This window comes from Artibeus jamaicensis, unplaced genomic scaffold (genome assembly GCF_021234435.1).
Source record: "Artibeus jamaicensis isolate MK-2021 breed Jamaican fruit bat unplaced genomic scaffold, CSHL_Jam_final contig_793, whole genome shotgun sequence".
In the NCBI taxonomy this organism is placed as follows: domain Eukaryota; kingdom Metazoa; phylum Chordata; class Mammalia; order Chiroptera; family Phyllostomidae; genus Artibeus; species Artibeus jamaicensis.
This window is the reverse complement of record NW_026521975.1, coordinates 4,867,004-4,928,362: the sequence shown is the minus strand read 5'-3', so window position 1 is coordinate 4,928,362 and position 61,359 is coordinate 4,867,004. Positions and strand designations below refer to the sequence as shown.

Below are 61,359 nucleotides of genomic sequence, written 5' to 3'. Positions count from 1 at the left end.
GCAAATTGAATAATATGTTTAGTTTACCAGTGGGTTGGCGTTTTACCAGAATTCAGAGACGATTCCTTTTCCAAGTCAAGGACTTGTTGTAGTATTCATAACCTTGACTATATTTGTGTATTTTATAAGCTTGGGTTTTAGTATATCAGGTTTTCTCTAAGCAGAACACATGCTATTTGTTAGTTTCTGGAGTTCAAATCTGAACTCTAACCATAACAGCAATATAAAGCAGTAGAATGGAGTTCATGGAAAATTTTCTTAAAGTCACAAAACAGCCCTGACTGGTGTGGCTCAGGTGGTTGGAACATTGTCCTGTAAACCAAAAAGTCGCAGGTTCCACTCCTGGGCAGGGCACATACCTAGGTTGTGTGGACATACATGTTCCATCCCTCATTGGAGCATGTATGAGAGGCAACAAGTCAATGTTCCTCTCTTATATCTCTCTCTCTCTCTCTCTCTCTCTCTCTATCTTTCCCCTATTTCCCTCTCTTTAAAATTGATAAGCATGTCCTGAGGTGAGGATTTTTTAAAAACCCACAAAACTATCTCAGGGGTGCAAACTAAGAGCTTTACGGAAAGATGTTAAGAATTGTATTAACTAACAACAACAACAACAACAAACAGCCAAGGCCAGCATCCTGTACTTAGAAAGGATAATAATGTCCCTGACATGTTCCCTGGGAGGTATGTTGCTTTTAAGTTGTTTTTTCCACAGATCTAGCCCCCGGGACCCATCCTTTCCATTTTCAAAACAGTATCACATTTCTTCAGGAGTTGAGAGCAGCCTGTGCTACAGTGATGAAGACAGTTTTTTAAAGAATATAATCCCCTGTCAGATTACCTGAGTTTGTTGATTCATCTGACAAATTTTACCGGTCACCAACAAAATTATCAAGTGCTCTGAAAGGCAGACTAGTCCATGCCCTTCTGTAGATTGCATTCTAGAGAGGGACTGAGTATCTATAACCAGACTGACCATTAAGACAGTTTCATACACTTGGGATCCATTGACCATTAGCGAGAGAGTGGTACAAAAAACCATTCGCAATAGTTTGGGGCTGGTGAGAAAAATGGTAGACCCTTCTGGAGACAGGCAAAGAGAGTTTGTTCTCTAGTTGGTAATTTTTGCTTCCTGATATATAATATGAGCTTTTATTATTAATAATTCTTGGAAGCATCCATCCTCTGCATTTTATAGAATAAATAAATATATTTTATTGATTATGCCATTACAGTTGTTCTATTTCCCCCCTTCATTCCCCTCCACCCTGCACACCCCCTCCTCCACCATTCCCCCCCTTTAGTTTATGACCATGTATCTCAAGTTCTTTAGATTCTATATTTCCCATACTATTCTTGCCCTCCACCCATCTATTTTCTACCTACCCTCTATGCTACTTATTTTCTGTACCTTCTCCCCCCTTCTCCTCCTCCCACTCCCCTGTTGCTAACCCTCCATGTGATCTTCATTTCTATGGTTCTGCTCCTGATCTAGCTGTCCTCTTAGTTTGCTTTTGTTTTAGGTGTGGTTGTTACTAACTGTGAGTTTGCTGTCCTTTCACTGTTCATCTTTTTTGTCTTCTTTTTCTTAGATAAGTCCCTTTAACATTTTATATAATAAGGGCTTGGTGATGATGAACTCCTTGAATTTGGTCTTATCTGAGAAGCACTTTATCTGTCCTTCCATTCTAAATGAAAGCTTTGCTGGATAGAGCAATCTTGGATGTAGGTCTTTGGATTTCATGACTTGGAATACCTCTTTCCAGCCCCTTCTTGCCGGCAAGGTTTCTTTGGAGAAATCAGCTGACAGTCTTATGGGAACTCCTTTGTAGTTGACTGTCCCCTTATCTCTTGCTGCTTCTAGGATTCTCTCCTTCATTTTAATCTTGGCTAATGTAATGATGATGTGCCTTGGTGTGTTCCTTCTTGGGTCCAACTTCTTTGGGACTCTCTGAGCTTCCTGGATTTCCTGGAAGTCTATTTCCTTTGCCAGATTGGGGAAGTTCTCCTTTATTATTTGTTCAAATAAGTTTTCCACTGGTGGCTGTTCCTCTTCCCCTTCTGGTACCCCTGTAATTCGGATGTTGGAATGTTTAAAGATGTCCCGAAGGTTCCTAAGCCTCTCCTCATTTTTATGAATTCTTGTTTTTTCATCCTTTTCTGTTTGGTCATTTTTTTCTTCCTTCTGGTCCACTCCATTGATTTGAGCCCCAGTTTCCTTTCCATTACTATTGGTTTTCTGTGCATTTCCCTTCATTTCAATTAGTTTAGCCTTCATATGTTCCTCTAATTTGTGACTAAAATCAACCAGTTCTGTGAGCATCCTGATCACCAGTGTTTTGAACTGTGCATCTGAAAGTTTGGCTATTTCTTCATCGCTTAAATTTGTTGGCTCTGGGGCTCTGAGTTGTTCTTGAGCCATATTTTGATCTGTTCGTGCCTTTTATATATGAGGAGCGGAGCCTTAGTTGTTTACCAGGGCGGGGCTACCCAGGTCGCTGGTTTGTGATGCTGTATGTGGGGGAGGGGTCAGAGAGGAACAATAGCGGTCCCCTCTGCCACTTCCCGCTGCTGAGGCCTGCACAGTCCATCTCACTGCTCGCTCCTTCACCAGTTTATCTGTGAGTGAATGTGTGACCACGGTCAGCCCTCAGTGGGTCCAATGCCTTGCACCCTCAGTGGGTTCGCCTGCTGCTACTCCACACCTGGGATCCACCCACGGCTGCAGGCGCACCTGGGTCATGCACCCTGGTCAGTCCGGTGGATCTTTCCTGCCCAATCCCACTCTGCTGCTGGCTCTGCCCCTCTTACCCGTTTGGCTGAAGGGTTCATTTTTGTCAGACTTCCGTATAGTTCAATTTTCTGTGGTTTGGCTGCGTTTTTGTTGCTAAAACTTCGTTGTTTTTAAACTTGGTTGTACGAGAAGGTACAGTGCTTTCACCTACACTTCCATCTTGGCGGAAGTCCTCACGAATTTTTTTAATTGTTGTTCAAGTACAGTTCTCTGTCTTTTACTCCCATCCCAGCCCACCCCCACAGTCCTCCCCACCTCCCTCTCATTTCAACCCCCCCCCCTAGTTTTTGTCCATGTGTCTTTTATACTTGTTCCTATAAACCCTTCCCCTTTTCCCCTGAAATTCCCTCTCCTCTCCCCTCTGGTCACTGTCAGCCTATTCTCTATTTCAGTGTCTTTGGTTATATTTTGCTTGTTTGTTTGTTTTGTTGTTTAGGTTCCTGTTAAAGGTGAGATCATATGGTATTTGTCTTTTACTGCCTGGCTTATTTCACTTAGCACAGTGCTTTCCAGTTCCATCCATGCTGTTGGAAAGGGTAGGAGCTCCTTCTTTCTTTCTGCTCCGTAGAACTCCATTGTGTAAATGTATGATCGTTTTTTTATCCATTCATTTACTGATGGGCACCTAGGTTGCTTCTAGCACTTGGCCTTTGCAAAATTTTGCTGCTACGAACATTGGGGTGCATAGGGTTTTTTTTTGGATTGGTGTTTCAGGGTTCTTAGGATATAACCCTAGCAGCAGAATTCCTGGATCAAAAGGCAGATCCATTTTTCAGTGTTCTGAGAAAATTCCATACTGTTTTCCATAGTGGTTGTACTAGTCTGCAATCCCACCAACAGTGCTGTAAGGTTCCATTTCCTCCACAACCTCTCCAACGCTTGTTTGTGTATGATGGCCATTCTGACTGGTGTGAGGTGGTATCTCATTGTGGTTATAATTTGTATCTCTCTGACAGCTAGCGATACTGAGCATCTTTTCATGTGTCTCTGAATCCTCTGTATGTCCTCCTTGGAGAAATGTCTGTTCAAGTCACTTGCCCATTTTTTTCATTGGGTTGCTTGTTTTCTTAGAGTAGAGTCATGTAACTTCTTTGTATATTTTGGAGATTAAACCCTTGTCTGAGGTATCATTGGCAAATATGTTTTCCCATAAAGCTGGTTCTCTTTTTATTTTAATACTGTTTTCTTTAGCTATGCAGAAGCTTTTTATTTTGATGAGATCCCATTTGTTTATTCTTTATGTCCCTTGCTCTAGGGGACATATCAGTAAAAATGTTGCTGAGTGAAATATCTGAGATTTTCCTGCCAATGCTCTCCTCTAGGACTTTAATGGTGTCATGGCTTATATTTAAGTCTTTTATCCACCTTGAATTTATTTTGGTGTGTGGTGTAAGTTGGTGCTCGAGTTTCATTTTTTTGCATGTAGCTGTCTGGTTCTCCTAACACCATTTGTTGTTGAAAAGTCTGTTTTTAGTCCATTTTATGTTGCTGTCCCCTTTGTCCAATATTAATTGACTGTACAGAGTTGGGATTATTTCTGGGCTCTTTGTTCTGTCCCATTGGTCTCTGTGCCTGTTTTTATGCTAGTACCAGGCTCTTTTGATTACAGTGGCCTTGTAATACAGTTTGGTATCAGGTATTGTGATCCCTCCTACTTTTCTCTTGTTTCTCAAAATTGCAGCAGCTATTCGGGGTCACTTATGGTTCCATATAAATTTTTGAAGTGTTTGTTCTATGTCTGTGAAATATGCCATTGGTACTTCAATAGGTATTGCACTGAATCTATAAATTGCTTTGGGTAGTATGGACATTTTGATGATAATTCTTGTGATCCATGAACACAGTATATGTTTCCATTTGTTTGTGTCTTTCTTGATTTCTTTCTTCAGCATTGTGTAGTTTTCTGAATACAGGTCTTTTATGTCCTTGGTTAAGTTTATTCCTAAGTATTTTATTTTTCTTTTTGGTATATCGAATAGGATATTTTTCTGATTTATGCTTTTGCTGTTTCATTGTTGGTATACTAAAATGACTTTTATTTCTGGATATTGACTTTGTATCTTGCTGTTTTGCCAAATTCATTTATTAGGTCGAGCAGTTTTTTGGCAGAGTCTATAGGATTTTCTATGTACACTATCATGTCATCTGCAAACAATGACAGTTTTGTTTCCCCCTTTCTGATTTGGATGCCTTTTATTTCCTTTTCTTGTCTGATCACTGTGGCTAAACCTTCCAATACTATATTGAATAGAAGTGGTGAAAGTGAAAAATCTTATCTTGTTCCTGAACTTAGTGGAAAAGCTTTTAGTTTTTGCCCATTGAGTATGAAGTTGGCTGTAGGTCTCTCATATATGGCCTTTATTATGTTGAGGAATGCTCCCTATATTCCCACTTTGCTGAGTGTTTTTATTATAAATGGGTGTTGTACCTTATCAAATGCTTTTTCTGCATCTATTGATATGATGGTGTGATTTTTGTCTTTGCTTTTGTTTATGTGATATATTACATTTACTGATTTGCAAATATTGTACCATCCTTGCATCCCTGGAATGAATTCCACTTGGCCATGGTGTATGATGTTTTTAATGTATTGTTGGATATGGTTTGCCAATATTTTGTTGAGGATTTTAGCATCTCTGTTCATCAGCAATATTGGCCTGAAGTTTTCTTTCTTTATTCTTTCATTATCTGGTTTTGGGATTAGGATGATGCTGTCTTCATAAAAAGAGTTGGGAGTCTTCCATCATTTTGGATTTTTTGGAATAGTCTGTGAAGGATAGAGGTTGGCTCTTCCTTAAATGCTTTGTAAAATTCTCCTGTGAAACCATCTGGTCCAAGGCTTTTATGTGTCGGAAGTTTTTTTTATTACTGCTTCAATTTCATCTACTCTAATTGGTCTGTTCAGGCTTTCTGCTTCTTCTTCATTCAGTTTTGCAAGATTATATTTTTCTAGAAATTTGTCCATTTCATGTAGGTTTTCAAATTTCTTGGCATACAGTTCTTCGTAGTAATTTCTTACAATCCTTTGTGTTTTTGTGGTATCAGTTGTAATCTCTCCTCTTTCATTTCTGATTGTGTTTATTTTGGTCCTCTCTCTTTTTTTCTTGATGAGCCTGCTTTAAGGCTTGTCGATTTTGTTTATCTTCTCAAGGAACCAGCTCCTGGATTCATTGATTCTTAGAACTGTGCTTTCATCTCTATGTCATTTAAAACAGCTCTGATCTTGATTATTCCCTTCCTTCTACTTGTTCTAGGCTGTCTTTGTTGTTGTTCCTCGAGTTCTTGTAGGCATAGGGTTAGGTTGTTTGTTTGAAATGTTTCTATCTTCTTTAGGTAGGCCTGTATCACTGTGAATTTCCCTCTCAGGACTGCCTTCAGTGTGCCCCATATGTTTTGGGTTGTTGTGAGTTCATTTTCATTTGTTTCCAGAAACTTTTTTATTTCTTTCCTAATTTCATTCTTGACCCATTCATTGTTTAATAGCATGCTATTCAATCTCCATGAGTTTGAGTATTTTGGGTTTATTTCCTTTGGATTGGTTTCTAGTTTCAGTCCCTTGTGGTCAGAGAAAATGCTTGGTATGATTTCAATTTCCTCGAATTTGTTGAGGCTTGTTTTGTGTCCTATCATGTAGTCTATCATTGAAAATGTTCCATGTGCATTTGAAAAGAGTATGTATTTAGCTTCTTTGGGATGAAGGGCTCTATATATATCAGTTCAGTTCATTTCATCTAGGGCATTGTTTAATGCCACAATATCTTTGTTGATATTTTGTTTGGAAGATCTGTCCATTTTTGACAGTGGGGTATTAAAATCCCCTACTATAATTTTGTTGCTGTCAATATCTTTCTTGAAGTCCTCCAGGATTTTCTTTATGTATTTGGGTGCTCCTATGTTGGGTGCATATATATTTATAATGTTTCTATCTTTTTGATGAATTCTTCCCTTGAGTATTATGTAGTGACCTTCTGGGTCTCTCTTTATGGCCCTTTTCTTGAAGTCTATTTTGTCTGATATGAGCATTGCTATCCTGGCTTTTTTTCCTTCCTGTCTGTTTGCTTGGAAAATTTATTGCCAATTAATTCTTCACTTTCAGTCTGTGTAGGTCTTTTGTCCTGAGGTGGGCCTCTTGTAGGCAGCATGTGTGTGAGCATTCTTTCTTATTCATTCAGCTATTCTATGTCTTTTGATTGGAGCATTTAATCCATTTATGTTTAAGATTATTTATAGGTACTTATTCATTGCCATTTTTGTACCTGTATTCCTGTCTCTCTCTCTCTCTCTTTCTTTTCCTTCCTTTCCTTAAAGCAGTCCCTTTAGCATCTCTTGCAGAGCTGGTTTGGTGGAAGTATATTCTTTTAGACTTCTTTCATCTGGAAAGCTTCTTGTTTGGCCTTCTATTTTTATTGAGAGCCTTGCTGGGTAACGTAGCCTTGGTTGCAGGCCTCTGGTTCTCATTACTTGGAATATTTCTTGCCATTCTCTCCTGGCTTGGACTGTTTCCACTGAGAAGTCACCAGCTAACCTTATTGGGGCTTCCTTGTATGTTACTTCCTGTTTCTCCCTTGCTGCCTTTAAGATTCTCTCTTTGTCTTGGAATTTTGCCATTTTAATTATGATGTGTCTTGAAGTGGGTCTCTTTGGATTCCTTTTCATTGGGACTTTCTGTGTTTCCTGGGTTTGTGTGACTTTTTCTCTCATCAAATTAGGGAAGTTTTCCATCATTACTTTTTCAAATAGGTTTTCTATCCCTTGTTCTTCTTCTTCTCTTTCTGGCATCCCTATTAAATGGATATTATTATGTTTCACATTTTCTTGTATTTCTCTTAATCCCTCCTCATTCTTTCTGAACCTCTTTTCCTTTTCTTGCTCTTTCTGAGTGTTTTTTCTACTCTGTCCTCCAAGCCACTGATCCAATCTTCTGCTTCATCAATCCTGCTTTTGATTCCTTCAACTGTGTTCTTCAGTTCAGAAATTGTATTCTTCATTTCCTCTTGGCCCTTGTTGATAGTTTCTATTTCCTTTTTCATGTTGATATAGTTTTCAGTGAGTTCATTGTAGTTTCCCTGTAGTTTCTGGTAATTCACTGTGAGCTCATTGAGCTTCATGATAACCATTGCTTTGAACTCAATATCTGGTAGTTTACTTGCCTCTCTTTCATTTAGCATTCTTTCTGAGGCTTTCTTTCCTCCTTTCCTTTCATTTGGGGATTGTTTCTTTGTCTTCCCATTGTTTGTGAGACTCTTCTTGTTAGCCTCAGCTTCTTAAATTGATCTGTTCGGTTCCTGGGTTTACAGTGTGAACTTCTGTGGTAGAACACCTGTGAGATTCAGTGGTGCAGTGTCCTTGATCTCCTGAGCTCACTGGTCTTGAGCTGTCATTTCAGTTGGCTTTGTGTTTGTGTTTGGGTTTTTTAAAATTTATTTATTTTAATTGTTGTTCAAGTACAGTTTTCTGTATTTTACTTCCATCCAACCCCACCCCCCAGTGCTCCCCACCCCCTCCTATTTCCACCCCCCTTAGTTTTTGTCCATGTGTCCTTTATACTTGTTCCTGTAAACCCTTCCCCTTTTCTCCTGAAATTCCCTCCCTTCTCCCCTCTGGTCACTGTCAGCCTGTTCTCTATTTCAGTGTATTTGGTTATATTTTGCTTATTTTTTTTTATTGTTAGGTTCCTGTTAAAGGTGAGCTCATATGGTATTTGTTTTTTACCACCTGGCTTATTTCACTCAGCATAATGCTTTCCAGCTCCATCCATGCTGTCCCAAAGGGTAGGAGCTCCTTCTTTCTTTCTGCTGCATAGAATTCCATTGTGTAAATGTCTTTGGGTTTTGATTGTTGTTTGGTCTTTCTCTGGTGGATCCTTCCCACCAGCTGGTTAACTGAGGGTCACTCTGTCCACCACCTCTTGCATTTTGTTGTGCTGGTGAGGGCAGGTTGTGTTGAAGCTTGTTCCTTCATGTGTACAAGATTTTGAGGATTCTCTCTTGCTCTTGTTCAGTTTTTTTGTTCTGGCTAATTTCTCTCCTATTTAGTTGTATTTCCAGATTGGTCCTGGATTGAGGTTAATGTGGCTTCCACTCCCTCCTTCACCTTCTTTTGTTGTTATCTGTTCGTGGTTCCTTTGTTGTTGAGTTTTCTCTTCCAGCAGATATCCTGGAGTTCACAGCTTCCACCTACTTGTCTGGTTTTTCAATGTCCACTACAATTTTTGGTCTATTTTCATATTTGCTGGGGTACTATTGGCTGTTTGCTCTGTTCCTCTGTAGATTGGCTAGGTTTTTCTCCCATGTGTAGGGGGAAGTAGAATCTGCTCCCTCCTACCTCGCCAACATCTTCCTCCAGGAAGCTATTTATTAATTTTTAGAGAGAGGGGAAGGGAGAGAAAGAGATGGAGAGAAACATTGATGTGATAGAAAAACATCTATTGGTTGCTTCTCACATGTTCCCAACGGGGGACCTGGCCTGCAACTCAGGCATGTGCCCTAACCAGGAAATGAACTGAGAAGATGCCCAACCTACTGAGCTACACCAGTCAGGACCCACTGTAATTCTTTTAGGTGATTTATTTTATATGAATATTTCTATCATGAAATACCACGATTATATTGCTACTTGATTTTTCACTTGTAGGCATTTTCAATTGACTTCCCGCTTAGACATATAAAGATTTAGCTCTATTTCTTTCTATCCTCCCAATATAGTGCTTTTAAACACTTCAGCTACAAAATTTGTTTACTTGTTATGACAGGCGGAAAGGTAGAATGAGGAGTCTGGCAAATCCTCTTATCAAACACAATGACATACTAGCAAAAATGGTCAAAAAGAACCATCTCAGGATGTCAGAAATCAATCCAAGACATGAGAATTTGAGAAATAGTCATTATTCCAGAAATAAACTTGAATAAAAACAATGGGACTCTGGTATTTTAGTCTGAGTTGATCCCATCCATCTACTACCTACTCCTCCTCCCCTTCTACCCCAGCTCCCATTTGGTAATTCTATCAGGACAGGGCAGGCCATATAAACCAGCAGCCTCATCAGTATAGGCAGCTGAAACCCTCAGGTCCTGGGCATTGTCAGAAATACCAGTGATGGGAAAAGGCAACTCGCAGCTAGCCTGAGGTTGGGGCAAAAAACAGTCTGCCAGACTAGCCAGATCCATGAAGGCTACAATTGCCTCAATAATCTCTCACATATTGGGCAGTCTGGAAAAGCTGCTGCACATATTCACAAAGAGAGGCCACAGACTGCCCTAGCTAGCCACACATCGTGGCTGGACACCAGACCTTGCTCACACACAGAGGAGACACACAGGGAACTGGTGAAAAGCAAAATTCAGAGGAGACTTGTAAATTACCTGAATTTTGAGGATATTCCTCTCCAACCTCTGTACAGTTTTATCAGCAAAGAATGGAATTCTTGCTGCTTTAAGATATTTGAGCACAATCTCTGATTAATTATTGGTAGACTACTAAGTAACACTGACACAGAAATGATCCTAGGAAGCCAGAATTAAAAATAAAAACAAAAATATAGTAAAACAGACAAGAGACATCAGCAGCTACACACTACAAGGGAAAAAGACTACTTGAAATTAGTCTAGGTGATCACTGAACCAACAAACAAAAACACAGTAATAAAGGCTCACTGGAACTTTAAGAAAACATAATCAGTCAGAAGGGTCTGTGGGAGGAGCTAGAGCTATGAAAGTTCTCGTATGTCTTATGGAGGTTGCTATGTAATTGCAAGAATCCTACACATAGAAACCTTACAGGAAGAACTCTATGTTTGTGATAAAGCTCTATGTTCTAACTTCCCTTCCCCTTAACTTCCTTTTCCCTTATATAAATACTTTTTCATCTTGGCACACAAGCCAAAGTATGCATGTAGCTTGCCATGTCTTCATGCAATGGGTTGCAACCCCTTCTTTTCCCCAAATAAATCTTTTATGGTGACAAAACACTTAGCCAATATTCTTTTTCAGTTAACAGGAGTAATGACAACAACTTCTGAAGGAAGTTTGGAATAGAATATGAATCTAGAATTGCTATAATTCTATAATCTGAAATACATAGTTTTCAATAAAATATTAAGACTTTTTTGGACAGTAAGAAATCAGTCAATAGAAACTGTCTCTGGGGAGTTTCAGATGTTAAATTCACAAGCAAAGTCTTCACAGCAGTTATTAAATATGGTCAAATAACTAGAGAAAATCATTTTTAAAAATTAAAGGAAACTATGATGGCAATGACTTATCAAAAAGATAACACCAACTTAGAGCTAGAACTTAGAGAAAAAAAAACAAGTGGAAAATCTGGATTGAAAAGAGAAATAACTGTAACTTGAAAATGAAAGCTTCAACAGAAAATCTGAAGTTACAGAGGAAAGAATCAGTGAACTTAGGATAAATCAATAGAAATTATCTAATCTGAAAAACATAAAAAATAAAGGAAAATGAACAGAGCCTCAAAGACCTGTGGGACACCATTAAACATAACAATATTTGCAGAGTTACAGAAAGAGAGAAGGGAGGCAAAGGTTTTTGAAGAAGTAATAGCTAAAAAAATTTCTAAATTTGATAGAAAACATTAATCTATCCATCCAAGAAGCTTAATGAACATTACTACCACATGGAAGCTCTACTTAGAGCTAAGCCATGTAGTACATTATAACTCCTTTTTATTTCTGTACAACTTTTAGTTTTTCTGGTGCTGGTAATTTTCTTTTTTTTTTTATTTGCCTAGAATATTTTTTGTTCTTATTATTAATTCAACCCCCAACTCTCTGCCTCTTGTTAAATCTCTTCTCAAGATGTTCAGTTGCCTAAATGGTTTACAGATTTCATCTTTCCGGGAAACCCTTTTCTAGAGCCTCTGCCCTGCTCCAACAAGGAGGTGCTGTTCTCCAGGACTTGCGTATAGCTGTCTTCCTTGGGTCTCTTTTTGTCACTTCCCTGAAGAGTCCCATCTCTTTTTTCTTCTGTTAGATCTCCTGCTCCTGTAGCTCCTTATGTTCCTCTTACTTAATTTACTCTCTTGTTTTGGTAGAACACATTCTCCTATAGTTGTCCAAGAAAGGTTGCACCAGAAGGAAAATTCTTGAGACTTGTCATATCTGAAAACCTGTTTATTCTGCCCTCGTAGTTGATTGAGCAGTTGATATAGAATCTAGATTGGAAATATTTTTCCTTCAGAATTTAAAGTTATTGTCTCATTGATCTTTTAGCTTCCAGTGTTGCTATGAAAAGTTCAAAGCCATGCTGATTCTCGATCCTTTGTCTCCCGTGTTCTAAAATTTCTTACCGATGTTCCCTAGTATGGGTCTTATTTATTTATTTATTTACTTACTTACTTACTTACTTTGCATTAACATTTAGTGTGACCTTTCATTTTATAATCTCATCTTTCAGTTCATGAGTTCATGTCATCCCATTTCTCTGTTCTCTCTTTGAGTGATATCTGTTGCTTGGATATAGAATCTCATGGGCAGGGCTACCAGTTTCCCAATCTTTTATCTTTTATTTTTATGTACTTGATTTTCTGCTCTATTTTTTAGAGGTTTTTCAAATTTAGCTCCCAATCCTTTTATCTAGTTTTTCATTATACTATCTTACCTTCTATTTCTAAGAACTTTGCTGTTATTCTCAGTTCTGTTTTTAATAGCAATCTGGTCTTTTTTTTTTAAAGAAAGATTTCATTTAGTTACTTTTAGAGAGAGGAGAAGGGAATGAAAAAGAGGAGAAAAACATGTGAGAGACACAACTATCAGTTGCCTCTCACATGCCCTCAACTGGGGACCTGGCCCACAATCCAGGCGTGTGCCCTGACTGAGAATGGAACCAGTGACCTTTCAGTTTACAGGCTGGTGCTCCATTCACTGAGCCACACCAGCCAGGGTGTAATCTGGTCTTGTTTCATGGCTATGGTGCTTTCAATAGTCTTCCTAATGATATTAATTACATTTTGGAAGTTTTTAACTCCCTACATAGTTCCTATATATCTGAGTTTTGTTGATTTTCTTTTTTCCATTTGTGGTTTTGGCCTCTGTCTTTCATGTTAGAGACCTTTTCTCAGCATTCTGGTTATTTTTTGTTTATATTTAAGAGTAGGAACTGAAAAGCTGATTAGAACCTCTCAGCATAAGGTTGAGGGTATAAAATCTCAGTCTCCTATGTTGGACTGTTTTGTTTGTGAGGTCACTAATGTCAATTTCTTTGTGTTCCAGTGCTGTCCAGAGTCCCCAGAAAAGGTTCTGCAAATATCCTGTTAGAGGGGCAAATCTTGTCCCCAAGTATTTTTGCATTTCATCTCTTTGTCTACAGTAGAGTACTCTTGACTTTGAGTGGACTTGCTGCCTCCAGTCTGGACATGTGCCAAATAATCAGCCTCCAGCTATGTTTTGAGATATTTTTCATTGCTTTAGGTAAAATCATATTAACTGGGTATCATTTTCCTTCTGCTTACAGAACTTCTTTTAACATCCTTGTAGTATGGCCTACTGGTGATGAATTCTGTCAGCTTTTGTATCTCTAAAATAAAAGCCCTTATTTCAGCTTTGTTTTTGAAAGATATTTTTTACCACATATAGCTTTATAGATTAAAAGATTTTTTCTTTCAACATTTTAAATATGCTGTCCACCATCTTCTCATTTGCATCATTTTCTGTGAGGAAATCTCTGTCATCCTTATTTTATCTGTCTGACTATGACTTCTTTCTCTGGTTTTCTCTTTATCATTGGTTTTGAGCCATTTGATTATGAAGCTCTCTGGTGTCATTTGTGTCATGTTTGTTTTTTGAACATTAAAAGTCTAAAACCTTTAATTTGATAAAACCTATGACCACAATTATTTGACATGATTAAACTTATGCTGACTCTTCAACAGGAGAAAAAGATCCTTCGTCATCCAAGTATTTGTATCAATGACTATTGAGGTCTTCTTTTTCTAAATCTTCACCAACATTCATCTGTCTAATGGGCTCCTTGAAGTAGTAGTTATACTTCCATTTTTTAAGGTAGATGAAAAATCTTCCTGCTACTGCTTGCTCAAAGGTTAAAACTTTTCTCCAAGGTAATGATTTTCTTCCACCCTCTAATTTTAAAAATGGGAGCCGAGGTCTTTTACCTTTAAATTGACTATTTATTTGTGACCTAGTGTTTTTTCCTTCCCCTTGGGCTTCCTATTGGTTTATATTTTCTCTTTTTAAGTGTCTTTTCTCCTTTAAAAAAATCTTTCAATCTACTGTCTATGCTACTTATTTTCTGTAGCATAGACCATAGATAGAAAATAGATAGGGGGGAGGGCAAGAATAGTAGGGGAAATATAGAATCTAAAGAACTTGAGACATGTGGTCATAAACTAAAGGGGGGGAATGGTGGGGGAGGGGTGTGCAGGGTGGAGGGGAGTGAAGGGGAAAAATAGAACAACTGCAATGGCATAATCAATAAAAAATACTTTTAAAAATCTTTCAAAATAACTTTTAATGTCAATGGTCTTGGTTCTAAAAATGAGTCACTGAGTGAATCTCTTGCTTGAACACTTTCAAGTGAACAAACTTTCTAATAGGATTTCTTTGCCTCCATTTAGGTGAGTAAGGAATACAATGAGTTTTAAATAATCTATTATCGGAGGCACAGTTCTCGCCTTGATTTTCAATTTCCATAGTTGAATCAGATACTGTTATGTAGTCCAGAGAATTCATTCCTGATATGTATTCTCCAAGCCCCTCTAAAAATGGTTATTCATAACTCGTTCTTTGCTTTCACCAAATTTCCATTCAGGTTAGCTGACAGCTTGCAACAAGTTTGCTGCCCACAGCCCAGGAGTCTGCATCTAGCAACTTCTCAGCGTCAGCACTCAGACAGGCAACAATTAGCTTCCTCTGCAACGGCCGAAAAGAAGGATCAGGCCAGCCACTCAACCCAGCTAACAGTGGTCAAAACCTTGCAATAACAACTTAGATCCCGAAAGAAAATCTGAGGCGGGAGCACTGGGCCCCTGGCGTGAGGGTGCAGAGTAGGGGCAGGGAGTGCCGTTTTGGTCTCTAGGGAGGGAGGACCGTATTTCAGGTTCCTTGTACTTGGGTTTCATTAGATTTTATGGATATGTGGGTTAATTGTATTAAACAAATTTGGGGGACTTTTAGCATTGTTTCTTCAAGTATTTCATAAGAAATTCCAATTACAGGTATATTAAACCACTTAAATTTGTCCTTCAACTCATTGATACTCTGTTTAGCTTTTCAATTTTTTAATTTTTCTCTGTTTCCTTTTAGTTTCTACTGCTATCTCTTCTAGATTACTAATCTTTTCTCTAAACCAACTAATTTGCCATTAATCCTATCCACTGTATTTTCCTTTTGGACATTGACATTTTGATTTTTTTTTAAATCTCTTTCATGTCTCTACTTTTCGAGTTACGGAGTACAATTATAATGACCATATTAATATTCTTTTCTATTAATTTTAATATTTGCATCCAACTACAATTTAATGTAATTTCCTTTATTCCATGCCTGAAGAATAGTGGGATTTTCCAACCTGGCTGGTGGGAACAAGTACTATTCCCAGCCCTGTGTAGGCACTGGGTGATGTGACCTCTTATCTTTCAGATAGTTCTTTTCCCATCATACTTATGTAGTTCCCTTACATGCATACATTGATCATTATGTACCTGAATAGTTCAGGGGGATCTTCTGCAGATTTCCAGATCCTTTCCTTATGCCATTTTACCCTCTCCAATACTCTCTTCTGTGGACTCCTGCTACTTTGGTCTCTCCAGACTTTCATCTCTGTCTTCTCAACTCAGGAGTCCATAGAGCTCTACCTGGGTATGCTTTCCCTGCCCCGTGGCCGCAATACTCTCTCACAGTAGTAAACTGGGACAATCACTAGGCTCATCTCATTTTTAAATAATATTTTTAATTGATTTTAGAGAGAGAAAGGGCACAAGAGAGAAAAACATTAATATGGGGAAAAAAACATTGATTGGTTGCCTACCATACACTCCCCAACCAGGGATCCAACCTGCAACCTAGGCATGTGGCCCTGACCAAGAATCAAACCCCCAACCTTTTAGTGTATGGGAGAATGCTTAAACTGAGCCACACTGGTCTGGTCTCACCTCATTTTTTTGTGGTTTGTTTGTTTGTCTGTTTCTCTCAGAGATCACTGTCCTTCATTACCAAATGTCCAGTAGGTACACGATACCTATTCTTTAAAAGGGTAAAAAGAATGGAGAAAGGGGCAGAAAGAAAGAAGGAGTGTGCATCTTGTTCCCCTTGGAGCAGCATTTCCATGAAAGGGAACTGAGGGAAAGGGAAGATCTTAGTGATGAAAATTCTCTGGGTCTCAGTGTTCTTATCTGTGAAATAAGAAGAACAATGCTAACTATAGGACATTTGTGAGGACTGCAGGAGCTCACACATTGTGGACGCTCACTAGGTGCTGTGGTTCCTGTTGTAATTGATGATGACGAAAGTATTGAGGGGAGTTTAGCGTTGATTGGCACAGATGTCAGGAAGAGAGTGATGGCTCTACCCAAGAGCCAACGTTGATGGCCCCCTCCTGATTTTCAAGGCCAGGTCTGAGAAATGTGGTTTCTTGGGAAACAATGAATGACTCTACTGACAGAGCAATTGAAAAAATAATTTTGATTGGATCACTTTCAGGGTCTAGCTTTTTTAGAGGTAACCAGAGACACCATTTGCTGGACATTTCAAAGTAATCGCAATCTTAGGATCTGCCTGGTATCCTGCTTGGTGACAAGTTGACCCTTTCAATGACTTTTTTCAAAACTATTTGAAGTCACACTCCTAACTCCATTGGGTCAGAGGCTGGGAGTGGATGTAAGGCAGAAAAACCCTTGCCTGGCTTCTTCAACAACACCTGCCATCTCCTTTGGACAACTGATGTCAAATGTGGGTTTTGAAATTTCTAGTCTGAAATACTATATACGGGTTGCCTTCCAACAGGAAATCATCTCCAAATTCTCTTCATTGTACAACAGAGAGGGTGGAAGGCCAGAGAGCTCTGAACTTACTGTGGACTTACACCAGGCCAGGGACAAAGTAGCCTTCAGGGACCCATGTCTTCTTGATGGTAGTTGTTGTCCTGACCTTGCGGCTTCCCTTAGAGGACCTCTATCCAGGCAGAGGAGGCTGGCATGACAGAGGGCTAGGATATGAGATAAAGAGAAAGACATGTATTCTTTTTCTCCATCTCACAGGCCCAAAAAACCCCAAAGCTGCATTTGTCTCAGCTCTGCTGGTTCTCAAGACAAAGACCATTTGAGGATATAGTGGGAACTTGAGTCACATGAAGGCAAGGCTGAGACCTCTAGGCTGGAGTGGGGATGGAGTCTATAGAGACTTAAGCCTAAGGCCATCAGCAGCCTTCCATTTTATTTTAGGAACTTCTCTGTGGGCTCTATGCTTGTCAGTTCCCAGAAAAGATGAGACCTCGGGGGGACATGAAATGATTGTTTGACAGAAGCTCCCAAGGCTGTCTGAGCGACTGAGAGAAGGAAGTGTGCTTCCACCCTTTGAGCCACAAAAAGAACAATGTGGACTCCTTTTCTTCCCTGTGAGGGATCAAATGCAGATGCCAGCCAGCAACTGCCAAAGTGTGGGGGAGAAGAGTCAGGGGCATGTGCCCTCTCGTGGACTTTCATGCCCATCCAAAGCAGGTATGGGTTCCTGACCAGGAACACTTTAAATAAACCATCCAAATTTTTAAATTTCTAGTTGTATAAGCACATTTTATGCCACAGCCACATGTTCAGGACTATAAGATGTTGCCTGCTCCTCTTGATGGCTGTGTGTACAGGCTCAGGTGACCCATGTGGCTGGGTCCTGAGCTCTGCAGTTCTGCAAATGATAATGTTAATAGCACTTTTCATATTGAACACTTACTATATGTCAATCGCTGCCTGAGGATCTTACAAGCATCATTTGATTTTATTAGTCAACAGATAATTGGTTGAGAGTTTGTGCGTGCCAGGCATGAGCATTTAATCTTCACAACAAACCAATGAGGTAACAAATGATTTCTCCCATTTTACCAGTGATGAAACTGAGTCTTTAAGACATGCTGAGTGATTTGCACAATGTCCCACAGCCAGCAGGTGGCAGAGCTGGGATTTAAAGACTGTCCCTCTCAGAAGCCAGTCAGTGCTTGAAACCACTTACCTTCTCACAGAACCTTTGACACAGGATAAAAATGACACGTGGTGGATCATGGACTAGGAAAAGATGTCATCGGCCTGTCCTCAAACAGAGCTTCTAGGGGTACTCCTGCGGGTCTGATCTCACTTTGACCCAGCAAATAGCTGTCCAAAACACAGTAGAACATTTTTATTTGGCTCACATGTGTCAATATCATTTGCTCTCCAATTTTTTCTGCTAGCTTTGGTGCTACCTGGTTGAGGGTATCTGGCCCTTGCAGGCCTCAGGTCTACCCATATGCAGGGACCACCTGTCCCAGTACATGAACCAATCCAAACTAGTCCCCACCAGCATGTGGCATCTGGCATTGGCTTTTTTTGCTCAAAACTGGTGAGACCTGGGGGCAAATGGAAGGAACCAAGACCCATTACCTACACCCCCTCTTCTCATTCCCTGCTTTGGCCTGCCCAGTCTTTAGGACTGGGGTTCTGTCCTGCTTTCCTGGGTAGACTCAAGTGGCTCCTCTGTACTGGAGCCCTGACCCATCTGGTTGCCTGACTGCCCCCGTCAATTAATTAGCTTTGTCAGGGCCTAAGTCCTGTACCCACTGTGCCCAGATACTCCTCGGCATCTTCTTCCAAGTCTGACAGAGCTCCTGCAATCATCATGCCCCACCCAGGCTAGTCTCCACCTGCCTTTCTTTCCAAAGTGTTTGGGAATAAGGAATAATATGACCTTGCAGAGATAAAATGTACAGTCTACAGGGTGGAGGCACAGACAGATATGGAAACTCGGTGGATCCCAGGCCTGCGGCACCGAACAGCAACCTGATCAATCGAATGTGAACCTTAGCTAAGAAGAGCAAATGCCTAGAGGAGGCAGGTGGGTCCACAATTGAAGGTTAGAACAAGAAAAGTCCTAAGATCAATGTTGGCAGTGCCACCCAACCTCTCTCAGGAAATAGGGCAGTTTAACCAAGAACTCGATTCTGCCTTGTCCCCATGGCGGACTTACGTTCCAGGGGACATGATATATCTGTCTTATTATTGACCTCATCTAAGCAACTTTCTGTGCCCAATTCCAAGACCACCAGATAACCTTCTAATGTTAATATTGATCATTCTCACCATTCTACTTTTTGCATAGTTTGTGTAATAGGAAGTCATGTGTTGATCTGGTCCCCTAGGCCACTATGCTTTTACCATAAGTTAGTAAGTGGGTATTCTAGCTCGATGCATCGACCTGTTGTGAGTTTTGAGAAGGCAAGTCAGAACTCCCAAATCTGAAAGAAAACTAAAGTTCTGCTCTGCATAAGGCAAAGGATCAGCCCTTGGTCCATGGTAGGTTTGTCTTGGGTGATTGTCATTTTGTGGGAGTTTATCAGCTTTCCCATCTAGACCTTGTACCACTTCCACTCACCAGCCTGAGACCTTCAGAGACCTCCAGCAGCAGGTCCAGTTCAAGTTCTCCAGAACCCTTGCCTGATGTGACTTGGATTTGCCGGAATATCTCAGGAGGCTCGGACTGATGCCGGGGCCATCATCCAGGGCCAGGTGTGCCGGCTGGACCCAGACACAGTGCTTTCTGGGCAGTAGAAGCCCCTGCCAGGACCCAGCCCTCGGGTGACCCTCTCACAATAACCTCAGGCTTCCTCATCAGGGGTCCTACAGTGAATAGTCCCTCATGGGATGGGTAATCACAATACCACGCTGATGCAGCGATTCCGTTCACTAAGCATTTTCACATTGTCTCTTTTGAGTATTGCCCCTCTCTCACATGGAAAAGCAGGTAAGCATTTTCAGTTTTGCTTTGCAGTCGTGGACCCTTGGTCTTCAAGAAGGTAAATGCTTTGCTCAAGGTCACTCTGTTTGTAAGTGCTGGAACCTGCACCTCACCCAGATCTGAAGGACTGCAAGCCCCAGGCTCTTTGAGATGCCGCTCAGGCCAGACAGGCTCTCAGCAGGGTGCTGGCCCCCAGGTTACTGACTCTCAGGACAGACTGCAGACACAGGTGCCCAGAGGATGAAATAGGACCCAGCTTCTGCCAGGGCTCAGCCCACAGCCCCCACTGGTGCAGGAGCTGGGAATCGCTTCTTCACACCCATGGGCATATTCCTGTACACAGATCATCTCTGAGCCTGTCTCCAGACAGAATTTTGTATTCAGGAAGGCTTCCTCCAGGCTCTCATTTACCTGGAGTGTCTGGGGCACCATGTGACACTGAAAGCTGACTGGAACAATGCCTCCAACAAGCACGGTAATGATCACTGATTCCACCCAACCAAGAGGAGAACAAAGGGAGATGGCCCTGCACGTTCCAAAGCAGCTTCCCACCATCTTTAACACACTGACGCCCATAAATGCACAAGCGGCTGACCCACTGCGTTATATAAATCCCTCTCTCTCTCCCTCAGACCTACAGCCCCTCCATTTTTTCCTAAATCCCCCACCCTTCCATCACTCCAACCCTGCTGAGACAAGACAGTGCCACCCCCTGGATATCCCTGTGGGACAGGACTAACAGGAAACATTTTCTCTGGCAATGTGCAATAAACAGAGTTTTCACCAGCCTGACATTGTCAAGGTCTCAGTAGCCCTAGAGAAGGCAGCTGTGATTACTTTACTTTCAGAGAGGAAAAACTGAGGCTGGTTTAGTTGAGAGGTAGGGACAGAGGGTCTGGGTTCTGGAAGCAAGGAGAAAGGCCAGAGAGTCCAAATACTGCAAAAAGGAAGGAATGGGAAAGGGAGGGGAGGGGAGGGGAGGGGAGGGGAGGGAGGGGAGGGGAGGGGAGGGGAGGGGAGGGGAGGGGAGGGGAGGGGAGGGGAGGGGAGGGGAGGGGAGGGGAGGGGAGGGGGGGCAGCATGTTCCCACTTACAGAGCATCTGCCAATGCATGCGTAGTATCTTCACTGCAGCCTCTTTGTCATGGCCCAGCAATTATGTCATGACTAATGGTGAAGGGGCACCCATGTTGCCAGACACAGCAGGCCTGGATGGGTCTGGAGTGGGAGCCTTAGCCTCCTGAGGTGGTGGGAAGGGAGCAAGGGCCCACTGAGTGCTGCCCTTCGGCAGGACTCTGTTCCAGGCCGTCGGCCTACATTGTCCCATGTGCTCCTCAAAACAGCTGCATCGGCTAAACTATGATTTCTGTTTTGAGATAAGGAAGCCAAGGCTCAGAGAAATCACTCTGGATCATGTATACATAACTTAGAAATACAGCTGTACCTGTCCTGAAATTCTGGGATCTCCCCTGTGTCCTGGGTGAGGCGCATGTGTAGTGGAACCTCCTGCCTGCCAGACTGGCTCCCACCTCAGAGCCCTTGACCAGCAGCCCAGGGGCTCAAGTCCTCCCCCGTGCATTATTCTGCCACAGGAGAGGGTAGCAGAGCTAAGGCTCTGCCTTTAGGGCTGGTCTCATAGCAAGTCGTGGGGGTTCATGGCACTCCAGGCCTGACACCCCCTTGAGGGCTGCACTTCTTTCCAGATGGTAACATTGGCATGACAACACTGAGGCCAGAGAGCCCCTTTGCCTGCACTGGGGGGAGGAGGAGGTCTAGAGCAGCCTTAAAGAGTTGTCTGCATGGAAAACCAAACAACACACAATGTGGTTAAATTACCCATTTTTTATGGGAAGTTTTGCTTTCTAATCCTGCTATTCAGTATATTTCCCAAGAAAGATGGGCACCTACCCCTCCCTCTCTTTCTCATGCTGCACGTTATACACAGGTGCACACACTATCCCATTTTATCGTAATGCTGCCCCAATTGGTTTCTCGTGCCACTTCAGCTAGAGAGCTTTCTAGAGCACAAAACCGACTGAGCCACATTTTTCTTTGCAACTCTTCAGTAATCCTCTTTGCTCCCACGATAACATCCAGTCCCCAGCCTGCCTGACAAGCATGCAGTGTCCAGTATGGGTCCCATTTGTGGCTATGGAGCATGATCAAGGCAGGGTGAGTGCAAAATATCCACCAGATTTTGATAAATTAGAAAAATTTATCAAATTTTTATCTAGTGTTGGCTGGTGTAGCTCAGTGGATTGAGTGCTGGCCTGTGAACCGAAGGGTCACTGGTTCAATTCCCAGTCAGGGACATGCCTGGGATGCAGCCCAGTCCCTGGGGAGTATGCGGGGGGCAACCACACATTGTTGCTTCTCCCTCTCTTTCTCCTTCCCTCTCTCCAAAAATAAATAAATAAAATATTTTTTTCTTTTTTTAAATACTTTTTATTTATTATGTTATTACAGTTGTCCCATTTCCCCCCCTCATTCCCCTCCACCCTGTACACCCTCTCCCTCCCACGTTCCTCCCTTTAGTTCATGTCTATGTGTCTTAAGTTCTTTAGCTTCTACATTTCCCACACTATTCTTGCCCTCCCCCTGTCTATTTTCTGCCTACCATCTATGCTACTTATTCTCTGTACCTTTCCCCGCCTCTCTTCCTCCCACTCCCCTGTTGCTAACCCTCCATGTGATCTCCATTTCTGTGGTTCTGTTCCTGTTCTAGCTGTTTCCTTAGTTTGTTTTTATTTTAGGTGTGGTTGTTAGTAATTGTGAGTTTGCTGTCATTTAGTATACATGTTTTTTATCTTCTTTTTCCTTAGATAAGTCCCTTTAACATTTCATATAATAAGGGCTTGGTGATGATGAACTTCTTCAACTTGACCTTATCTGAGAAGCACTTTATCTGCCCTTCCATTCTAAATGAAAACTTTGCTGGATAGAGCAGTCTTGGATGTAGGTCTTTGGATTTCATGACTTGGAATATTTCTTTTCAGCCCCTTCTTGCCTGTAAGGTCCCTTTTGAGAAATCAGCTGACAGTCTGATGGGAACTCCTATGTAGGTGACTGTCCCCTTATCTCTTGCTGCTTCTAGAATTCTCTCCTTCATTTTTTATCTTGGGTAATGTAATTATGATGTGCCTTGGTGTGTTTCTCTTTGGGTCCAACCTCTTTGGGATTCTCTGAGCTTCCTGGACTTCCTGGAAGTCTATTTCCTTTGCCAAATTGGGGCAGTTCTTTATTATTTGTTCAAATAAGTTTTCTGCTTGTTGCTGTTCCTCTCCCCCTGCTGGTACCCCTATAATTTGGATGTTGGAACGTTTAAAGATGTCCTGGAGGTTCCTAAGCCTCCCCTCATTTTTTTGAATTCTCTTTTCTTCATTCTGTTCTGGTTGAATGTTTCTTTCTTTCTTCTGGTCCACTTCATTGATTTGAGTCCCAGTTTTCTTCCCATCACTATTGGTTTCCTGTGCATTTCCCTTCATTTCACTTAGTTTAGCCTTCATTTGTTTATCTAGTTTATGACTAAAATCAACCAGTTCTATGAGCATCCTGATCACCAGTGTTTTGAACTATGCATCTGATAGGTTGGCTATCTCTTTGTTGCTTAGAAGTATTGGCTCTGGGGCTTTGAGCTGTTTTTCTGCTTGAGCCATAATGTTTTGCTCTGTTTGCACCTATTATGTATGAGGGGCGGAGCCTTAGGTGTTCACCAGAGTGGGGCAACCCAAGTCTCTGGGTAGTGATGCTGTATGTGGGGGCAGGGTCTGAGAGGGAAAAATGGTGCTTTGCTCCCCTGTCTGTTGCACCTCAGTCCCTTCCACTGCTTCCCCCAAGCAAACTGGGCCTTTCTGGTGCTGACTCCCCTGTGGGTGGGCTTGTGTGCATTCTAGGATGCTGTGGGTTCCTCCAACAAACTTCCCTGTAAGGGTGGGAGTCTCTCCCTGCACCTCAACCCCCACAAGTGTTTTCAATTGGTGTTTTGAGGCTTTATTTCCTGGCGCTACGACTCTGGGTTACTCAATCTGTCTCACTTCCCAGTTATCTGCACGTGAATGTGGGACTGATGCCTGGTCAGCCAGCCATCTTGCACATGGTGCCTGCTTCTCAGTCGCTGCCTTATTGGGTCTGCTCGTTGCCACCCCACGCCGGGGTCTGCCCAGTGCTGCTTTGCACGCCTGGGGTGCCTTGCATGCCCAGTGTCACCGCTTTCTGTGCCCCGACACCTCTCAGCTCATCTGCCTAACTCCGCCCCACCTACCGGTCTAGATGAATGTGTCTATTTTAACTCCTTGGTTGTCAGACTTTCACGCAGTTCAATTTTCTTTCAGTTTTGGTTGTTACTTTGTTTCTGAATTGTTGTTGTCCTTATTTTGGTTGTTCAAGGAGGCATAGTGTGTCTACCTATGCCTCCATCTTGGCCAGAAGTCACTAAAATCTTTTAAAAGAAATCATGCCCAATAAAAACAATATAAAATATATCATTAATAATTTTTACACTTGGTTATATGTTGAAATATTTTACATTTTAAAATATATATTATTAAAATTAATTTCACTTGCTTTTTAGAAAACTAAATATGACTACTATAAAATTTAAAATTATATATGTGCCTGCATAATATTTCAACTGGGCAGCATTGGTCAAAATCACATTTCTTTTTGGCTTCACCCTTGTCTTCCGCTTCTACAGAACTCCCCGCATCTCCCCAGAGTGCAGGTTGTCTCTGCTCTGTCTCTGTCTCTGCCTTCACTCACACATTCCCTCCTCCCAAGATGCCTCCCCCACTGTCCACTAAACAACCCCTTCTCATTTCCCCAACCTCAACTCAAGTATCACCTCCCCTGACAAGCTCTCCATGTCCTCCTTGGGTCCCCACTGTACTGTGTGGTGACTTCCTGCCTTTCTTTCATGGATATGCGGATCTGTGTCAGGAAAGATGATGACTTAATCATCTCTATGTGATCTCAGCTTCTAGAACAGCGCCTGTGACTGGCTGTTAAATAAGGGAATGAATGAGGAGGCAGTGGCATATGAATCTGAGCCTTCTAGCTCTGGCTGCCATCATGGTTCCCCAATTTTCCCTAGCCCCCTCTCTTTCCCCTGAGTCCCAAGCACCTACACCCACAGTCCCTTCGGAGAAGCACCTGCTTCTTTATGGGTCCTGGGGCTGAGGGACACCTCCCCCTTGCTATCCCAGGTTATTACAGTTTTGGATGATCCAATCTGCTGTGATTTAGCCTAAAGGTGAGTAACTTTTTAGCCCAACCCCCAAAGGGCATCCTCATGCTTTCAGCCTCAGAATGGTGAGCCTGCATTTGTAAAGAATGTTTTCTGAAGAAAACAGAGGCTGTCACCTTCTCTCTTTGGAGGGGCTCAGCTGAAACCAGGGCTGAACTGGAATACGTGGAAGTGACAGCATTCAGGGTTGTGTTTCTAACTGCCCAAGATGAATTCTGAGCTGCCTTGGAGGAACCTCCAAAAAGGAAAGAAGCTTTATGTCCCCCTTTCATTCAGGAACTTTACCAAATCTCTGGTAGCCCGATTTGGAAAATCCTCTGACTGGCCCCCACCCATGCTCAGACGTGGTGGCTTGTGCACTGTAAGTGACTGTTGAGAGAACTCAGTCCCTGGCAGCCACTGTCTTGTTCATGGCAGCTAAGACCTTCCAACAGGAGCTCCGTCCATCACAGCCTCCTGGCACATGACAGTCCAAAACCTGAGCTCCAGGCCTGGCATTTCCCAGAGTCACATGAACGGCAATCAGCAAGTGCTTTTGTCCTTGGGCCTTCATAGCAAACGTGCCTTATTCTAACATTCCTTCTCAAACAGGAGTCCAGATTAGGGGCAAAAAGTCCAGATCTCTATCGATTGGCCTAATGGAAGGAGGTTAATTCATCGTCTTTGCCTTTAGCTGTTACTACAAAAAAAATAAAAGTGATTCATTTTTATATTTGTTATGGGTGGCAAAAAAATACTTCAGCTTATTTTCCCCTTAAAGTCTGTTAAAATAGGTGAGACTAATTAGTGCTCACTTATGTATTTAGTTCATATTAGAAAACATTGGCCTGAAAACCTCTATAAGAAAAGAAAAACTCATCTCAAGGTGGAAAAAAAGACTCTGCTCTGAAATGCCCTTGAGAATTAGAGTACAAATGCAAAAAGGTAAACCATTCTTCAGAAAACGTTCTTTACAAATGCAGGCTCACCATTCTGAGAAGGACTTGTCCTAAATATCATTTTATTCCTTGGCCAAGAAGCTGATTAAAGTAAATACCAGCTCACTACACTGAATGAAAGACGTGTGTGGACTCCTGGTTTTGATAAGTTGAAAAGAAAACACCATGGTGGCAAGGAACTCATTTTATGAAGCTTTGGGAGAATAAAGGAGGAAGAACAATGGAGTGTGAAGGAACTTTCTGTGAGAAGCATAGGAGTTTAGTGGAAGCAGGCTCAGGGACTCTCAGAAACCTTGGGAATGCATTGGATTTCCCATACTTCCTGAGATGGGATGGGGAGACAGGCTATTTCAATTAAATAGTTTTTTTAAAAGATGAACCTGGCAGACTGCAGGGTTTTAGGATCCTCAGGTGTCAAACTTTGAGTCAACCTCACTTAAATACCTACCTGCAGGGTAAGTGGAGGCAGTCTGGCTTCCTCACCCAGGTGTCTGGGTAACCAAGGGAAGTAGTGTTCTCATAGCCTTGGAAGGGCCTGTTAACTAGTGTTCTAATAGCCTTGAGACTGGGTTGGATAAACTGTTCCCATAACATGAAGTGGGCTCACATGCTCAGAATCATGTTATGTTACATAATATTCTGACAGTTTTCCAACTTTGTTCCCCTCTGGTACTAGGCAGGAACTCCCTGCTGGGGGCAATGATGATGAGAGACACACAAGGAGACAGGTGCCACAATGGGTACCATGCTGGGGAACAAGGGCCATGACATGAGACACGCAGAGACATGCAGGGAGACATGCAGTTTGCAGAGTGCGTGGCTCACCCACCCATGAATAAAGCCACGTCAGGCATCCCAACGGCTCCATGAACATTACTCCATCTGCATGAATACTATGGGCCTGTCCAGCCTTGAATGGTTGCAACATACTACCCTAGGATTCTTATTACCCCTCTATGGACTGAATGTTTGGGCCCCCCAAAACTCATATGGTAAAACCCTAATTTCAAATGTGATAGTATTAGGAGGTAGGCTTTGGGAGGGCATTAGGTCATAAGAATGGAGCTCTCCCAGTAGTACTAGTGCCCTTCCAAAAAGAGACCCTGGAAAGTTTGCTATCTCTCTATGCTCAAGTAAGAAACATGCCGTGTGAGGACATAATGAAACAATAGCTGTCTGCAAACCCAGAAGAGAACCCTCACCAAAACTGGTCCCTGCTGGCACCCAGACCTTGGACTCCAAGCCTTCAGAACCATGTAAAGAAATGCATATTGTTTAAGTCACCTGGTTTGTGGTGTTCATCATAGCAGCCCAAGCTGACTGAGACACACGCAGATCACAGTTTTCCATCCCAACAGTGTCCTTTATTCTCTTTAGTGCTGTCATTGCTGTCAGTACCTGTGGTGGACCTCCTCTGCTGGCTGGCCCATGTGCACCTCCAAACCGTTCTACTGTCCCCTACCTGGAGCAGGTGAGGTGTGGCATGCAGCAGACTTCTGCCCACCGTCATGAGCCCACATGAAGACAAAGACAACAACAGAGTATAAGGATGCTGGAGGAAAAAGATAAGGAGGGCCTGGTTCCCCTCACAGTGCTGCTGCATAACTGCACCGCACATTGCTTTTAGGGGGAAAATAATTTCCTATATGTTTAAACCATTGTTAGTCTTTTTTTTTTTTTTTTTGGCTTTTGCAGCTGAGAGAAATCCTAATATATACAGTGCCACCCTATAGAGCACTGGAGAGCATTCCTTCATTTATTATTTCTTTGACTCTTTCAGGGTGCAAAGCCAAAAGCAAGGCTGCCTTGCCTCCATAGTCCTGTACGAACAGAGGGGACTTGGCATGGACCATGAATTGTGCTTTGGTGCCCTGGTGTTCATTTAAAAAAACAGAGTCTTGGGACCTTTTTGAGTGCCTCCAATATTTTACTATAAAATAAATGAGACAATTTATGGTTTCTGAGTCTCTGGGAATGATAATGAGAAGATCAGCTACAATTGTCTTATGTAGAGCCCCAAAGCCAGACTTCTCTTGCTGTTGACAGTCTAAAGACTCATGGAGATACATCTTGTCTCCCCAGGGGGTTTATATGTGGGAGTACCTTTTGTGCCATCATACCCTGGTGTGGGTGGAAATTGCACAATAGTCACACAAACAGGACTCCCTCCCTTCAGACACACACTTCCCCAGGGCTCAGCTGAGTGGGCACAGGAAAACGCCAGGTAGACTGCAGAAGCCGGCTGGGGGTTAGGCTTCACAGGCAAGAGAAGGGGATGGTGGGAGCAATGGTGGATAATTCGCTTTGACAAACCAGACCCTGTCTTGTTCTCTGGGAAGAAGAGAATGGATGGGGACCTGAAGGAATGAGCTTCCTGCCTCTGGGGGCCACGTTAGTCAGTCTTCTGTGGCCATATTCATGCTTCCTCCATTGGAAAATTCAGACCCAGTGCAAATCTTAGTAAGTGAAAACTTAAGTCTATTTTTTGATAACTGGTTTCTAATAGGTAATTTTTTTAATGTTTTAGACTGGGAAAGAAGAGGCTGGTATTTAGTCTCTAATGCTATTTGTAGAATTTTAGGCAGAGTGATTATGTACCCATCTACTTTACCTTATACTTTAAAAAGAATAAGTATTACTACCACCACTACCCCCTGCAGGCCCCTGTAAATCTATAGTGCATTGTCAATCTGTGCATGAATGACTAGGACGAATATATTTCCTGCCATCTTTCCTGTGTAGTTATATCTCTAGCCCTTATTTTTAACCCAGCACCATTTCAGAATCAGTTTCTATGGAGAGAATACCTGGACATTTAAATCCATCAAAAAGGAGTAAATGAGCATTTCACATACATCTATCAAGAAGAGATGCCCCCTTCTCCCCATCATTGTGGGGCTTTGTCAGTTGCCTGTCAGATGAATGTCCACATAAGTGTTTATTAATCACTCTCACACTCACTGATGGGCCTGAACACTTTGCTCCTCTGCATCTCTGACAAGCACCAAGTATGCGTGGGTTTCTCCCATCCGTCTCTTGAACACAGTTGCTTACTTTGTTAAAGTTAATTTCCACTCATTTCTGGCTTTGATGGGAAGATTCCTTTATCAATGCAATTCATGTGTGTTGTCTGCAATCAAAGCAATATTGTCTGCTAATGTGAGCTACATTCCAGGCTCTTCCTCCACTTTATGCTAACGCTGTCCCGGTCTTGAACTGGAGAATTTGGGGAAGAGGCTGTCTCCCTGGCCTGCAGAGACAGGCTGTGGTGAGTGGCAGCCATTTTCCCCTCCTGGAATTTCCTGGCTTAGAGAAACGATGAGCTTTTCTTTCTTGCCAGGGTTTATTTTGGTTGAAAAACAAGTCGGTGGGGGAAGAAAGGTAATAGGAGGCATGTAATGGCAATTTGGTATTCCTGCCACTCTCTGTGGGATCAGGGCTTATTCTAGAATTCAACACTCTTTACACGCCAGGCCCTTACAACAAACTCTCCTTTCTACACTATTTCTCTATCCCCACAAAGTTTATTATATTCTCGATACATACTTTTGTGCATCTTGTCACACTGTCCTTTCTAGCTTCTCTTTCTTCCCCATGTCATCCAACCATTTATTTGCATACCATTAATCTAAGTCCTACACTTCCTGCAAGCATATCAAGCCTTCCCCCCTCAGGGGCATTTTTCTCCCTACCCCAGGGCACTGAGAACTCTTATCAGAATGCTTCCAAAAATAAAATTCTCACCAAGACTGTGGCACACACTACTTTGTGCTAGGCTGCAACAGCAGCCTTGAGGGGTGGACAGAGGTAGGCCCAAGTCTGAATCTGACTCAGAAACTTGGAGCTGGATGGCTCCAAGTCACTGGATCTTTGTGGAAGTTTCTCCATAAAGAAAAGGAGTGAAATAATACCTATCTCATAGGGCTGTTGTCAGCATTCCTAGTAATTTATGTAATTTACCTATTGCAATTTCCAGATGATTTGAGGGCCCATTATGATCACCATTGTTCTGAGTCCCGAAGATATGACACATCACTAAAGGGATGTATGATGGTGATTTTCTGTACTGCAGAGTATGAAAAATTAAACTTACATGTCTCAGACTCTCTTGCAGCTAAGGTTTAGGTTATTTATAAAGTTCCAACAATTAGATATACTTGTTCAATATTTGGAAGTGTAGGTGCTGATAGAAGACATTAGACTTCTGTGTCAGAGACCAAGGACTTAATTATTCCCAAGGAGTTAGTAATTATTAACTATTCTGGCCAGAATATTGGCTTTTTCTTGTGCTGGTTCCTCAAGCTCCAAATCCCACCAGGCAACATGAAGAGGGACAGATGACACGTGCACACCGTGGGTTAAGGTAAAGGAGGGAACCCTGAGTTTAAAGAACCCAAGTTTTTATAATGGATAGTAGTTATGCCTGTTCTTTGCTCTGAAGGGAAATCCTATCTCCACCTCCAGGAATTCCCTGGCTTAGAGAAACGATGAGCTTTTTCTATGCAAGCATCCTCGAAAAGATAGTCTAGAACAAAGCAGTCAATACTCCTGCTAGTTGTATAAACAAAAGAGACCCATTGAAAATTGTCTCCCAACAAGGTCATGTTCCTGGTGTCAGCTGTTGCTTCTGGCAAGGATGGTTGTGGAGGTTTGAAGTTTTCTAGAGTAGCATTCAAGTGCCCAGTCACTAACTTTGTAGTGTCAAAAGGAAATTGTAGAAACAGTTCATCCCTAATCCTAGGTCACACCTATGACTGATTTTTAAGCTAAACACTGCCTGTGGCAGCCTCCTGAATTTCCTCTTTCTTAATTGTGGCAGGATAGTTAGGTGTTGTTGAACCTCCTGAGGGCCCAGCCTATAGTCTGCTTCTCCATCCCTTCCAAGAGTTCTCTGAACTCCAAATTTCCTGTATGTATTAAACTCTTCCTTCACTGTTTAAAATAGTTGGGATGGTTTCTGTTTCCTGTAGTTATATAAGTAGACACTAAGCTTCATCATTTCCCAAAGTTTGAGTGCCTTCTACTAGAAAGTTCTGATGATGGTAAAGATGATGATGATGACAATGAGACAGCAAAAGAAAAAAGAAGAGAGAGTGAAGAAATTGTGGAGTAAAGCAGGAAAAAGAGAAGTAGGAAGGGGGGAATCATTATTTTTCTCCTCCTTTCCCCAACAAAATATCCCATATTCTCCAAAGAAAAAGTTTTCTTGAATCTCTATGTACTGCAATTATTTTTATTTTCTTAATGTTAATTTTTACTTACTATTTTTATTTTTTAAGATTGTACTTATTTTTAGAGAGGGTAAGGGAGGGAGGGAAACATCAATGTGTGGTTGCCTCTTGCATGTTCCCTACTGGGGACCTGGCCTGCAACCCAGGCACGTGCCCTGACTGGGAATTGAACTGGTTTAGCAGGCCGGCACTTGGTCTACTGAGCCACATCAGCCAGGGCTATTTTTTATTTTTGACAGATGGGAAGAGAGGAAAGAAACATAGACGTGAGAGAGAAACATCAATATGTGTTTTGATGTAAGGATCCCCACCTTCCATACATGCCTTGACCTGAGACCAAACCCACAACCCAAGCATGTGTCCTGACTGGGCAACATTTCGGTTTGTGGGACAACACCCAACCAACTGAGCCATACCAGCTGGGGCCATGTTCTGCAGTTACTCAGAAGAGAAGTGTACATCCCCATTTCTAGAAACCTAACATTACCAATCAGAGCCCTTGTTCTGTTTTGTTTCATTTACTTTTTCCTCTAATTTCTCTGTGACACAAGAGTGTCTCAGCTAATCTCGCCATGGCTAGATCAAGGAGAAGCCTAATTTCAGTAGGATGTCCCCAGTCAGAAAGCTGTTCTCATGCCTGCCACAGCATCTCACATGGAATGTAAAGTAAAGGAAACAATTATGCCTTTAGTATACATCATGGTCTAGGGGTTCTTCCAGGAATGGAGGTTCTGGATGACTGAGTCACTCCCAATAGAGGGTCTGGAACCCTCTGCCCTATTCTGCTCCCTAATAGTGACCAGAATGTTCATCCTCTTATCTTGAGAAGTAACTTCTGGAAGTGCTTCTCTCAGAACTGCCTTCTGACTGGTCAATCCCTCTGTGCAGCATTATGCTATTCTGGAGTTCTCCTCAGGATCTGGCAGGGAAATATACCCTTCCTATGAAATGCAGATGAGTGAACTCTACGACTTGCTTGAAATTGCCCATATGATATGTGCACTCAATAATAACTAACATTTACTGAGTAATTACTATGTGGTAGACACAGTACTGATCATTCTAGAATTCTTCTAAGACATTTCATTTCTAAGAAGCAGGCATTATTATGCTCCATACCTCACAGATGTGACAACAGAGGCTTAGGTAATTAAGCAACTTGCCCAAGATCATAGCCAGGGTATGTTCAGAGGCCCTTCTGTTAACAACTATATTATTCTACTCAAGTGAATAGTCATTCGATGGATTAGGACAGGAGGGCAGATATTGCTATTTTTCTCATTATTAACTCTCCCCTTCATCATAGTAATTAATAACTACCACTATCATCCAAGATTTTAGCTGAGCTTCTTCCTACTTGGCTAGTTACTTCTCTATGCCTCAGTTTTCACATCTGTAAAACAGAAATAAGAATAGTACCTATTTCAAATGTTTCTCAAGTATATGAACTTCCAGCTGAGTATGTTACTAACCAAAATCTGTCCCCCAAAATAATATCTGACCAATAAAATACATATCTTTAATTTATAACTTTTATCTCATTTTGTTGATTGAGAGGATTAAATAAGTTGATACATCTGCCTGGCACATAATAAGTATTAAATTCTGACCAACTGATTTAATTAAACCAAATACATATTCTATAAGTCTCTCTCAGCAAAGAACTGGAAAACTTCACAAAAATCTCCACCCTTCAGAGTCTGTCATAAGATAGAATAAAAAATAATATATTTTAGCAATAAAGTGAACTACCAGTTAAGAATGCAAAATCTATATTTCATTAGTCAAATGTTACAGTTTGAGATAGTTGATTAGTAACCTACTTTACTTGATTTTTAGATATTTTAGGAATTATCCTCTCACAAACCAATTTTCACCTAAAGAAATATTCACAGGGAAAACATGTTTGTATCACTGTCTTCCTGAAGCACTCACGTAGAAAAAAATCAACAGGCCAGCCCCTCATTCTGAAGGAAGCCAGCTTGATGAAGCTATTTGCCACAGAACTTAGGCCTACTAGAGGTAAGTATGGTAAAAAATTGTGTACCTACAAAAGAATCAAGAAAATGACACTGGACAATTGGGATGTATCATCTTAGAACTTGCCCCATTAATGATGTCTGAGTTTGTGATAGGGACAAGCAGGCAGTAAATACACCCTAAACAGGGGCCACTTGCATTATGAATTAGCACCACTGTCAGAGTGTGGTCCTGGGAGTGAAGTTCCTGCAGGGTCAGGAGACTTATCAAGAGGTCCCAAGATAAGACAGGAAATTGGAGAGACCTATCAGGTGGTTCCCAATTTGTACTCTAATCTTTAATGAGTAATGAAAGCTTAGAAAAAGTGTTTGTGTCTGCTGTATAAACTAGACAAGATAAGGTGATATGACAAGAGTGATGTGTCCAGGATACAGCCAGCCAAGCTTAGCTTTCAGGCTTTAGCAGATATGAAATATGAACTGCCCTGTGTTATTAGGCTTTATTTTGTAGCTGGAGAAGAAAAAGAAAATAACTTTTCTTAGGGATTCAGTTTATTCACTAACTTTGCTTTGTTAATGGAAATAGGACCTCTCTCAGAGTCATAGGACCTCCTCAGAGAAGATCCACTAACAAAACTATTCTCCATGGATTCTAATCATTAAATTTTCTTTCATTTCTACAAGGGTCCACTGTCTTGGAGGCACTAGCCTAATACTCCAAAATGCCACAGAGATCTGTGCAGTTATAATTACTCAAGTAATGATGGCAGATGCAATGTACTTGCTAGGAATTAAGACCAGGTTTCTTGAGGATTAGGAGCACTAGCCAAGTGGTGAGGACATTACCCTTTGAAATCATATATGATTGCAAGATAACATGGCCCCAGAAGAATCCACTGGTGTTTCATTGGCTTCTTTGTGCCAACTAGGGTAGAAATACTCAGCTCCTTACCAGGGTTAAGGGAATCATTAAGAAAATCCCAGAGCAGCTCCTGCAAAAATCAAGGTTTCTTGGAAGTAGCCTTCCCTGGGAGGCTCCTCCGAAAAGTGATGAGGATACAGCCATTGCTAATCACCTGCTCATTATGGACCCCCAAAATTGCTAACCCAAGTAGTTTGTTGAACAAAACTGGAGCTTGGCTGTGTTAGTTGGGGGGTTGAGTGGGGGTGATGGTCACAGAATCCCCAGGGCTTTTTAAACCAATATGTTCTGCTCTGCTCTGTATGACATACCACAGAATTTCAGCCTTAAGCCAGTTCTCTGCCCTTTCTCTTCCAGCAGCTTATCTTTGCTTTCTTGGGTGTTTTTGAGTCAAAGGCTTTCAGAGAATGGGAGTCTGGGGGACAGGATGTGTCCTGCATCTGCTCTGGTAAAAATGGGGGAAGAAAAGTGTGTGTGGAGAGGACTGAACAGCCAAAGAGGCCTCACTGTCCATGGGTTTATTGCTTTATGCTGCCACCTGGCTGACCTTCCAGCTGCGGACTCCTACTGAGAAAGAAAAAAACCAGACATAGAACATTTACAATGGAAGGTCCCCAAACCAAGATTTCTGATGGGAATCTCATCTTAGGCCACACGCAATGAAGTTCAGCCTCATGACTCAAGAAACACTGTCATCCATAAGGCAGGAAACACGGACTCATTCAATGGAAAATTACTTGAGGTGAGACTGATTCTGTCTGTTTCAAGCCCACCATGTCTTCTTCTTTATAAACACTTCCTACCAAAATCCTTAGAATATGTTCCACACTCATTTTCAAGGTCTTTGAATAGGAGAACACCCTCATCCCTGCAGAAATCACCTTTGCTTCCAGGGATATCAAGGTGGAAGAGAAAAAAAAAAGGTTTGATGTGAATTATTTGGGCTGGACAATCCATGCCAAGAGAGAGCCTAACCAACATTTTTGCATCCTGTCATCCAGAAAGGAAAACACAGCTCACATTTACAGAGGACACACTATCTTGGATGGTGTGCTTAGGCCTTTACAAATGCACAAGGAATAAACAGTGGGAATGGAGTGAGCTGTGGAGAGAGGCAGTAGATCTACCCCAGGCTGAGCACACGGATAGGCTGAGCAGGCTGAGCAGGCACTTCCCTGGAGAGGAAGCACATGGTGGGCGCCAGCTAACAGAATGGCTTGTGGGCACTTGTAAAGCAGCCCATGAAGAAATTCCAGGAAACCATGGGAAAGAAAGGCATTTTACAAGTGAGGTCAGAGATTCTGCAAAGTTCAGATAGAAGCTCTAGATTGTTCATATCAATTTCCTTCACCTGCATGCATCAACCAGGAAACCTGGTAACCTTCAGGATAAAGGTACATCATCTTTAATCTTTACAGGGGAGGTGAGATATTATTCCAATTTGATTCCAAGACAGTGGGAGTAAACCCAGCACAAGCAGTAGCCATCTGCATATCACTTTATAGCTCATCCCAAGTGGCTCTGGTTAGGGCACGAGTGGCAGATGACCTTGGTTGGCACGTCCCAGGAGGATCCAGAGCCAGCACACCTGGTAGAAAGCTTCATGCCATGAGGAAGCACCACTCAGCCACCTCCACAAGCAACATTCTCAAAGGGCAGACTCGGCAGCACCAGAGCCCCATTGAAGTAAGACCCGCTCTGTATGGTCAATCACCACACAGCTTATATTCCACAGTCATCCTGGCCAGTTTTCATAGCCAACTGGCCTAGGGGTGAATCCCTTTTCCACTGATGTGCCAACAACAATCAAGACTCAACTACAACAGAAGAGTACACACAACCCACATAGAGGATATACTTGGAGTGGGCAGCTCACGTTGCTGGTGAGGCTGAGCTATTTGACCCTACAGGACATCTACTACATAAGGCCACTCTACAAAGCCCAGAAGACATAGCAGCTCTGTATAGAAACAAACACAGAGAGACTGCCAAAATTAGGAGACAAAGAAACATTTTCCAAATGAAAGAACAGAACAAAATTCCAGAAAAAGAACTAAATAAAATGGAAACAAGTAATCTACCAGATACATAGTTCAAAACACTGGTTATAAGGATGCTCAGTGAACTTAGGGAAGAGTAAAGGAACAAAGATATAGGAAACATTAAAAAACACTCAGATATGAAAGATACACTAACTGAAATGAAGAATACATTATAGGACATGGTAAGGATCTCTTGTATACACCTGAAGTCATGCCATCCAAGGGTCCTCTGCAGTCCATGAAGGCCTTCCATTGCAAGAAGATGGCCACAGCCATGGCACACTGGGAATGGGGCAACAGCCTAATCAAGGTGAATGGGCAGCCCCTCGTGATGATAAATCCACACACACTGCAATACAAGCTACTGGAATCTTTTCTGCCCCTGAGGAAGGAGTGATTGCCATAGTGAACATCCAAATTCATGTGAAAGGTGGTGGTCATGTGGTCCAGACTGGTCGTGTCAGTCCATCTTCAAAGCCCTGGTGGCCTGTTACCAGAAATATGTGGATGGGGCTTCCAAGAAGGAGATAAAAGACAACCTCATCCAGAGTGACCAGATCCTGTTGGTAGCTTATCCTCATCACTGCAAATTCGAAACCTTTGGAGTGCTAACTACCAGAAATTCTACTGATAAGCCCATCAGGGTGTCCCTTTATAATAAATAATGGTCTTGGTATTGAAAAAAAAAAAGAATACATTACAGGAAAACCACAGTAGAGTAGATGAAACAGAGTATCAAATCAGCGATTCGGAAGATAGGGAAGCCAAAAACACCCAATCAGAACAGCAAAAAGAATAAAGAACATTTAAAAATGAAGACAGTGTAAGGAACCTCTGGCACAACTTCAAGTGTACCAATGTTCTCATCAAAGTGCTGCTAAAAGGAGAAGAAAGAGAGTAAGAAACTCTCTGTTTCTGTTGAGAAATCAGCTGACAGTCTTATGTGAGCTTCCTGGCTTCTCTATTGCTGCTTTTAAGATTCTTTGTCTTTAACCTATGGCATTTTAGTTATGGCGTGTCTTGGTGTGGGCCTCTTGGGTTCATCTTGTTTGGGATTCTCTGTGCTTCCTGGACTTGTGTACATATTTCCTTCACCAGGTTAGGGAAGTTTTCTGCCGTTAACTAAATAAATAATTTTAAAATATTTTATTTATTTATTTTTAGAGAGCAGAAAATGAAAGAAAGGGAGAGAAATATGGATGTAAGAGGGAAACATTGATAGGCTGCCTCTCACATGTACCCTGACCAAAAGGACCTAACAGGGTATGTGCTGTGACTGGCAATTGACCCAGTGACCCTTTGCCCTGTGAGGTAATGCCTAACCAACAGAGCCATACCAGTCAGATACTCTGCTGTCATTAATTTTAGATTTTCATGAAAATGGGAATAGATAAAAACAAGCTGGGGTAGCAATACTTATACCAGACAAAATAGACTTTAAAACAAAGGCTATAACAAGAGACAAAAAAGGACCCAGCAATTCCACTTCTGGATATTTATCTGAAATCCCAAACACAAATTGAAAAAAATATATACATCTGTGTGTTGATTGCAACATTATTTACAATAGTCATGTATGAAAGCAATCCAAGTGTTCATCAATAGATGAGTGGATGAAGAAGTGGTGCATACATGCATACAGTGGAATATGACTTAGCCGTAAAAGAGAAGGAAGTCTTGCCATCTGCACCAACATGAATGGGCTTAGAGGGTATTGTACATAGTGAAATAAATTCAGACAGAGAAATACAAACACTGGATGATTTCACTTATAGGTGGAATCTAAAAAACAATATAAGTGAATAATTGGAACAGAAACCGACTCATAGATATAGAGAACATTTTGACCATTTCCAGATGGGAGAAATGTTGGGGGATGGGTGAAAAAGGTAAAGGGATTAAAAAGTACAAACTGGTATTACAGAATAGTCATGGGGATGTAAAATACAGCATAGGGAATATAGTCAGTAATATTGTAATAATTATGTATGGTGTCAGGTAAGTACTAGATTTATTGGGGTGATGACTTGGTAAGTGATATAATGTCTAAAGACTATGTTATATACCTAAAACTGATATAATATTGTACATCAATTATAATTTAAAAGTAAAAAATTACTTAAAAGAAAAAAGAAAGCTGGAGTGCAGAGAGCTTATGAAATCTGGAGATGCTCATCAAGATGCAGCTGCGACACATTGAATAGGTGCAGCTGAAGGATAGCTCCTTTACTGCCCTTAGTACTAACATTAAATATTTACCAACTACACATGCCATGCATTGTGAGAAAAGTTGGTGATACCAATAGAAATAAGTCTTTTTCTCTGACCCTAAGGGCTTGTCATCTAGTTGAGAAAGAGGCTATCCCAGCAACTATAATTTGATTACCACTGATTCCATCATCTGACATGACTCTTATTATCTGGAAGGATCTGGGTTTGGGGACCATATTAGTTATGATTAAATATAGTTGTGTGTGATAGAATATATAAATAATAATACTAAGATAAGCATTTATCTTCCATTCACATAAAATAGGCAGGCAGCTCCTTGATCTCAGGGACACTGATTCCACCCCCCTTTCTGCTCTACTCTACCCAGCACGAAGCTTCTATCTTAAATATTTTCTAATGCTCCAAGACGGATGCTAACCATTCTTCTCTGACTTGTAAGGAATACTTCCTCTACTCATCTCTTTAAATATGAATGTTGCTAAGCATCTAGAATCCTGTTTTTTCTGTACACTCTCCCATCCCTGCCCCCCAAGTTCATCCATCTTAATACTGAAGCTACCATTTTTGCACACACACATTCCGAATCTCTCCATCTCTAATCTCCACTTTAGAATCACATTTTCATCATGGGACACTAACAGAAGGCTCTAGGGTTAAGGGTCAAAAAGTGACATGTCCAAATATGACATAATGTTGCACCTCCACAAGCAGAAGTGGTCCCTGCTCTTGAGTCCCTTGTCTCTGCCTTCAGTATCACCACCCAACGATTCCCTCAAACAAACAGCCAGTGTGTTCTGCTCACTCTTTCATGCCCCCTAACACACACATGTGCACACACACACACCCCTAATTGGTCATAACCATTCACCCTTCAGATTCTCTCAAACACTTCCTTCTTTCCATCCTCCTGCCCCCACCCCAGCTCAGGTGGTCATTATCCATCACTTGAATTAATACAGTCTTCTCCTTGCTTGTTTCCTTGTCTTTGTACATTCAATAAACATTGAGTAAATGGCCCTTTATTGAATAAAGGACAGAGAAACATTCAATGTTTATTGAATAAAGTTTATTGAACTTTATTGAATAAAGTTCAATAAACTTTATTCAATAAACATTGACTTGCAAGCTGACTATGTTGGGCCGTCCTCTAGCCTCTCTCTGTCCCAGCAGTAGAACCTCCTACTGCTTCCAGTTACATTTCTTGAGTTCAGATCTGTCTCTGTTACTGTCCTTGCTTTACGATCCCTGGATAGGATCAAGTACAAACCTGTTAGAATGGCTCTTTATGGCTCTTCACTTCCTGCTCACACCCCTGTCTGGGCATCTCTTTCATACCCCCCTGCAGGCACCCTCCTCTCCCAGACCTTGTAGTGAGGTCTTTAGAGCAGGAGATAAGCACACACACAGAGAACTCTGCCACACTTTGGGGCAAAATATGAGGGCTTTTTACCACATTTCTTTCCTATGATCGAATTAAGTAATAGAAAACATTTTATCTTATTTTAGAACCCTTAGGCAAAAACTTAAAAGCAAATAACTCCTTCTAACATGCAGCTTTTAATTATCTACTTTTTAAGGAGTAGCTCCCAGACACAATCCTCATCCCCTGACAGATAGGTGCTCTCCTACTTGTCTACTCAATTTAATAGGCTGTTCTCCAGGGTGTGTGTGGGAGGGGGACGTGGGGTGTTGTCTGAGTCACCACTGGCCGGCCACCAGTGACAGCGTCTGCTTGGGGAGGTGCAACATTACGTCATATTTGGACACGTCACTTTTTAGCCATTAACCGAGAGCCTTCTGCTGATGTCCCATGATGAAATGTGACTTTAAGGTGGAGATTAGAGATGGAGAGAGAGATTTGGAATTTGTGTGTACATAATTTCCACTCCATTTCTTTAGGTCAGAAAGAGCAGAAATGGTGACCGATAATTCCAGGACATACGGACACCATGAGAAGGCCCAGATGACAACCCCTATCCCTGAGCTACCAATGCGTTCATCCAACTCCTGCAGAGAACAACAATGGAATTGCCTTGAATGGCATGGCCTTGCCTCTGTGAGGGAACATGAGAAACTCTTCAGGAGGGCTGCGTACCTGCAGATCTGCCATTCACTCAGCACACTCATCCGGCTCCTGTGACGATTCGGTCACTGGGAAGGGTGTATTGGCTGGGAGGGAGACCCACAGTCCCTGCAGGTCAGTCACCCAGCACCATGCTTCTAAGTGGCTAGGTGCACTAAACAGGCAAACTGGGGAAGTCCTCTAACCCAGACCACCTCCTGAGTCAAGAATCTTCCATTTATTTATTTATTTATCCAGCAAAGATATACTGAACACTACTACGTGCCAGGAACTGCTCTGAGTTGGGGTACAGTGATGCACAAGATAAATGAATATGCTGGTCCACAGTGGAGCATATATTTCAGTAGCTGTAGGGGTGTGTGTGGTGGGGGTGAGAAAGCATAAAAATAAATGAGTAAAAGGCACAGAATGCTGGAAGGTATTTATAAGGCAAGGAAGCAGACTGGGCAGTGTGAGGGAAGAGGAGTGGTATTTTTAAAGAGGGCTGTTGGCCTCCCTGAGAAAACATTGGAAGAAATAGGAGCAGGTCAGGAAACAAAGACACTCTCCCCCCCCCCCCATTTGTGCAGTTTTTGCTGCAACTATCTCAGAGCTACATTTCCAGGAGAAAAATGGCGTGTTTTCTCTACCAACAGGAAAGAAGGCAGTATGAAAAAAAGAAGAAAAGACCGGGACAAGAGAAATTATTCCATGTTGAACACTCCCTGATGGACACTTGAAAACCAGCTCCCGGGGCAGAGCAGTGCCCGCCAGGCCGAGGGGCTCCCCCGGGCCCTCTCTCAGGCTGTCAGGCTAATCCTGCCGCCTACTCCAACCCCGACCCGCCCTCGGGGACGGTTGCTCCGGAGAGTCAAGTTCACTCCGCTGACACCTGCTGGAGAGAAGCTTTGAGCCGGACTGCACTGCAGCCGCCCTGGGGTCCCCGGGGAGCCGACCCCCAGGCTCGGAGGGCAGCGGCCGAAAACCGGGCGATGAGTAGCGGCCACGAGCTTAGGCTGTGGAGACAGGGCGCTGGGCACCTGGCCGAGATCTCGCTCCTCGCCAGACGGCGCCCTATTCCCTGTCCTGCGGAGCCGGCCTTCTCGGCAGGCAGAGAACTTGCTTTCCTAAAATCACCCAACGCCCTGTTCGCACCCTGCGTCCGGAGCCGCTGAGCAGGGAGCCCCCTCCCGCTTAAGCAGGCGTCCTTCCCAGGCCTGCCGGCAACACTCACTCGCAGGGACTCCGTTTGGCCAGGCCCGGGTCTCTCCCGCGCCGAGCTGCCCAACAAACCATTTAAACATTTCAACACAAAACCGGATTCATTGTGGGCCGCACATTAAAAAGTGTTACTCGCTTTGAAGTTTTTGTCTAATGGCTCTAAACTGAAAGAAAATGTTTTCCTATTACTTAATTCAATCATAGCGAAGAAACTTGGTAAAAAGCCCACGGATTTCGCCCCAAAGTGTGACAGAGTTCTCTTTGTGTGCGCTTATCCTCCGCCGTCACACACTTTAATTCGCCTCTCTTTATCTGGCATTCAAAACTTTCTTCAATGACATTCAATAAGGTCCAGAAGCTGGAGGAGGAAAAAAAAACTGGTTATTCCCCCCGCCCGCCCCCCCCCCATATTCTTTCCCAGTAGCTCTGGCTTTGCTCGCATTCAGGGGCCCTTAACCCTTTCCCTCCCCGGGCGAGGGCGGCGGCTCCTGGCTCCAGAAGCATCGGTCGCCTCTTTCACCCCTCGGGTTCCTCCCGTACCCCACGCCTCTCCCACCCGCCTCTGCCTCGCGGGGAGCCCCCCCCCCCACAGTTCCGGACTCTCGGTTCAGTCCCAGCGGTCCAAGTCAGCCCGAATTTCCCCGAGAGCCAATTACAACCAGCACGAGGCTTCGCCAATACAGGCGGTAGGGTTTGCTACCAACCACCCTGACCGGAGAAGCCCTGGGGAGCACACAACGGACATGGGCGCAGCAGTGACCCCCACCCCCACCCCGTGCCAAACAATCAAGGAAGCTTTGGCCCCTCGCTGGACCTGCGAGATGACGGGGGTACTTTCCCCACTGCCCCTCTCCGTTTTCTAGCATGAGCTATTTTCTGGCCAACACAGTCTCTTTGCTTTTTAATCGCTTATAATTTGTTACTGAGGTTATTGCAAAGATTTCATACATGATGAAAACCCATGAGCACGCCTTGGTTTGGGGCAGTCTTCTTGAGATGCACCGATTCCCTCTCGATTTCTCACAATTCTATTCAGAGAACAGGCGACTGCAGTGACTTGGTTCCAATAAAATCGAAAGTAAACGACTTCCGTGGAAAGTCCCGGGTTGTAAATTCGAAATATTTATGCTAATTTCCCATTGTATGGAAAAGGTTCCTGCGGAAAGCTTTGAGCCTGCTGATGATTTAAAAAGCTGTGGCTGTAGACACAGCTCCAAGTGTTTGAAGTTGTTTAACCATTGTGTGACCAGAAAGAAGAGCGACGCGGCAGGAGAAGGTCTGGCGGAGAGGGGAGCTCGGTGGGGGTGGGCCATGGCCGCGGAGCTGAGTACACAAGCGGCCCTCGCGCCGCTCCGGACAGGCGCGCTTCGGGAAAGCCGTGGTTTCCCAGCGCACCCGTAGGTCTATGGGGGTGCGCACGAGTGGAAAGGACGCAGGCAGAGAGCTTCTGCCCTCGCCAGTCCGCGGGTGGAGGGAACGGGGCTGCGAGATCTCCATCCTCGCGGTCCAGGCTCATTTCCCATCCCTCGTCTCTAGCCCTGACTGTAAGCGGCTGATTTGCTCTTTACATCCACCGCCCTGACGGACGAAAGTGCTGGTGGACGAGCATCTACGGAACAAAGCCTGGGCGTTATAGGCAACACCAAAGTTAAGACGAATTGAGAAGCTTAGAGAGAACAGACAGCGATTGGGCTAGTGCTGGGTAAGGGATATCTAGTCCGTCTCCTGTCTCCCCAGCGGTGCCCCCCCCCCCGCAAGAGCCCGTGTCCTCCTGCTTCCAGACACAGAGAGAAGGGAAGAGATTCCACAGGTGGAAATGGCAGGCCGGTCGTAGGGACGTCCTCCGGGTGCACAGCGTTGACCCTGGCGCACCGAGTGGAGGCAGCATGATCTCGGAGGACAGGGGGGGATGAAAGAAGAAAAGGGACGGAGGCAATGTGCGCAGAGAAGGTCGGGGTGTGCGTTCTTGGAGATCTGTGGGAGCAAGGCAGCAACGGAGGGGGATGCGAAATCAATAAGATAAACAGGCCGATGGCCAATACAGAGCCAAAGGGGAATAAAGAATAAAGAGAAAGAAAAGAATATTAAATCGTAGGAAAATGAGAAAATAAACCCGCAAAAGGAAGAGGAGGGGCGAGGGCGCCCGTTACGGCGTGGGTGGGGTTGACAAGAATAGAGTACATTATGCAGTTCATTTAGTTAACAAGTGAAATAATGAGGAAGCGTGCAGAGTGAATGCCAAGAGAAAAGGCACAAAAACCCTATTGAGAGGCCCGGGCCGCTCCTGGCGTAGCCCATCACATGGCAATAGTCCTATTTAAGCGGCGCCGCCGGCGCCTTTCAGCACCACTAGCGCTGGCCAGCACCCCGCGCTCTTTGGGCGGTGCCCACTGCTGCGGCGGAGGCGGCTTCAGCCTCGGCTTCAGACGTGCTTTCTGCCTTCGGGGAAGAGGCAGCTGCGCGCGGCCGCTGCCCGTGGAAGTGCGTGGAGACCCCCGAGGTCAGAGAGGCTCAGGGAGCGGGCTGGCGGCGGGGCGACCGCGCACTGGGGCCATGCCGCGCTCCTTCCTAGTGGACTCGCTAGTGCTGCGCGAGGCAGCAGAGAAAAAGGCGCCCGAGGGCAGCCCGCCGCCGCTCTTTCCCTACGCGGTGCCTTCGCCGCACGCACTGCACGGCCTCTCCCCGGGCGCCTGCCACGCGCGCAAGGCCGGGCTGCTGTGCGTGTGCCCGCTCTGCGTCACCGCCTCACAGCTGCACGGGCCCCCGGGGCCGCCCGCGCTGCCTCTGCTCAAGGCGTCCTTCCCGCCTTTCGGCTCTCAGTACTGCCACGCGCCCCTGGGCCGCCAGCACTCGGCAGGGCCCCCTGGGGTCGCTCACGGCCCCGCCGCCGCCGCTGCCGCCGCGGCGCTCTACCAGACCTCCTACCCGCTGCCGGACCCCAGGCAGTTCCACTGCCTCTCTGTGGGTAAGCCGGGCCGCCGCGCGGGGCACAGGGCATGGGTGGCCCCATGAAAGTTGACGAGTCAGGGTGGGAGATGAGGGGCCCTGGGCGTTACGGGGCAATGAGAGTCCGATCGGGCCCCTGAGGGTGGTGTTGGGTTGGAGAACTAGGAAAGGACGCCGGGAGGGAGGTCGAAAGCAGACGGCCCGAGTCCTGAAGGGGACCCCCGGGAAGGAGCGAGGACTGGGATCCCGGGTGCTCCGTGAAGGACAGTGCCAGGGCCGCGCGATTCCGGGAGGATCCGAGTCCCTTGGTTTGACAAGGAGGTGCCCATGGTCACGCTGCTGTGCGTCGTGTTCCGGGAGAAGAGGTGGGCGAGAGGCAGAAGTCCTGGGACCCTAAAGGCCGCCCACCAGAAAACCGGGCCGCAGCGCAGGGTCTGACCGCTTCCCTCTCTCACCCCCACTCCCCTCAGACGGCAGCTCGAACCAGCTGCCCAGCAGCAAGAGGATGCGCACCGCCTTCACCAGCACGCAGCTGCTGGAGCTGGAGCGCGAGTTCGCCTCGAACATGTACCTGTCCCGCCTGCGCCGCATCGAGATCGCGACCTACCTGAATCTGTCTGAGAAGCAGGTGAAGATCTGGTTCCAGAACCGCCGGGTGAAACACAAGAAGGAGGGAAAAGGCAGCAACCACCGCGGGAACGGCGGAAACTCCGGTGCCGGCGGGGGCGCACCGCAAGGCTGCAAGTGCGCGTCGCTGTCCTCAGCCAAGTGCTCGGAGGATGACGACGAAATGCCAATGTCTCCGTCTTCTTCGGGGAAAGACGACCGAGATCTCACGGTCACTCCCTAGGAGTATGTCTCCCCAGGTCGCCCACCCCAGGCCCTTCCTGCGCCTCAAAGACTCGTCCTGGGACTCAGCGCCGGGTCCTGGGCACTCGCTGCCAAACGGTGGTGACCACGCACGGATTTGGCACGGCTTTGAGGACTCCCTTGGTCCTGGGCAGTGCCAAGCCTGGCAGAGAACTGACGCTGGTATCACCACCCCAGGGGCCGTGGCCGTTCGGATCGGACTCCAAGCTGCGAACACTGCAGGAACTCGAGTCCCTCCGGCCGTGCGGTGTAGCGGCCCCCGCGGGCACGCCGGCCCGGCCCAGCGCCTTGCTGGCCGCCAGCGCCTCCTTGCCCACACTCTCTGAACTCGGTCAGGCGTCCTCTGTTCCTCTGCTCGCCCCGCTCCGAGTCCGACTCAGCCATTCACCTCCGGGATGCCTGTTCCGTTCGTTTCCTTCCTTCCATCCTTCCTTCCTTCCTTCCTTCCTTCGTTTTTTCCCTCCCCACCTCTTCCCTGTGGTGGTTTGTCATTCATACATTTATGAACCCTCATGCATTCATGAACCTCTGTTTTTTCCTTTTCCTTTCCCTCCCTCCCCGCTCCGGGAGCCTCCTTCCGAGTTCAATCGACCCACTTGTCCTTAACCAGGCCTTGCTGTCCCTGGGGCTCCTCTACCAGAAAAATGTTGCCCGTGGTATTTGTGTCGGGGAAACCGATTTAACTTTGTTTTGGAGACGCCCCGCCTCCCCCCAGAGGCCCTGGTTCTGCTCCTCTGGAGAACCGTCTCTCGCCCCAGACCCCAGGCCCCGCCCGCCTGGCTGTGTCACTGTGCCGTCTCTGGAACACCAGAATATATTTATTTATTTATTTATGTAAACATTTTAAATAAACTTTTCTTTCTTAGAAATCCACGTGACTCTGGACCTCCAGGCCTCCGAGTAGACTGGACAGACTCCTGCCAGGGTTACAATGTCCCGCCGGGGCGGGGCCGGGAGGGGGCCACGGGGCCGCGCTGTCACTCACCTCTCCGGATGCTCAACCCCACAGACTCTCTCGGCTGCACGCTCCCTGGCCCAGCTCGTGCCCGGCGCACTCACTCCCGGGAGGGCAGAGCGCTGAGTCCCAAGGGAAGGAGGGGCCCCTCCCTTCCTTGTGCCTTAGGTCCTAACACCTGTAACGCCCCCTGCCGCCTGGGATCGGTTCGCACCCCCAGCCCTCTCTTTTTGGCTGTCTCGACCTCTATCGCCGAGGGCAGAAATCGTCCCGCTCCAGCTTGAGAGCTCTGTCCTTCGCTGTGCTCCAGCTGGTAACGATTTGTTGGTGTGGGATGGTGCGGCCTCCCCTCGGGAAGGCCCGAGGCCTCACTTTGCTTTGAGGCCGTTTCATTTGCGGGGAGCATGTTGGATAGTGGTTCTGAGAACTCAAAGCGATCCAGAGCCTGAATCCCAACAGGGATGTTCTCAGGAATTCTTGTTACCGTAACCACAACCCCCTACAACTTAGAATCCACACTCTAGCCTTCCTTGCGAAGAGGTGGGCGAGGGGGGTTGGGGGCGGTGAGGAGGAGAGGGTTACACGTGTTACTGGGACTAAAGCAGTAGGAGGCTGGGGGGTTTCCGCAGAAACGCGGAGCGCTGCGCTGGGCCACCCTGGGGAGCTGTTTCTGCCATTCAGAAAATTGAATATGAGAAATCGCCTGTCTGGGGCCTCAAAAATCCTCAAGCCTCCCATATTGAGTCCTGGAGACTGGGACCACCTCTTCTGCCAGAAATCCCACCCACCAACACACACACACCCAGGGGAGCGCTCAGATTCTGAGTATCTAGGCAAATCAAACAAACACGTGTGGCTCTTTCAAGAGAAATACGCTCCAGTTCGGGTTAGCTCAACACGAATTAGGTTCATTTCTAAAAACTTCAGTCTCCTTCAAATAAAGCTGAGTGTGAGGTGCTCTCCCCAATCCCCCTAGATAAAGGCAGGCATAATCTGGCTCCCCACTGAGAGGTCAGTCCAGTTTCTTTCTTGATCAAGGTGCCAGGGCTGCACTGAAGACAGATGAGAGTCCGACCAGCCTCCCTGTCGGCACTTTCCCCAATCTTCAACAGTGGAACCAACGTTTCTAGGAGGACCAGATCTCCACCCTCCCAGAAGGGGGCTTTGTGCCAACCTAACGGAAGCCCGGTTGCTTGAGGGCACACCACGAACAGAATTCCACCCGATGTTATTATCGGCGATTCTGACACTTTCTCAGTTTTGCTCGGCTGGCACGCTGCTCTAAGAACTAGCCCTCCGGTGAGTGGATGAATGAAGTTTCGAATCCTTTAGCTCCGGCGACAGCCACCAGTTTGCCTTTGACCCTGCAGCAGCAAGGCCCTCGGGGGACAGGTCCATGGTGAATCCGTGGGCTCGTTTTGAGGCAGCTCCTTGTCTGGGTTACAGAAGGGAGTGGCCAGATGCTCTGGGACAGGCTGTCTCCAACTGTCAGTGACAGACTGCAAAGGCAGTTTCGGAGATGGACCTGCCAGGGAGCTGGGCTGGGGTGCAGCAAGCATAGAGGTAGAGATGGAAGTTGGAGGAATGCGAAGAGGCTAAACCCTATATCCACCTAACGCGTGTCCCCTCCCCGAACTCTTCCATTTTGCCACCCTACGCAGACCCTCCCGTTTCCAGCAGAAGCCGCAGATCCATTGCTGCGCCTGGGGGCCACGCCAGTCCAGTTCGCTCCGGAGTGTGCCTTTCTTCCCCTCGGCTTTGTCTACCCAAGTTTTCATTTCCACATCCTGCTCCCAGAAAACCAGGCTTTTTGCTCTCTGGCTGGCTGCCCTGGGAGCAGTGGGAGAAAACGCAGCCTCCTTGCCGTGGTCCCAATGGTTGACAAGGCGGTGACAGGAGCGGGGCGCTGGGGAGCTTGGAGGCGGCTGCGGCGGGCGCAGGGCCTCTCGCCATCCAGCCTGGCGTGCCGGGGTGGCGACGAGCTACTGGGTTTCAACAGGCTTCCACTCAAACACTCCTCACCCTGCCCTCTCCCTCCCTTGGCGATGATCCGCACCAGGGTCGCTCCTCTGCTGCCTGGTTTGGGATGAAGGCAAGGGCGCGCCTGCGTTGAGAAGCTCCGGGGAAATGGAGCTTCTCATCCGGGAAGAGAGCAGCCAGGCTTTAAGACCACACCGTTTTGAGCTAAAATTTGGGACTTGCATGGCAAATTGCGAAGTTAAAATCAAACAGTTATTAGGATAGACTTTCTTGGAAATTAACATTTAGTGTAACTGATTCCACTACAGATCTGAGTTTACGTTGGGGACAGTGTCTTTCTTTTCTCCATGCAGCACAGTGCCTAGAAGTTTGGACCTTAGCATCCAAGTGTCTGGCTCTTCAATCAATTTCCACCAGCTACGTACAAGTTGGAGAATCTTGGGCAAACCACTGGTCCTTCCTGGGCCTCAGTTTCTTCATCTGTAAATTGGAATTCTGTTAATAGTTGCTTTGCAGGGTGATTGTGCAACATTATAGGATAGATTTCACATAAAACGCTAAGCACAATGCCTGCCAAGTTCCAATAAATGTTAACCAATGCAGTTGTTGCTCTTGTTACTTGTCGTGCCTATAATGGGCCTGGGGCAGAGTTGGTGCTGAATTATTTACTTAATGCTGAAAAGTGACCACTCACATACAGCCTTAGAGCAGAATCTACCACAGAGGGGCTGGAGCACACACACAGTGCCAACACCAGCAGGAGCCTCCCTGCCCCCCCCCCTTGCAGTCAGTCATTCAGAGGGTAAGTAAGTAATGGCTCCTCCACTGCTAAGCACTGCTCAGGCACCGGGAAGCCCTGGACTCCAAACAGGGATCCTCTTGCCACCTTCACTTCAACCAAGTCCTCAACCTTTATACTGCTGCCATTTGGGGCCAAATAATTCCTCCTTGTGGGTGGAGCTAGTTTGTGTGTTGTAGGGTATTCAGCAGCTTCCTTGGCCGCTACCCACTAGGTGCAAGCATAGCACCCCTCCTCCCAGTTGTGACAACCAAAAATGTCCCTAGAAGGCTAAATCACTTTAGGCTGAGAATGGCTTACTTAAGCCGATATATTTTCTGCTACGGTTTGCCAGTCCACTGTACCTAGGTTTTGGCAGCACAGCTCTGAGTGTATCTTTCTACCTTTCCTTCACTTATCCTTCATGGAATACTCCTACCTTCTACAACCAGGGTACTGGACTATGCTCCCAGGTGTGATATGAAAGGATAAAGGAGACAAAGAGAGTGGGGGCACTGGGAATACCAAAGATGTCTGTGGGGTGCAAGCATGCTAGTTAGTCTGCGTAGCCTGGGTGGAAAGCAGGATCAGGTAGGGGCTTGCAGGGTGAGCAGAGTTTACTAGGTCCTTTCCAAAGCCACTGAGGCCTTTCCAAAAATATTCTGTCCATTTGTCTTGTGACCTGTAAGCAACTGGGTTCCCTCTTCAGTTATGTCTGTGGGTGCCCACAAGGCCACCTCTTGGGGGGAAAATATTAGGAGCCTGAGCTCTCATCCCCACCCCCAAGTCACACACACATGCGCACCATTCGCCACCACTGTATGGTTTTTCCTGAAGCATCCTTATTGGTTTTGTCAATGCTTGAAAGTCTGAAACTAGAAATCTAGTCTTTTTCACTAAGGCTTTCTGTGTTTGGTTCAAACATATGTATCCCTGAGAGTAGTGACCACTGAGTACCTTCATTCACTTTTTCCAAGAGGAGATTCAGGAAGGGCAAAGGAGTAGAAGGGCCCTGAGAACCTAGGGATGTATAAGAGATACAAAGACAAAAAGAGGAGCAGAGGGAGAGGTAGGGTCCTCAAAGTCTCACTGGGATGGGTGAGTGTTGCCTAAGGCCACTGGCCACACCCTGGACTGGTGGTGAATCTGTGGTGAAACTGTGGGTGAGTTAGTGCGCTCACTAGCCTGCAGCAGACTCACTAGAGTGCACTGCAGAAGTGGACTCACCCACAGTCAGATCCCACGAAACAATAACCTCGTGAACCAAGGGTTTTCTCAGTCTTGTATATGGTGATCAACAGAGGATTTTCTAATGCCAACACACTAATAAAAGTGCATGTGTATGTGTGCTGTAGAAGCTGAAACAAGAGAAAGGCAAAGAAGGTTGCTAAAATCTCAGGGAAGAACCAGGTTATCCTGAGCTGAGTGCTCAGCTTTAGATGATCTGTCACTATGAATCCAAGTCCTGGTTCTAAAAGTCTCCTTTGAATCCACAAAGAAATCCAAGGCTTTCAACTCAACAACTCGCAGTCTGGTATCCAGATATCTGGCAGTAGTGGGTATTTCCAGCTCACAGGAGGAAGTGCCCTTGCAGTACATTGGGAGGCCTTGGACTCAGCATCCATTTCAGGCAGGATCCAGTAAGGAAGGAGGTCACTCAGGAGTCCTGCCCTGTGCTGCTGCAGTCAAGGAGCAACTGATCAGACTGGGTGTGACCCTGCAGTGAGGAACTTCCCCACTGGGCGGGGGAGTGGGGGGGTGTTGAATCCTTGAGGGCAGGGACCACCTCCACTGGCTCACTATTCACAGAGAAGCCACATCTCCTTGATTTCAGGATGTTATGAATTTCTGGAGTTGCTCTCTTATGAGCCGAATTGTGTTCCCTCTAAATTTACATGTGGAAGTCCTAACCCCCAGGACCTCGTAGTGTAACAGTATTTAGAAACAGGGTCTTCGAAGAAATAGTTAAAGTTCAGTGACCTCACATGGGTGGATCCTAATCCAATATGATTGGTGTCCTTATAACAGGAGGAGAGACACTAGGCATGAGTGTGCACAGAAGGACAACTACGTGAGAACACAGGGAGAAGGTGCCATCTGCAAGGCAAGGAGAGAGGTCTCAGAAGAAACCAATCCTGCCAACACCTTCATCTGGGACCTCTAGGCTCCATACTTGAGAACAAATAAATTTCTTTTTTTTTAATATTTATTTATTTTTGGAGAGAGGGGAAGGGAAGGAGAAAGAGTGGGAGAGAAACATCAATGCGTGGTTGCCTCTAATATGTCCCCTACTGGGGACCTAGCCTGCAACCCAGGCATGTGCCCTGACTGGGAATCGAACCAGCGACCCTTTGCTTCACAGGCCTGTGCTCAGTCCACTGAGCTACACCAGCCAGGGCCAAATAAATTTCTTTTGTTTAAACCTGTGCCCCCAGCCCAGCCTTTGGTATTTTGTATAGCAACCTAACAGGCTAATACAAATTCTGATCTGGATGAGAGCTCTCTAGGCCCTTCCATGGTAATGTAAGAATATAAGAAGATTGTAGAGGAAAGAGCACTGACCTGGGAGTCAAGAACATGTGTGAGGCCCAGCTCCAATCATACCACTAACAAATTCTATGACTTTAAATAAAGCATGATCTTCCTGGATCTCAGTCTCTTCCTCTCTAAAGTCAAGGGGTTAACTGACATGAGTGGCATTTTGTTTTTGTCTGACCAGCATCCATTTCCCCTCTTTCTGATCAGTATTTAAATTTTGTTTTGTCAAATGTAAGTTGAGTTCTTGAAAAAAGCAGGCATCCGTTGAGGTAGACATTTGCACATGGTATGGGTTCTCCACTGCCAGGGTCCCACTTTCCACTGAAAAATCCAATAAGGACTAGATATTCGCTGCTAAACCCCTTCTCCAGCAGGTCAGGCATAGGCATAGGACCTGGGCCCAATGTTTCCCCAGAAGCCTGAATCTAAGCACACATTTTCTCTGCCTGAGTTGTACGGCAATCCTGTGGCTGTGGTAGGGATGGCACTTGGATGGAATTCTGTGGTTCCAGGTCCCACCCAGTATAACACAGGAAGTGGCGGCTGGGCATCTGGAAAGAAAGAATGGCTATTGAGTAAACAAAACTATATGACATCTGTCCAGAAAAAGTCCAGTAATTGTTAATACATCAAGAATGGGAAGTTCTCGCCAAAATGGTAGCATAGGTAGAAACCCTTCACTCCCTCGCACAACCAAAAGGAGGATAATGACCAATCTAAAACCAATAAACAACCAGACTGACAGAAAATCAAACTGCGTGGAACTCTGACAACCAAGGAATTAGAGAAACAGTCAACCAGAATGACCAGACTGGTAGTAGTGAAACAGGGCAGAGGGGTGGACAGAGAGAACCCATGGCAAGGCATCCCCATGGGGCGGGGGGGGGGAGGCGAGGTTGGCTGAATGGGAAACTGAGACTCAGAGGTGACTGTGGGCTACGACTGTGGTTGTCGAGGTGGGAGACACTCCCAGTCTCACAAAAGAGTTTGTTGGAAAGTGGGCTAGAGCTGAGCAGTCAAGTTGCAGGGCCCAGTGAGGAAAGGAGGGTTGCCTGGCCCTGGTGAATACTGAATTCCCCACCCCCTTACAACATAACAATTGCACCAAGACAAAGAAATATGACCCAAATGAAACAACAGAGCAAATATTTAGAAAAAGAGCTAAGCGATGAGATTTCAAGTTGACCGATGGAGAATTTAAAGCCCTGGTGACCAAAATACTCACAGAACTGATTGAGCTTGGTCAAAAAATGAAAAAAACAAATGAAAGATACCCAAAATGAAATACAGCAAAATATTAAGGGAACCAAGAATGATAGGAAGAAAATCAGGACTCAAAGCAACAACTTGGAACAAAAGGAAGACTGGAACAGAATGAAGAAACAAGAATTCAAAAAAAATGAAGAGAAGTTTTGGAACCTCTGGGACAACCTGAAATGTTCTAATACTCAAATTATAAGGGTGCCAGAAGGAGAAGAACAACAGCAAGAGATTGAAAACTTATTTGAACAAATTATGAAGAAAAATGTCCCCAATTGGTGAAGGAAATAGACTTTCAGGAAGTCCAGGAAGCCCAGAGAGTCCCCAAGAAATGAACCCAAAGAGGACCACACAAAGACACATCATAATTAAAGTGCCAGAGCTTAAAGATAGAGAAAATCTTAAAAGCAGCAAGAGGAAAGGAGACAGTTACCTACCAAGGAGTGCCCATAATAAGGCTATCAGCTGCTTTCTCAAAAGAAATCTTGCAGGCAAGAAGGGGCTGGAAAGAAGTATTCCAAGTCATGAAAGGCAAGGACCTACATCCAAGATTACTCTATCCAGCAAAGCTATCTTTTAGGATGGAGGGGCAGATAAAGTGCTTCCCAGATAAGGTCAAGTTAAAGGAGTTCATCATCGCCAAGCTATTATTATATAAAATGTTAAAGGGACTTACCTAAGAAAAAGAAGATAAAAAATATGAAGAGTAAAATGACAACAAATTCACAACTATCAACAAATGAACCTACAAGAAAAGATAAACAATGAAAACAAAAACTAGGTAAGCAACTAGAACAGGAACAGAATCAGAGAAATGGGCATCACATGGAAGGATTTCAGTGGAAAGGAGGAAGAAGGAATATGGGGAGAAAGGTACAGGAAAAAAGAAGCATAACTAGTAGGCATGAAATAGATGGGGAGAGATTAAAATGGTATAGGAAACAGAGAACTCCAAGAACTTATATGTACAACCGATGGACATGAACTAAGGGGGGGTGATGCTGGAGGACTGGGGGGTGCAGGGTGGAGAAGGGATAAAGGGGGAAAACTGGGAAAATAATAGCATAATCAATAAAATATACTTAAAATGTCAAAAAAAAAAAAAGAATGGCTTGTGCCACATTGATGCAACCTAGTAGCCAAGGAGAGCAGACTGGAATGTACATGAATAAACAAAGACAACTTCACTGTACTAGTCAGTGAGGGCTATAGATGCTGTTGAGTGAGCATGTGTACTGTGTGGCTGTCACATGCAAAATGACTGAGCAAGGAGAGCAACAAATGTGTATTCAATTTTGTTTAACATTTTATTTATTTATTTTTAGAGAGAGGGGAAGAGAAGGAGAAAGAGAGGGAAACATCAATGGGTGGTTGCCCCTTGCATGCCCCAAACTGGGGACCTGACCTGCAACCCAGGCATGTGCCCTGACTGGGAATGGAACCAGTGACCCTGGGGTTCATAGGCCTGTACTCAATCCACTGAGCTACACCAGCCAGGGCTGCATCCAATTTTGCATTAAGCTTAAACATTCCTCCATGGAAACTACTTGTATGATTCAGAAGGCCATAGCTATGGGCAACTGGTGACTGGCAGCTTTATCACAACAATAAGCCTGCTCATGCATCATGTGTCATGAAGTTTTGGGGTGAAACACCAAATTACTCAGGTGACTCAGCACCCCCACAGCCCAGATTTGGCATCTTGTGACTTCTGGCCTTTCCCAAAACTAAAATCATTTTTGAAAAGGAAGAGATTTCAGACCATCGTTGAGATTCAGGAGAATATGATGGGGCAGCTGATGGTGATAGGGAGAACTGTGTGAGGTCCCAAGGTACCTACTTTGAAGGGGACTGAAGCATCATTGCCCTATGTACACTGTTTCTTGTACCTTGTATCTCTTTAATAAATGTCTCTCGTTTTCATAGTACATGGTTGGATACCTTCTGCACAGACTTCATAGATGCCCACTCTGGGTACCAGCAACTATCTCCGTTATAGTGGAGTGGTTCACAAAGTGTGCACCAGGCTTCCCTGGGATTTCTCGAGACCTGCCAGAAGTACAAGAGGTTGAAACTATTTTCACAATAATACTAAGACTTCATTTGCTTTTTGTACTGTGTCATATTTGCACTGGGGTTGCAGAAGCAGTGTTGGGCAAAACTGCTGGTGCTTGAGACGAAATAAGGCAGTGGCCACTGTATTCTTGACCTCCACACAACTAAGGTTAAAAAAAGAGTCTAGTAACATCTAAGAATGATCTTGGTACAGGGTTAAAATGATAATTTAATTAAAAGTCGCCTTCAAAAGCATGCCACATAGTAGTTGTCTCCAGAAGGAAGTCGGTGATTGATTGAGCATCTACCTCAATTAGCTGTATCGTTCATGGAAACCCACTTTACTTGAAAGGGTTGATGAACAAGTTAGTCATTCAGACTTGGTATTTGACAAGCATTTTTTCAAAAACAAAGTGAGACGGTTACTTGAAGAGAAACAACTGACATCTTTGTTGCCAATGATAAAATTTGAGGTTTCAGGCAAAAATTGAGCCCTGGCTGGTGTAGCTCAGTGGACTGGGCACAGGCCTGTGAAGCAAAGGGTTGCCAGTTCAATTCCCAGTCAGGGCACATGCCTGGGTTGTGGGCCACATCCCCAGTGGGGGACACATGGGAGGCAACCACACAATGATGTTTCTCTCCCACTCTTTTTCTTTCCCTTCCCCTCTCTCTAAAAATAAATAAATAAAATATTTTTAAAAATTGAAATATTGGAATATAGGTGTCCATCGCTGTGAACTTGACATCGTTTCAATACCTGGATTTTTCTGGTGAGATGATGACATTAACAAATTTTCAAAGTATTATATAACAGAATGTGTCAGTATACGCATGACTTTCACTAATCCAGTGAACCAATATTCTTCCCATGACAAATATGTGGTGCTTACGAAATTAGGCTTGGGTAAAAGATCCATTCAAAGTGAAAGGTGGACTGTCAAATTTCAACATAAGAGAGCAAAAAAAAAATTACCAATGCAATTTCAGATTCCAAATTATATAACTAACATTCAAGAAACAAATCATGTTTCAAGTTTTGGTTTAGTGTCTAGAGAACTATCTGCAATTATATGAAAAGGCTATGAAAATACCCCTCCATTTTTAACTACATATCTGTATAATTCAAGCAAAATAACATATCACAAGATACCGAATGTAGAAAAAGATATGACTTCATCTGTCTTCTATGAAGCCAAACATTAAAGAGATTTGCCAAAATATAAAATAATGTCACCTTTCTAACTATATTTTTGTTTCAGAAATTATAGGTATTTTTGCATAAATGTTATACCGTATAAAACACTTCAGGAATTGTTTTATTTATTTATTTTTTTGTTTTTTTTTTAAATTTTTTTTAATTTATTTTTTTAAATTGATTATGCTGTTACAGTTGTTCTATTCCCCCCTTCATTCCCCTCCACCCTGCCCCCCCATCCCCACCATTACCCCCCTTTAGTTTATGTCCATGTGTCTCAAGTTCTTTAGGTTCTATATTTCCCATGCTATTCTTGCTCCCCCCATCTATTTTCTATCTACTGTCTATGCTACTTATTTTCTGTACCTTCTCCCCCCATCTCCTCCTCCCACTCCCCTGTTGCTAACCCTCCTTGAGATCTTCATTTCTATGTTTCCACTCCTGATCTAGCTGTTCTTTTAGTTTGTTTTCGTTTTAGGTGTGGTTGTTAATAACTGTGAGCTTGTTGTTCTTTCATTGTTCATGTTTCTTTAACTTCTTTTTCTTAGATAAGTCCCTTTAACATTTCATATAATAAGGGCTTGGTGATGATGAACTCCTTGAATTTGATCTTATCTGAGAAGCACCTTATCTGTCCTTCCATTCTAAATGAAAGTTTTGCTGGATAGAGCAATCTTTGTTGTAGGTCTTTAGATTTCATGACTTGGAATATTTCTTTCCAGCCCTTTCTTGCCTGTAAGATCTCTTTTGAGAAATCTGCTGACAGTCTGATGGGGACTCCTTTGTAGGTGATTGTCCCCTTAGCTCTTGCTGCTTCTAGGATTCTCTCCTTCATTTTAATTTTGGCTAATGTAATTATGATATGCCTTGGTGTGTTTCTTCTTGAGTCCAACTTTTTTGGTACTCTCTGAGCTTCTTGGATTTCTTGGAAGTCTATTTCCTTTGCCAGATTGGGGAAATTTTCTTTTATTATTTGTTCAAATAAGTTTTCCACTGGTGGTTGTGTCTTTCCCCCCTTCTGGTACCCCCTATAATTCGGATATTGGAGCGTTTAAAGATGTCCTGGAGGTTTCTAAGTCTCTCCTCATTTCTTTGAATTCTTGCTCCTTGACTCTTTTCTGTTTGGCCATTATTTGCTTTCTTCTGGTCCACTCCATTGATTTGAGTCCCAGTTTCCTTTTCAACGCTGTGGATTTCCTGTGGAATTCCATTCATTTCCATTAGTTTAGCCTTCATATGTTTCTCTAATTTGTGGCTATAATCAACCAGATCTGTGAGGATCCTGATGACCACAACCCAGCGACCTGGGAGTCCAAGGTGCCGCTTCTCACATTTAAAGGGCCAGAACAGACCAAAAATGTCGCAGGAAGACCTCAAAGCCCCAGAGATAAATCTAAGCGATGAAGAAATAGCAAAACTCTCAGATGCACAGTTTAAAATTCAGGAATTGTTTTATCATAAAAAATTAGGAGCAAGTTTATTATTGTGGTTTAAGATAAATTAAGAAATAAATATTTAAAAAATTTTTGTTTTAATTTCCAATACAATAAATATTGATAGATGTAGCCCATATACACAAAAGCACTTTGGTGTCCTCCATGCCTTTTAAGAATGTACCCCTGACCAGTGTGACTCAGTTGTTTGGGCATCATCCTGCAAACCAAAAGGTCACCGGTTTGATTACCATTCAGGGCATATATCTGGGTTGCAGGTTCAGTCCCCAGTCAGGGCACATATGGAAGGCAGACAATCGGTGCTTCTCTCTCACATTGATGTTTCTCTCCCTCTCTTTCTCCCTCCCTTCCCTTCTCTCTAAAATAAAGAATAAAAATTAAATTTAAAAAAGGAGAATATAAAGAAATCTCAAGACCAAAATGTTTGAGAAGAGCTATTGTAGTATATTAAAAATTATAGCATCCAGCCCCTACTGGATAATTCAGAATTTACTACATGCTTACTAACTGCCAGACATTTATTGGGCCTCTTAATCCTCTTACCAGCCCCCTGAGTTTGCAATTATTGAACTTCCCAATCCACAGGTGAAGAAACTGAGGCACAGAGAGATTAAATGACTTTCCAGGATCACATTGCTCGCTGCAGAGATGCTGACATTCAGAGACAGGAACCTGACTCCAAGGTCCACCTCCTTTACCTCTTCAGAATGCCTTCTTCTCTGTGTGAGAGCTGGCTTTGGAGTCTGTTAATTTTTTGTCCATTAAGGTAACAGCCTGGCTCCCCATAACCACTTCAAATAACCAAGAGGTCTCCCATAGTGACCTTCCTCTCCTAACCACCCTAATCTCTAAGTCTAGTGCCTACACAAGTGATTAGAAACAAAACAAAATATCGAATCATTTGAAAAGTCGCTTTGACACAAAATCTGGCTATTTCCCACATCATACCTTCAAACTTGACTTTCCTAAAGGACTTTTACATTTCCCTCCTCTGGGGACAAAAAGGTAGGCAAGTCTCCTCTTTCACTCTGAAACCTCTCTTAAAGCCCAGCCAGCCTCGTCATGAAAGACCACAGGATTACCAATTCACTACAGTGTTTCTGTTACACTCTTAAAAGCGGAAAATTGCATATAGCTGTATGTGCCTCTATTACCATGCCATTATGCCTGATGTCCCTTTATTAATATTATCTCCTAGGCCACAATGCAAAGACATTCCAGAAGTCAGCAAGTCACCCACTTAAAAGTCCTGATATGCACTACTAGTCTACCTGTGGTCACAAGATTTCTCTTCATAACCTTGGTGTCTCAGTATACCAAGACACAATGCTGAGTATGGAAAATCCCATCTCCCTCAGGCATCTTTTTTAAAAAAAAGATTTTATGTATTTATTTTCAGAGAGAGAGGAAGAGAAGGAGAGAGAAACATCAGTTGGCTGCCTCTCACATGTCCCCCAACCAGGGACCTGACCCACAACCCAGGCATGTGCCCTGACAAGAATCAACCCAGCTACCTTTCAGTTCAGCGGCCGGCACTCAATCTACTGAGCTACAATAGCCAGAGCACCCTCAAGCATCTTTTAACTTAAATGTTAATTTTAGTATGTACAAGTTAGCTTAACTCCCATTCCACTCAGAAAGAAGGCTTTAAACTCTAAAAGGATTTTGAAATTCTTTCATCACCTTAAAGGCATTTGGGGGATACAGTTTGTAAAAAAAGATGCTTCAGAAAATGAAGTTGTCATGTATTGTATGTGTAAATAAACCTTTCAGCTCTCTGCAGAACCCAAGCTCAGTAGGGCTGAAAAAGCATTCTGGGCATTGGCATGCAAATGAGCGTGTCAACAGCGGTTAGAGTGTACCTTGGAGTGGTAAACAAGCTGATTGTCATGGGAAATGTAGTCAGTCGGCTCTGTTTGAAGCTCTGGCAAATCCCTTGTTTGGTTAGATTTCTGCAAGTTGAGTTTGTGAACTCAATAATACAGTTTAACAGCAAATTCACAGTCACAACATCTTTGGGTGCCTGACAGGGTTGTGCACACCATGAAGGAGCTGGCATGCCCAATCAGGTTGGAAATGCATGGAGCCTAAGCACCAATAAGAGGCTGAAGTAAGACCACAGTCAGAAAATGTCTAGTGTGTGTAGACCTGCCTGTAGACCCTGTGCTGTAACTGGATATGCACGTGGACCTCCTGCCAAGGGCTGCTCCCTGCCTTGGCAAATGCTCTCCCTTTCACTTGGGGATGTCTGTCTCTCTCATTTGTAACTTTGCAAACTAGTTCTCAGCCTCTACTGGAAAGCCTTTTGCACCTGCACCTACACAGGTGGGATCAGCCCTATTCCTCTCAGGGAATCCACCCTTCTTTTTTCCCCCTCTACACAACACTACCTCATTCATTCATTAAATGAGTCGAGCACGTGGTCCCTGCCAGGTGCTTGCCTAGGCTCTGACCGTAGTGAATCACGCTCTTGTGTATTCACTCATGTGTCTCCCCAACTAAGTGATGCTTATCAAGGCCAGAGACTAGGTCATCTTTCTGCGTTTCCAGTGCCTGGCACTTGGTAAGCATCACATGTGTACCTAGATTCATGTTCTTCTTACCTGGAAGAGAATGAATTCAACAAAAAGTACCAAGTCCTAGAATTGTTTTTCTTTACCCATGTTCCCTCTTCCCTACTCATCCTGCTGACTGGCCCCATCCATCCATTCTTACTGCAGGGAGCTTCCTCCTCCAGTACCTCCTCATGGCTTCGCTGCCCACCCTCTGTCTTCCAAACTCATGCTGAGGCCTTTAGCAAACCCCGCCTCAAAATCTGCTTCTCTGAAGAGCACCTCCTGCCAGGGAAGCCAGCTCTGAAGCTTTCTTTCCCAGAAAAGGGGATCCACTTCCAACAGTGGCTCATCTGTTAGCCTCAGAGCAGGCTCAGAGAGGGCTGAGTGAATGGACCAAAAAGAAACTGTGGTCTACCTAACTGCCCAGCTCTTACTGAAGGGAGTCAGGGGCCGTGGAAGGATGGAGAATGGCTTTCTGGAGAATTACCGGCTATGGAAATGTGATCTGAACTGAGAAGAGAGCAGGGAGAGTGAAATAGATAACATGCTTTCTGGCCATATTGCTACACTCTCTTTTCGGTAGAAGTTTAGTCAGGAGATGAAAATATCGTACGGTCTTACTCAAAAACAATTCATGTCCATGTCTGGGTCTGCCCTCTATTCTATGTGTTTCCTGTTACGGTTTGGGAACAGATCATGAGGGGCTTCTGTGACCCATTTTTATGGGCTAAATTGTGACCCCCAAGGAATATATGTTGAAGGCCTACCCCCCAGTACCTCAGAATGTGACTGTTCTTGGAAATGAGACCTTTAAAAGAGATGAGTAATTTAAAATGAGGCCATTGGGGTAGGCCCTGATCCAATCTGATTGGTGACCTTATAAGAAGAGGAAGTTTCAAGGCAGACATGTGCACTCACAGAGAAAAAAATCATGTAAAGATCCCGCAAGAAGGTGGCCATGGGCAAGTCAAGGAGAGAGGCCCCAGGGGAAACCAAATCACTCTGATCTCAGACTTTCAGCCTCTAGCACTGTGAGAACTATAATCCCTGTTGTTTAAACCCCTGTCTATGGCAATTTTGTCAAGGTGGGCCCTAGCAGGATAATACATCCTTATGTATTCAGATATCTTTTCATACAGAGAAAGCTCCTCTGTCAGATGTGA

General features: G+C 44.3%; 1 protein-coding gene and 1 pseudogene across 1 annotated transcript; one reads left to right on the top strand and one right to left on the bottom strand.

Annotated features, from left to right (window-relative positions):
• Positions 1-13,661: 13,661 nt before the first annotated feature.
• LOC119064950 (TATA box-binding protein-associated factor RNA polymerase I subunit D-like) lies at positions 13,662-14,498 on the bottom strand (annotated as a pseudogene).
• Positions 14,499-44,163: 29,665 nt separating this feature from the next.
• Positions 44,164-45,406, top strand: GSX1 (GS homeobox 1). Its single transcript, XM_037166865.2, has 2 exons — positions 44,164-44,575; positions 45,027-45,406. Exons 1-2 carry the CDS (start codon positions 44,164-44,166, stop codon positions 45,404-45,406), a joined length of 792 nt encoding a protein of 263 aa, XP_037022760.1.
• Positions 45,407-61,359: the final 15,953 nt, after the last annotated feature.

Bases quoted from the DNA above. Each gene is read 5' to 3' on its own strand.
- GSX1 (XM_037166865.2), top strand. From the start codon at position 44,164: ATGCCGCGCTCCTTCCTAGTGGACTCGCTAGTGCTGCGCGAGGCAGCA. The intron at 44,576-45,026 runs GTAAGCCGGGCC...CACTCCCCTCAG, and splicing joins GTTCCACTGCCTCTCTGTGG to ACGGCAGCTCGAACCAGCTG.